Raw genomic sequence first — 72,089 nt, forward strand, 5'->3', positions numbered from 1 at the left:
ATCCCATTCATTTCTATATAGGCAGATTTTAAATATTCATTAAAAAAACAAATCAAATTGTTTTCAGGAAACTGCACCATATTCTTGTTCATCATGTCCTCAGTCCTCAGGTACCTCTGACATCATTTTTAAGTTCTTTCACTGCAGCATTTTCTAATGCTAAATTCATACCCAATATAATACTAATAGTAATTATTTTTTTAAATCTGCTTATATACCTGTGTATTGGGTATGATTTTAGCATGTAATTATTAGAAAATGCTACAGTAAAAGAACTTGAAAATGATGCCAGAGGTACCTGGGGACATGATACAAGAATACGTTGCAGTTTGCTGAAAAACCTTCTAGCGGCCCGTGATCCCCCGGCGGCGAAGCGTAGCCGTTTCGGCCGTTTAATCCGTCCCCCGATACGTTGACTGGATTCCGTTGGACTGTTCGCTGGTAGGGGCTATTGTTTTTTGATGATGTGGTTTTGTGCACTTTTCTGTGGGTGAATTCTGGGGGGGCTCCTGTGGTGACCCACATATATGTACGGTGAGAGACATTCACCCAGGTACTGTGCCTTTAAGGTCTCGGGGGAAGAGTGATGGCGGGGTTACTTCCGTTTCCGGTTGGTGCGTTGTTGTTATTAGTCCGATCATGCATCTGTAATGTTGAGATGTGGGAGCATGCAGTAAACCAACTCAAACGCACCAGAGTGTCTCGTCTCGCTGTTTTACACCCCACAATTTGGTGACCCTGATGTGAGATCGGAACGACGAGATCGGAACAACATGAACGAGGACAACAACGCCGCTGCTGCCGCCGCCGCCGCCGCCGCCGCTGCCGCCGCCGCGGTTAACGCGCCCGCTAATATATATGCCGCGACAGTCAAACTGCCCGACTTTTGGCAGCAGAACCCCCGGCCGTGGTTTCAGCATATAGAAGCCCAGTTCCAGCTGAGGGGAATAACCCAGGATGTAACAAAGTATTATCATGTGGTGTCGGCTTTGGACGCTGCAACAACAGCACGTGCAATGATGCTGCTGGAAGATCCACCCGAGCAGGGGAAGTACGAGGCTCTGAAGACGTTCCTGCTTAAATTATACGAACTGTCGGAGTTGGAGAAGGCGGACCGTTTGCTGTCTCTCAACGGCCTCGGTGATGGGAAACCATCAGAGCTGATGGAGAGGATGTTGGCTGTTCTGGGATCAGCTGACCCATCCTTCCTCTTCACACACCTTTTCCTGCGCCAGCTTCCGGGGCCAGTTCGCACAGCTCTGGCCAGTAACCCTCTCTCCTCCACCAAGGACTACCGCGGCTTGGCGGCAGAGGCGGACAGGGTTTTCCTGGCCAACAGGCAGCAGTTTATCCACGCACTGTTGCCGCAGCAGCACGCTTCAACACCATTTTCTCCCATGGAGGAGGACATGGACACCGCAGCGGCGGTGATGGGCCGCCGCCAGACCGACGACGGGCTCTGCTACTACCACGCCAGATTTGGAGCCAAGGCTAAACAGTGTCGCAAACCCTGCAGTTTCAAGCAGCCGGGAAACGCCAGGGCCGGCGCTCGTTAGCGGCCATGGGCGCCGGCCGCGACTGCAAGCTGCTGTTCATCTATGACTCTCTGTCTGGCCGGCGGCTGCTGGTAGATTCCGGCGCGCAACGCAGTATTCTACCAGCACAGGCCGTGGACACCGTGGCCGGCGGGCATGGGCCCCAGATGGACGCCGCTAACGGCACACCTATACGGACTTATGGCACCAGGTTCGTGGAGGTGTGTTTTGGCGGGCGGCGGTTCGGCTGGGACTTTGTGATGGCGGCTGTTTCTACGCCGCTCCTGGGCGCGGATTTTCTCTGCGCTTTCAACCTGCTGGTGGATGTTAAGAACTGTCGCCTGATTGACGCCCTGTCGTTTGCTTCCTACCCCTGCACGCTTGGAGGGGGCGGAGCACTCTGCCTGTCTAACATGCTCGCCACGGGAGACCCATACCAGCGCCTGCTCGCCAGTTTTCCAGACCTCACCACGCCCACGTTCTCGGCTGCAGTGGCTAAGCATGGCGTGGAGCACCATATCACCACCGTGGGCCCGCCGGTCTACGCCCGGGCCCGGCGCCTCGACTCCGCCAAGCTGGCCATCGCCCGGGAGGAGTTCTCGACCATGGAACGCCTCGGCATTGTGCGGCGGTCGAACAGCCCGTGGGCGTCTCCCCTGCATATGGTAACTAAGGCTGGCGGTGGTTGGCGCCCCTGTGGCGATTTCCGCCGGTTGAATAACGCCACGACCCCCGACCGGTACCCCGTCCCGCACATACAGGACTTCTCAGCCCATCTGGCGGGAGCCGTCGTTTTCTCCAAGGTGGACCTGGTGCGCGGATACCATCAGGTGCCAGTACATCCACAGGATATACCGAAGACGGCTGTCGTCACCCCCTTTGGCCTTTTTGAATTTTTGCGCATGCCTTTTGGCCTCCGGGGGGCGGCGCAGACGTTCCAGCGCTTAATGGACTCGGTGCTTCGGGACTTGCCATTTTTGTTTGTTTTTTTGGATGACATTTTAATAGCGAGCTCGTCCGTCGACCAACACATGGCGCACCTCCGCCAGCTGTTTGAACGGCTCAGTGAGCACGGGCTCATTGTCAACCCGGCCAAGTGCCAGTTTGGACAGTCCTCCATCACCTTCCTGGGACACCACGTCACGCCGCAGGGGGCTGTGCCTCTGCCCGCCAGAGTGGAGGCCATCAACCAGTTTCCGCGCCCCAGCACGGTGCAGTCACTTCAGGAGTTCCTGGGGATGGTGAACTTTTACAACCGGTTCCTGCCCCACGCTGCCCGTCTTATGCGCCCTTTGTACGAGGCCCTGCGCGGCAAGGCGCCCAAGGACAGCTTGGACTGGTCCCCGGAGATGAACACCGCTTTCGAGGACGCTAAGACAGCTCTGGCGGACGCAGCCCTGCTTGCTCACCCGTCACCCTCTGCTCCGATCGCACTTACGACAGACGCCTTGGACTATGCCGTCGGGGCAGTGTGTGAGCAGTGGGTGGACGGCGCCTGGCAGCCACTGGCATTCTTTAGCAGGCAGCTCCGTGGCTCGGAGCGCAAGTATAGTGCCTTTGACAGAGAGCTGCTGGGACTGTTCCTGGCGACCAGGCATTTTCGGTTCCTGTTGGAGGGGCGCCGTTTCACTGCGTTCGTGGATCACAAGCCACTGACATTCTCCATGGTCAGCGCGGCAGCAGCGCCATCTCTCGGCAATCTCCGAGTTCACCACGGATGTCCAGCATGTGGCGGGCAAGGAGAACTTTGTCGCCGACTGCCTCTCTCGGGTGGTTGCGGCGTCCGTCCATTTGGGGCTGGACTATGCCTCCATGGCGGCGGATCAGGCCACGGACGTGGAACTGCAGGACTACCGGTCTACTCCTACCGCTCTGCAGCTGAAGGAGGTGGTGTTCGACGCAGCCAACACCACTCTACTCTGCGACGTCTCCACCGGTCAACCGCGGCCCATGGTGCCTGTAGCCTGGCGGCGCCGTGTTTTTGACACCATCCACAGACTTTCCCACCCGGGGGTGAAGGCCTCTGCCAAGCTGGTGGGGGCCAAGTTCGTTTGGCCGGGGCTGCGGAAGGACGTTCGAGCCTGGGCTGGTGCGTGCGTGTCGTGCCAGCGGGCCAAAATCCACCGGCATACTAAGGCCCCTTTGGCACCGTTTACCGTCCCGGAGAGGCGGTTCGACCACGTGAATGTGGACTTGGTGGGCCCCCTGCCACCTTCCCGGGGATACACTCACGTTTTCACCATGGTGGACAGGACCACCAGGTGGCCGGAGGCTGTCCCTCTGTCCTCCACTACGGCAGCGGAGGTGGCCCGGGCTTTCATCGGCTGCTGGGTGGCCCGGTTCGGATTGCCAGGGGACATCACCAGTGACAGGGGTCCGCAGTTCACCTTGGAGCTCTGGACGGCGGTTGCGGATCATCTCGGGGTGAAGGTGCACCGCACCACAGCCTACAACCCCAAGGGGAATGGACTTTGTGAACGATTTCATCGGGACATGAAGGCTTCTCTGCGGGCCAGCCTTACGGACAGCAACTGGGCCGACCGCCTGCCCTGGGTCATGCTGGGTCTTCGCTCTGCCCCCAAGGAGGACCTCCAGGCTTCGTCCGCCGAGTTGGTGTATGGGCAGCCTCTCCGGGTCCCGGGGGAGTTCCTTCCGGACGCCACTGCCCCTTGGTCGGCTGCTGCTCAGCGGTCTGCGTTCCAGGACGTCGCCGATGCCCTGAAGCCCATCCCGACCTCTCACCACTGCCTTCCCGAGTCCTATGTCCCCAGGGACCTGCCTTCTGCTAGGTACGTTTTCGTTCGGCATGACGGACATCGGACCCCGTTGAAGCCCCCCTATGACGGGCCCTATCGGGTTTTGGAGTCGGGGGCTAAGAACTTTGTGGTGGACATGGGGGGCAGGCCGGAGCGGGTCGTTATAGACCGGCTCAAGCCGGCTCATTTGGATGTGGAGGTGCCGGTGCAGTTGGCCGTACCTCCGCGTCGGGGGCGGCCCCCGATTTCGCCCCCGGTTGCGGCCCCGCCCCTTCTAGCGGCCCGTGATCCCACGGCGGCGAAGCGTAGCCGTTTCGGCCGTTTAATCCGTCCCCCGATACGTTGACTGGATTCCGTTGGACTGTTCGCTGGTAGGGGCTATTGTTTTTTGATGATGTGGTTTTGTACACTTTTCTGTGGGTGAATTCTGGGGGGGCTCCTGTGGTGACCCACATATATGTACGGTGAGAGACATTCACCCAGGTACTGTGCCTTTAAGGTCTCGGGGGAAGAGTGATGGCGGGGTTACTTCCGTTTCCGGTTGGTGCGTTGTTGTTATTAGTCCGATCATGCATCTGTAATGTTGGGATGTGGGAGCATGCAGTAAACCAACTCAAACGCACCAGAGTGTCTCGTCTCGCTGTTTTACACCCCACATTTTGTCTGTTTTTGTACATTTCTTGTTAGGATGAGCGGTTTTTAATGGATAATTATCTTCATTATCATATTCAAACTATTTGAGGGAAGAGACAAGGCGGAGTGTTGTGCTCCCGCACGTGCGCTCAAATCCACGCTGATTGGGATGTACAGAGAAACCTGCGTGGATTTGGGCGTACGCAGGGTTTTGTACATCGGAATTTTTGCGTTTGTGTAATTCCACGCACGGTTTCACGTTGAAATCCACGCACTCTTTGTACATGAGGCCCCAGGTCTCTGAAACTGAACCAGGACTAGACTCCTGCCATTATCTGTCCCCCAAATCTATTAACTGACCACTAAGATCTGGATCCCCCAAAAGACTAAAAAAACCTGGTTAACATAAAACTCTGCTTTCGCAGGCAAAACAAAAAAGGTCATCAGAATCAGAATCATGTTTATTTGGCCAAGTCGGGTCAGACAACACATGGAATTCGACTCGGTTATTTTCACTCACTGTACAATAAAGTAGAAAATGTTAAAGAGAGGGTTTACTTGAGAGTAACCTGGAATAAGTGATGCACACCAGCCACAGCCGAACATACGGAATTATCTGCCGTCTTTTTGATCTCCTTAATTAGTTTTATCTGTTCCTTCCAGATGTTTTTGATCTCCTTAATCTGTTTTATCCGTTCCTTCCAGATGTTTTTGATCTCCTTAATCTGTTTTATCCGTTCCTTCCAGATGTTTTTGATCTCCTTAATCTGTTTTATCCGTTCCTTCCAGATGTTTTTGATCTCCTTAATCTGTTTTATCCGTTCCTTCCAGGTGTTTTTGATCTCCTTAATCTGTTTTATCCGTTCCTTCCAGATGTTTTTGATCTCCTTAATCTGTTTTATCCGTTCCTTCCAGATGTTTTTGATCTCCTTAATCTGTTGTATCTGTTCCTTCCAGATGTTTTTGATCTCCTTAATCTGTTTTATCCGTTCCTTCCAGGTGTCGTACGAGCCGATCAGCAGCACCTTGAGGAGGAAGCAGGAGGAGTTAGCCGCTTCGGTGATCCAGAGATCCTACAGGAAACATCTCCTGCAGAGAACCATCCGCCTGGCCTCCTACACCTTCAGGGAGAAGAAGAACCGGGATCTGGGGAAGAATAACGCTCCTCAAAACCAGCTAACTCCTCCGGAGACCGAGGGACTGCTCTGTGAGAGGATGAATCAGCTGTACGGAGGTCCAGGTGGTTCACAGGAACCTCCTCGTGGTCCAGAAGGTCCACAGGAACCTCCTCGTGGTCCAGAAGGTCCACAGGAACCTCCTCGCTTCAAGGTGCAGCTGGAGAGCGACTTCCTCCTCCACGCTGCTCCTCCTCATCACCAACCAAACCTTCAACAGGACGAGAACCTCAGGGAGTCGACCGTCTGACGACCAGAGGAATCTCCTCCTCCAACAACGGAGGAATCTCCTCCTCCAACAACGGAGGAATCTCCTCCAACAACGGAGGAATCTCCTCCTCCAACAACGGAGGAATCTCCTCCAACAACAACGGAGGAATCTCCTCCAACAACGGAGGAGGAATCCTCCCCCAACAGCTTCCTGTAGCAGAACGAGCAGAAAAATTAATTAATGCTCAAAAACGAGCAGCAGGACTTTCCAGTTTAACATCTAAACCTGTTTATTAGTGCCACGGCTGCAGCAAGAGGCACTAATGTTATTCTGCGGGTTTATTATTCAACTTATTCATTTTCCGGACAGATTTCGGTTCGCTACTCCTCCTACAGCTTTGAGAAAACGCGAAAAGTAAAAACGTAGAAACGTGCGCCTTAAGCACGAATCGTGTGCTATGACTTTTATAAGCGATTGGCGTGCACGTTTTTGCGCAACGTGCACAAACGTGCGCTTTTAGCGCCATCCGGAATGCATTGGGAGAACTTTGGGGCCTCACCACTCGCACACCGTTACTCGAAAAATTATGAACCAATTGAGAAAGTTGTAGGCCCTGAATTTAACTACAGTCCTGTGGATTTTCAGAGCGATGGCACAAATAGTTTTTGCACGAAGTGCAAAAAACATTTCCAAATTTCCAAACTAATGGGGAACTCATTTCCCCATGTATTCCTATGGCGCCATTCAAAGCGAATGGGAGAAAAAAGACAAAATTCACCTTTTTTCTGAGTCACGTATCTTTCTCATACTCACACGTACAACTGTCATTCAAACTTCAAAACGGAGGAAAACTTCTCTTCTCTCTCCAAACCTGAAACTGTTTTTTCCTAAATTGTACACTTTTCAAAATATGAGCGCTCAAGCGAGGACTGGAAATCACTTTTTTGTCAAATCTAGAGTGCTGTTCTAATTGTTTAGAGTGAGCGAAACCTTCAAAAAATGACCATAATTTTTATTTGTAACTCGAGCTCACGGCCAAACCGTTAAAGCTGGACAAATAATTTTTGGTCAAAATGTAGACATAAGTGTTGGGATTCAGATAATGTGACTTTGACAGGCGGGGTATGCACAAAATTTAAACGGCTATGGCTAAAGCGGCGACAATTCCTGCCTCTGTCTCCATTGACTGCAATGTAATAAAAAGTTTTCTTCAAAAAAATCTCATTTTTGTATTCGAACTGCCGTTACTAACACATTTTAAGGAATATCTGAATAAAATTAAGATTGTCAGAATCTGCCGGGTTCTGTCTCTCTCACGATGTCTTTGTTTTTCTGCTAGGAGCTATAGTTTTCTCACAAATCAGAGTTATTTGAGGAAAGCTGGGGTTTTCTCACAGTCAGTCCGGAACCTTCCTCATTTCGAGGTTGTTGTTGCCGGGGCAACCAGAGCTCAGCTGTTGACTGATTAGGCTGACCCAGAACTGGTCACATGACCCAGTCAGTACAGACTTCATATACTTTAACCTGGAAAATGGAGAAATCTGAACCCTGACCTTTTGACCTTAGATGACCCCCAGTCCTGCTGGGAACAGGTTCATGGGATATATATGTATATATATATATATATATATATATATATATATATATATATATATATATATATATATATATATATATATATATATATTTTTTTTTTTTTTTTTTTTTTTTATATAATCGCCACCTGTAGGGGGAAATGCTGGATGTTGAAAATGGTAATGAATGAATGAATGAATGAATGAATGAATGAATGAATGAATGAATGAATGCTGAAGCTGGTAATGAATGAATGAATGAATGAATGAATGAATGAATGAATGAATGCTGAAGCTGGTAATTAATTAATTAATGCTGAAGCTGGTAATGAATGAATGAATGAATAAATGAATGAATGAATGAATAAATGCTGAAGCTGGTAATGAATGGATGAATGAATGAATGAATGAATGAATGAATGAATGAATGAATGAATGAATGAATGAATGAATGAATGAATGAATGAATGAATGAATGAATGAATGATTTCCAGTCCTCGCTTGAGCGCTCATATCTTGAAAAGTGTACATTTTAGGAAAAAACAGTTTCAGGTTTGGAGAGAGAAGAGAAGTTTTCCTCCGTTTTGAAGTTTGAATGACATTTCCACGTGCAAGTATGAGCAAGTTAGATGACTAGCGGTTCTGTTAGCGGTCCCATTAGAGGTTCTGTTAGCAGTCCCGTTAGCGGTTCCGTTAGCGGTCCCATTAGAGGTTCTGTTAGCGGTCCCATTAGCGGTTCCGTTAGCGGTCCCGTTAGCGGTTAAGTTAGCGGTCCCATTAGTGGTTCTGTTAGCGGTCCCGTTAGCGGTCCCGTTAGCGGTTCTGTTAGCGGTTCCATTAGCGGTTCCGTTAGCGGTCCTGTTAGCGGTCCCGTTAGCGGTTATGTTAGCGGTCCCCTTAGCGGTCCCCTTAGCGGTCCCGTTAGCGGTCCCGTTAGCGCTTCTGTTAGCGGTCCCATTAGCGGTTCTGTTAGCGGTTCTGTTAGCGGTCCCGTTAGCTATTCTGTTAGTGGTTCTATTAGCCTATTACATATTTTCTGTAATAACTTTTGAATGGTTTGACATAGAGAGTCATGGGTGGTGTCATTGGACTCGGTATTGAGTCCTTCACCTTTATTGCTTGTAAAATGTACACAAATGTGCAGCAGCCCGCCGTGGCACTCTCGAAATTTCTGCGAGGAAATTGTCTAGACTCTAGTTATATATACAATCCTGTTTATTCAGACACTAAACCTGAGAAACCACTGATCAAGTTTGCTGTTAACCTACGTTCCCTGGAACCTTCTGTCTCTGCCCTGGAACCTGGAATCTAACCTGGAACCTTCTGTCTCTGCCCTGGAACCTGGAATCTAACCTGGAATCTAACCTGGAACCTTCTGTCTCTGCCCTGGAACCTGGAATCTAACCTGGAATCTAACCTGGAACCTTCTGGAATGACCTGGAACCTGGAATCTAACCTGGACTTTTCGTTCATCCAGAAAAGGACATTTTGTTAAGTATTACTTCAGATTTGAATCAGCCAATCAGAAGAGCTTCTGCGGTGACTGGCAGAGAAAGCAGCCAATGAGAGAACAGCGTTTCAGCAACTAAAAGAGATTTGAATTGATGAGGATTTTTATGTGACTGAGACAAAACACAGTAAAATAATTGTAGCGATTTTATCCTTTGTATCATTTCTTAGATTGAGAATTTCCATTCCCAGCAGTTTACGATGTAAACCTTTTCCTGCCATTTTGACAAAAAAAAAAAAAAAAAAAACAGGAACTAAACGTAAGATGAACTCGTCTTTGGTTGTTCGTCCAATTCAAAAAGAAACCTCTTCTGAACCAATGCAATAAAATGCTGTTGAAAACATTTGAAGTAGATAATGGATTTTCCAGTGATGCACCAATCAGATGTGTGACCATTTCTACCAACATGAAATTCTTTCAGAGTCTTAACAGCCAAACAAAGACCCACATTTAGAAATGTAAATAACAGATGTTCATGAAACTCCATAAATGTGCAGAATTTGAGACCCGTCTGAACTAAATTTGACAAAACGATCAATGAGTGTTTTGCTCTTATGAACTTATTTGATGTTTCTGTATCTGAAATTATAAAAGCTTATTTTTTATTAAAAACAGTGGCAAACTAACAGGTCTGAAATGGTTTAGCCACGTTTCCTGAAGGTCGTCCATAGAGAAAAAGCCGAAATGTCGAGAAAAAAGTCGAAATGTCAAGATTATTGTTGAAGTACAATTTTGAGAAAAAAGTCAAAATGTTGAAAAAAAAGTCAAAATAAATAAATATAACACATGCAGTTGCATAACTTCAGAAACGAACCCTTAACGTTCCACTTCAAGGATAGTTAGTTACGTATTTTATTTCAACTTTATTCTCGAAATTTCAACTTTATTCAAGAAATTTTGACTTTATTCTTGAAATTGTATTTCAACATTAATAATATTGTTGTGATAATAATTTTGAGAAAAAAGTCGAAATGTTGATAAAAAAGTCAAAATTTCGTGAAAAAATTTGAAATGTTGAGAAAAAAGACAAAATTTCAAGCTTATTCACGAAATTTCGACTTTATTCATGAAATTTCGACTTTATTCATGAAATTTTGACTTTATTCTTGAAATTGTATTTCAACTTTATTCTCGAAATTTCAACTTTAATCATGAAATTTAGATTTTATTCACAAAATTGTATTTCAATTTTATTCACGAAATTTCAACTTTATTCTTGAAATTGTATTTCAACTTTATTCACGAAAAATTTTATTTCAACTTTATTCTCGAAATCTCGACTTTATTCATGAAATTTCGATTTTATTCACGAAATTTTATTCACGAAATTTCAACTTTATTCACGAAATTGTATTTCAACTTTATTCTCGAAATTTCGACTTTATTCTCGAAATTGTATTTCAGCATTAATCTCATTGTCCATAGGGGGCGCTACCGCTCTAATATCTCATTAACTGGTTGAGCTGGAAACCTAAACGTAGCGGTTTTCTCCGAGACTTAATCGTAGCTTCACAAACGTAGTTATGTTCGATTCCTGCAGGCTGACGTTACTTATCTGCGGCTTCTGCGGTGAATCTGCCTGTACGCTGATGATGCTTGTTTTTACCTAACATTTATTACTTATCAATGACTTTTATCTTTAGCTCTTGTTCTACTGAGTGTTTTTTTTATGAACTTCTTTACGTCCAAAAATGTACCAGCGTTTTCCTCCGCAGGACATTCGTGGTGCCTTCTGGTTGTTGCTAAGCAACCACAGTTTCATGTGATTGGATGATTGACGGGTGATGTTTGATCTGCAGTTGAAGTAAAACCAGTAAACTCTGCCGGGTTAAAACCCTGGACATAAACGTGTCTGTTGTATTAATATCATTATGGATGATTATTTTCTTTATTAGTGCTCCACATCTGTTACGATTAAACGTGAATACAGATTTATCAGACTCTAACTTGAGTGTTCTAACAACAAATGTAACTAAACGTTTGAAAATAAATATGAAAACCGGAATAAACTGAATAAACTGTTTTATTTGTAAACTTGAGTACGGAAGATGGATGTGATGTAACGATGCAAACGTGACAAACCTGCTACTGGGTCATTACTAGCATCTGGAAGCTAACCAGCTAACCAGCTTCAGATAAACGTGTTAATGGTCAGACGTAAAGAAAGAAGACATTTATCCGAGATTCTGATCCACAACCTGGACGCTAGGGGTGTGCAAACAAGGGAACCTCACGATTCGATTCGATTCCGATTATTGGAGCTTCGATTATTGTGATTTTTAATGCTTTTTTCCATACAAGATTGATTTTGTCTTCATCTGTGGCTACATTTGTAAATAAAAAGCCAATCAATGAACTCGGTTCCTCTAACAACACTCATTAAGTAAATAACAAGGTTTTTTGAACATTTGACATGTATTTTTCAAAGACACAAAATAATTTATTGTATGACTATGTAAACATTTGCTCTTTGACTTCCTTAACTTTGACCAGGGAAAGCTGCACTTGCATGAGAGCGCCCTCTATTGGTGAAAAACACTGAAAACGGTCGAGCCCTGGATTTAATGAGTTCATTCATTCAAGTAAACCAGATATGTATTTAGTGTAAACATATCTGCCATATTTACAGTGAACAATAAGAAATGTGCATTCTTGAAAATGAAATGATTCAGCAGCTTATTCAGTCTGGAATCTGGATAGGATAAATTACAAAAAATGTAATTAATCGATTCCAAATCGTCACGTGACGCATCGCGATGCATCGACACATCGATGAATTGCACCCACCTCTACTGGACGCTGAGAAACAAATGAGCCAATAGAAGAGAATAAAATGTTCCTTTATTGTTTTAAATTATACCACGGTCTGTGTGGATACTGTATTCTGATTGGCCGGCAGGGGGAGGTTATCACTTTAAACCTACACCTAGAAAACAAGTTGGGTCAAATTTCCTGATGACTTTAATATCATTACTGGATCAACTGCCAGGCGGTAACCACGGCAACGGAGATTCAGGTGGTAACCACGGCAACGGAGATTCAGAGAAGAAGAGCCAGTGTTCTGCCATTTTTTGCTGCTTTGCCAAAAAATGCTACCTAATGGTTTCTACCTTCGTAGAGCTACAGTTTTATTGTGTTTTACTCCCTAAACCACTTCATTGTAAATATGAATGTTCTTAATCACCTGCCTGGTTAAATAAAGGAGAATGACTGAATGAATATCAAATAAAGTCATAGAATTGTTGTTTTTTCTCTCTTTATCGTCTAATTTTCACAAAGTGTAATGCATTTCATGTCATGGGTAGTTTATTTTGAAGGATCAAATACTCAACATCCCATATTATCCTTTTTACATCGTGCAAGAAATGATTGGCGTCGCAATCAAACTTTGAAAATCGACTGTGCGCGTGCGCAGAACCACAAAGTAGCATTTTCTGGCAGGGAGCATGGGATGGCAGAACACCGGCTACCGCAGGACGGACACATGAGGGATTTTGTCATTTCTTTTAATTTATTTTAGTGAATTTAACAATTTTGATGATTGGGTGCAGAAGAGGAGAGAAAAAAAAGGAAAAGAAACAGTTTGAATGACTGATAATATTTGTAGCTTAATGAAACGTTTATTTATTTGAATGATTGATAATATTTGTAGTTTAATGAAACGTTTATTTATTTGAATGATTGATAATATTTGTAGCTTAATGAAACGTTTATTTATTTGAATGATTGATAATATTTGTAGCTTAATGAAACGTTTATTTATTTGAATGATTGATAGCCTAGTTGTTCGGCTGGAGGGAAGGAGGGCGGACCCAAAGGCAGGACAACACGAGCAGGATCAGGTATGACAAAGTTTATTAACAAACAGCTCCACAGGAGGGAAGAAAGACAAACAAAATCACAGACCGTAAAAACGCGGCTGGAAAGTCCAACAAAAGGCGCAGACCAGAGGGAAACTCACGGCTGGAAAAAGTAATCCAAAAGGATCCAGGAATAGGTTTTAACCAGAATAAAACGAGGTCATTATAAGGGAAGGTCCACGGACGGGAAACTAGGGAAGTCCAGGAAAACGGGCCGAGTACGGCCGAGTACGGGGCTCTGAGCTGGAGAATCATCCAACACCGCAGCTTCAGAATCAGAATCAGAATCAGAGTACTTTATTAATCCCAAAGGGCAATTCATTTATACAGTCGGCCTGTCCATAGCAGCAGCACACAATACACAAAACGGGCAACATCCACGACCACATCAGCAACAACAACTTGTGGGAGGAAGGTTTAAGAGCAGGCTGGGTGACAAGGCTGACGGTGTCAGGTCAGCCCCCGGGTCTCCCACTCAGAAGGCGCGCCGATTTCCCCCAGTGGCCAGCCGCGGTACTGCAACCAAAAATCCCATGCGGCCCAGAAAGCTTTTTTCCCATAGACCGCAATAGTAAAAGAGAAGCCTCTAAAACTGTTCACAGGAACCTCCAGCTGTAATCACCGGCAATTACTAATCTTTGTATTCTATATTTTTAAGTCACGGACTTTATATCCGTCACAAATGTTTTATAACGGCCAGAAAAGTCAAAGAAAAGTCTCTTTCTGGGCGTGACGTCACGGCTGACGTCACAGCCGTGTCCGTGCATTCCACGGATGTTTATATCAATATATATTATGTAATTATATTATATTAATACATTAATCATATATGTAATACTATACATGTAATAATATATTATATTAATATATATTATGTAATTATATTATATTAATACATTAATAATATATGTAATAATATACATGTAATAATATACATTAATTAATATATATTATATAATTATATTATATGAATACATTAATAATATATGTAATAATATACATTAATTAATATATTATATTAATACATATTATATTAATACTCGCGTCATTGCCCCGGGGCATCATGGGAGGTGACTCAACTGAGCATGCTCTATGGGCCGCTGTATGCGGAAGTAAACCCGGAAGTCAGAAATGTTCCAGCGTATGCGCTGAGTGAGCAGAATGCATTGAAATAAATGGGCGGCCATTTTTGACGTCCCATCCAGTTATATAATACATCCATGTGTCAGGTGAAGGTGATGGTTGTCAGGTGAAGGTGAAGGTGAAGGTGAAGGTGAAGGTGAAGGTGAAGGTTGTCAGGTGAAGGTGAAGGTGAAGGTGAAGGTGAAGGTGAAGGTGAAGGTGAAGGTGAAGGTGAAGGTTGTCAGGTGAAGGTGAAGGTGATGGTGAAGGTGAAGGTGAAGGTGATGGTGAAGGTGAAGGTGAAGGTGAAGGTGAAGGTGATGGTGAAGGTGAAGGTGAAGGTTGTCAGGTGAAGGTGAAGGTGATGGTGAAGGTGAAGGTTGTCAGGTGAAGGTGAAGGTGAAGGTGAAGGTGAAGGTGAAGGTGATGGTGAAGGTGATGGTGAAGGTGATGGTGATGGTGAAGGTGAAGGTTGTCAGGTGAAGGTGAAGGTGAAGGTGAAGGTGAAGGTGAAGGTGATGGTGATGGTGAAGGTGAAGGTGATGGTGAAGGTGAAGGTGAAGGTGATGAAGGTGAAGGTGAAGGTGAAGGTGATGGTGAAGGTGATGGTGAAGGTGAAGGTGAAGGTGAAGGTGAAGGTGAAGGTGATGGTGAAGGTGAAGGTGAAGGTGAAGGTGAAGGTGAAGGTGAAGGTGATGAAGGTGAAGGTGAAGGTGAAGGTGATGGTGAAGGTGAAGGTGAAGGTGAAGGTGAAGGTGAAGGTGAAGGTGAAGGTGATGGTGAAGGTGAAGGTGAAGGTGAAGGTGAAGGTGAAGGTGATGGTGAAGGTGAAGGTGAAGGTGAAGGTGAAGGTGAAGGTGAAGGTGATGAAGGTGAAGGTGAAGGTGAAGGTGATGGTGAAGGTGAAGGTGAAGGTGAAGGTGAAGGTGAAGGTGAAGGTGAAGGTGAAGGTGAAGGTGAAGGTGAAGGTGAAGGTGAAGGTGAAGGTGAAGGTGAAGGTGAAGGTTGTCAGGTGAAGGTGAAGGTGAAGGTGAAGGTGAAGGTGAAGGTGATGGTGAAGGTGAAGGTGAAGGTGATGGTGATGGTGAAGGTGATGGTGAAGGTGAAGGTGAAGGTGAAGGTGAAGGTGATGGTTGTCAGGTGAAGGTGAAGGTGAAGGTGATGGTGAAGGTGATGGTGAAGGTGATGGTGAAGGTGAAGGTGAAGGTGATGGTGAAGGTGAAGGTGAAGGTGAAGGTGAAGGTGAAGGTGATGGTTGTCAGGTGAAGGTGAAGGTGAAGGTGATGAAGGTGAAGGTGAAGGTGATGGTGAAGGTGAAGGTGAAGGTGAAGGTGATGGTGAAGGTGAAGGTGAAGGTGAAGGTGATGGTGAAGGTGAAGGTGAAGGTGAAGGTGAAGGTGAAGGTGATGGTGAAGGTGATGGTGAAGGTGAAGGTGATGGTGAAGGTGAAGGTGAAGGTGAAGGTGATGGTGAAGGTGAAGGTGATGGTTGTCAGGTGAAGGTGATGGTTGTCAGGTGAAGGTGAAGGTGATGGTGAAGGTGAAGGTGAAGGTGAAGGTGAAGGTGAAGGTGAAGGTGAAGGTGAAGGTGAAGGTGATGGTGATGGTGAAGGTGAAGGTGAAGGTGAAGGTGATGGTGATGGTGAAGGTGAAGGTGAAGGTGAAGGTGAAGGTGAAGGTGAAGGTGAAGGTGAAGGTGAAGGTGATGGTGATGGTGAAGGTGAAGGTGAAGGTGAAGGTGAAGGTGAAGGTGAAGGTGAAGGTGATGGTGAAGGTGAAGGTGATGGTGAAGGTGAAGGTGATGAAGGTGAAGGTGAAGGTGATGGTGATGGTGAAGGTGAAGGTGAAGGTGAAGGTGAAGGTGAAGGTGATGGTGAAGGTGAAGGTGATGGTGAAGGTGAAGGTGATGGTGAAGGTGATGAAGGTGAAGGTGAAGGTGAAGGTGATGGTGAAGGTGATGGTGAAGGTGAAGGTGAAGGTGAAGGTGAAGGTGAAGGTGAAGGTGATGGTGAAGGTGAAGGTGATGGTGAAGGTGATGGTGAAGGTGAAGGTGAAGGTGAAGGTGAAGGTGATGGTGAAGGTGATGGTGAAGGTGAAGGTGATGGTGAAGGTGATGGTGAAGGTGAAGGTGAAGGTGAAGGTGATGGTGAAGGTGAAGGTGATGGTGAAGGTGATGGTGAAGGTGAAGGTGAAGGTGAAGGTGAAGGTGATGGTGATGGTGAAGGTGAAGGTGATGAAGGTGATGGTGAAGGTGAAGGTGATGGTGAAGGTGAAGGTGATGAAGGTGATGGTGAAGGTGAAGGTGAAGGTGAAGGTGATGGTGAAGGTGAAGGTGATGGTGAAGGTGATGGTGAAGGTGATGGTGAAGGTGATGGTGAAGGTGATGAAGGTGAAGGTGATGAAGGTGAAGGTGAAGGTGATGGTGAAGGTGAAGGTGAAGGTGATGGTGAAGGTGAAGGTGATGGTGAAGGTGATGGTGAAGGTGAAGGTGAAGGTGAAGGTGAAGGTGAAGGTGAAGGTGAAGGTGAAGGTGATGGTGAAGGTGAAGGTGAAGGTGAAGGTGAAGGTGATGGTGATGGTGAAGGTGAAGGTGAAGGTGAAGGTGATGGTGAAGGTGAAGGTGAAGGTGAAGGTGAAGGTGATGGTGAAGGTGAAGGTGAAGGTGATGGTGAAGGTGATGATGGTGAAGGTGAAGGTGATGGTTGTCAGGTGAGGGGACGGTGATTGGATCAGCTGCTCTGGCCAAGCCTGACCAGGCTTTGGCGCCCTCTGGCGGAGAAAGGGTGTGCCTCAACGGGCGCCTCCTGGCTTCCTTACCGGGCTTGTTGGGGTGGTTGCGGTAGAAGGAGGAGGTCTTTGTCATAGATATGTGGTTGTGGGATCCATAACTGCTCCTCCGGGCCGTACCCCTCCCAGTCCACGAGGTAATGGAACCCTCGACCTCTGGACGTCCAACATCTCCCGAACGGTGTGTGCCGGTGCCCCATCCACGATCCGGACCGGGGGAGGATCGTGGCTGGGGGTGACAGGTCGGACTCCACCACCGGTTTATGAGGGACACGTGGAAGGTGGGACGGACCTTCATGGAGTCTGGGAGTCTGGGACCCTCCGGTCGACCTGGAAGGGGCCACGTACCGCGGTCAGTACTGGAGTTGAGGGGGGATGAAATAAAAACGGTCCAAATCATCCCCCCTGAAATAAAAACGGTCCAAATCATCCCCCCCTGAAATAAAAACGGTCCAAATCATCCCCCCTGAAATAAAAACGGTCCAAATCATCCCCCCTGAAATAAAAACGGTCCAAATCATCCCCCCTGAAATAAAAACGGTCCAAATCATCCCCCCTGAAATAAAAACGGTCCAAATCATCCCCCCCCTGAAATAAAAACGGTCCAAATCATCCCCCCTGAAATAAAAACGGTCCAAATCATCCCCCCCTGAAATAAAAACGGTCCAAATCATCCCCCCTGAAATAAAAACGGTCCAAATCATCCCCCCTGAAATAAAAACGGTCCAAATCATCCCCCCTGAAATAAAAACGGTCCAAATCATCCCCCCTGAAATAAAAACGGTCCAAATCATCCCCCCCCTGAAATAAAAACGGTCCAAATCATCCCCCCCTGAAATAAAAACGGTCCAAATCATCCCCCCCTGAAATAAAAACGGTCCAAATCATCCCCCCCTGAAATAAAAACGGTCCAAATCACCCCCCCTGAAATAAAAACGGTCCAAATCATCCCCCCCTGAAATAAAAACGGTCCAAATCATCCCTGAAATAAAAACGGTCCAAATCATCCCCCCTGAAATAAAAACGGTCCAAATCATCCTCCCTGAAATAAAAACGGTCCAAATCATCCCCCCCTGAAATAAAAACGGTCCAAATCATCCCCCCCTGAAATAAAAACGGTCCAAATCATCCCCCCCTGTAAAACTGTCATCCCTCCTTTCCATCCCTTATGTCATTTCATCAATGAATGTGGTTTTACTGCTATTTCAACATTTAGAGTCATCACCAGAAAAATAACACCAGAAAAATAACTAATTTGACATTTTTCACCTGTTTCAAGTACATTTTCACTTGAAATAAGTAGAAAAATCTGCCAGTGGGACAAGATTTATCTTCTCATTACAAACAAAAAAATCTTGTTCCACTGGCAGATTTTTCTACTTATTTCGAGTGAAAATTCACTTGAAACAGCTGAAAATTGTTGTTTTTTCCAGTTATGAGTCTTGTTTTAAAGGAGCATGAGTCTCCTTTAGGAAATGAGACTCTCTAGCGCCACCCTTCACCACGACGGCCGTTGGGGGTACTGCAGCCAACAGTGAAGCCGGCACGGGAGAACGGGGAGAATGTGCATGCAGCGTCATGTGACGTCACATCCACAGGACAGCGCGGGAAATTCGGGACCGAATTGCAGCACATTTTGCAGCAACAGCCTGTTCAAGGCAACGGAGAGATACACTAGAGGAAACATTCTTTTGGGTTTGGAACGCTTCATCTGACATTATTACTAGAAAACTTAAAATGTATACGGATTTTTTTCATAAATCTTGCCACAATCCGGCCTCAAGCTCCTTTAAGTGTAATGAGATTTGTTTTACTAAAATGAGACATTTTAGTAAATGTCATTTTTAGTAAATGTCATTTTTTCAGCAACACGAAATCATTAATTAAATGTGTCATTAATTAATTAAATGCTGAAATAATAATATATTTTTTTACTTAAAATGAATTGTATTTTAATTAATTAATGACATATTTCATTCTAATTTTAATTAATTAATGACACATTTAATTAATGAATGATATATTTAATTCCCATTTTAATTAATTAATTATGTATTTATTTATTTATTTAATTTTGGCGCTAAAAATCCTCCATAGTTCCACACGGAAAGAGCCCGATATATTAGTATAGGTGTTACTGCAGTACCTGTTTCCCCCGCTAGAGGGAGCCAAACACAGTACCTGTTTCCCCCGCTAGAGGGAGCCAAACACAGTACCTTGGTCCCCCGCTAGAGGGAGCCAAACACAGTACCTTGGTCCCCCGCTAGAGGGAGCCACACACAGTACCTTGGTCTCCCGCTAGAGGGAGCCAAACACAGTACCTTGGTCCCCCGCTAGAGGGAGCCACACACAGTACCTTGGTCTCCCGCTAGAGGGAGCCAAACACAGTACCTTGGTCCCCCGCTAGAGGGAGCCAAACACACTACCTTGGTCTCCCGCTAGAGGGAGCCAAACACAGTACCTTGGTCCCCCGCTAGAGGGAGCCACACACAGTACCTTGGTCTCCCGCTAGAGGGAGCCAAACACAGTACCTTGGTCTCCCGCTAGAGGGAGCCAAACACAGTACCTTGGTCTCCCGCTAGAGGGAGCCACAGCCGGAGCTTCTTCTTCTTCTCTTCTTCTTCTTCTTCTGCGTTTCCTGCGCTGAAACGCTAACGGTCGCTGGTTCAAATGCCCGGCCGCAGCTGGAGCCGCAGAGCCGCCTAGCCCGGTCCTAGCCCGGTCCCAGCCCCGTTTACAGAGCTTTATACCCGGATAAAGAGCCCTAGACCCGGACACTGGAGCACCAGCAGCCCCGGGGACCCGGAGATCACGCAGCCGAGGAGGAGACGCAGGAGGCGGCATGACGGTGCTGCAGGAGCCGGTGCAGGTACGGAGCTCCGGTTTACACACAAATACACAGGAATACCGGGGACATAACTCAATATAACACCTTAACCTGGTGGTTTAGACACAAAATAACACAATATAACACTAAATACTAGGAAATACCACAATATAACACCTTAAACTGGAGGTTTAGACACAAATACGAGCCGGTGCAGGTACGGAGCTCCGAAAATACCACAATATAACACTAAATACCAGTAAATAACACAATATAACACCTTAAACTGGAGGTTTAGACACAAATACGAGCCGGTGCAGGTACGGAGCTCCGAAAATACCACAATATAACACTAAATACCAGTAAATAACACAATATAACACAATAACCTGGTGGTTTACACACAAATACACATAAATACCAGTAAATAACACAAAATAACACAATATAACACAATAAACTGGTGGTTTAGACACAAATACACATAAATACCGGGGAAATACCAGTAAATAACACAATTTAACACAATAACCTGGTGGTTTAACACATCTAATAATATTTATACCACCATAAACTGGTGGTTTATACAGAAATACGGTGAAAATAACATAAAATAACACAATAAACTGGTGTTTTAACACATCTAATAATTTTTATACCACCATAAACTGGTGGTTTATACACACATACAGTGGAAATACCACAATATACTGGTAGATTATACAGAAATACGGTGGAAATAACACAAAATACTAGGAAATACCACAATAAACTGGTAGTTTATATTTTATTTAGTTTATTTAGGATCCCCATTAGCTGTTACACTTGGCAACAGCTATTCTTCCTGGGGTCCTCAAAATATCATACGAAATACATACAAAAACATTGAATTACAAATAAAAATAAAAATACAAATATTGAAAGAGAGAACAATTCATTACAGCATAAAAAAAGTTAAAAGTTAAATTACAATATTTTCATTGTGTATAAGAAAGTCCTTCAGTCGTTTCTTAAACTGCCTTTTATGGTTAATTTCTGTAATACATGCTGGTAAAGAGTTCCTGTACATGACTGTGTTCCTCATTGCCTCAGTTCTGGCTTAGGCTTTGGGAATCGACCCATTGCAACATGTCTAGTGTTATGTCTGTGTCTATCACTAGTGTCATTAATATTTTTGTATAAGCATTCTGGCTTTTTATTTGAACAAATGTTCCTAAAAAATCGAGCCAAACTAGAAGCTAATCTCTGCTCCACAAACAGCCATGAAGCTTCCCGTGATTTAACATTAGATCTAGTAGTGGATTTATACAGAAATACTAGGAAATACCACAATAAACTGGTAGTTTATACACACATACGGTGGAAATAACACAATAAACTGGTGGTTTAACACATCTAATAATATTTATACAACCATAAGCTGGTGGTTTTTAAGATCTACGGTGGAAATACCACAATAAACTGGTAGTTTATACAGAAATACGGTGGAAATAACACAAAATACTAGGAAATACCACAATAAACTGATTTATAAACATATACATCCCGATATAGTATTTTTTTCTTGACATATTTATGAAATGAATGGCAATTTCTCTTATCCTTTCTCCTTTTATTTATAAAGCTCATTTTAAATGTAAAACAATTGACAAAGTGCTTGAAGTAAAATTCAAGTATTCCTGTCATTTAACAAGTAAAAGTGTTTGAGATTCATTAACAAGTTTGTTCTGAAATAAAACCTGAAATAACTTGACATCAAGTTTTCAAGTGATGCAATAATGTACAATGAAATAAAACTAAATATAAAAACGATAACATAATGTTCTTGAAGTGATATTCATGTACGTCTGTCATTTAACAAGTAAAACTAAAGTAACTGTTTCAGAGGTTGAGATTAGTGAACAAGTTTGTCAGCTTTTTCTGAAATGAAATTAAACCTCTTCAAATAACATAAACTTAACTAAATATGTTTTTTTTATATTTTATTTTTATTTAGTTTTTCAACAAAAACAAAACATAAGACAGACGGGGTCATCACAGGTTATAGAAATGCATAATGTAGAAACAAGATTGAATGGGTCCGGGTTACATTTTTATCTAAATATACTGGGTCCTTAGTGTCCGTGTGTGCAGGTAAAGTAAAGGATCTAAAATCCTCTAGCACCCCAGCTAGAGGATTTTAGATCCTTTACTCTGTTTCTTAGTGTCCATGTGTGCAGGTCGGGCTAGAGGATTTTAGATCCTTTACTCTGTTTCTTAGTGTCCATGTGTGCAGGTCGGGGTGATTTTAGATCCTTTACTCTGTTTCTTAGTGTCCATGTGTGCAGGTCGGGGTGCTGGAGGATTTTAGATCCTTTACTCTGTTTCTTAGTGTCCATGTGTGCAGGTCGGGCTGGAGGATTTTAGATCCTTTACTCTGTTTCTTAGTGTCCATGTGTGCAGGTCGGGCTGGAGGATATTAGATCCTTTACTCTGTTTCTTAGTGTCCATGTGTGCAGGTCGGGGTGCTGGAGGATTTTAGATCCTTTACTCTGTTTCTTAGTGTCCATGTGTGCAGGTCGGGCTGGAGGATTTTAGATCCTTTACTCTGTTTCTTAGTGTCCATGTGTGCAGGTCGGGATGATTTTAGATCCTTTACTCTGTTTCTTAGTGTCCATGTGTGCAGGTCGGGATGATTTTAGATCCTTTACTCTGTTTCTTAGTGTCCATGTGTGCAGGTCGGGCTGGAGGATATTAGATCCTTTACTCTGTTTCTTAGTGTCCATGTGTGCAGGTCGGGGTGCTGGAGGATTTTAGATCCTTTACTCTGTTTCTTAGTGTCCATGTGTGCAGGTCGGGCTGGAGGATTTTAGATCCTTTACTCTGTTTCTTAGTGTCCATGTGTGCAGGTCGGGCTGGAGGATTTTAGATCCTTTACTCTGTTTCTTAGTGTCCATGTGTGCAGGTCGGGCTGGAGGATTTTAGATCCTTTACTCTTTTCTTGTAGATCCTAAGCGTTCCGTAGGAAGATGGAAGATGTCTCCCATTCTTTCATAACTCAAAAGTCCATTCTTTTTGTGCAGAGGGTAAATACAAAAACAATGGCATATTTCTTCTACCAAACACACATACAGAAAATAATTTTCGGTTCAAATAGGACTTCCATTTTTCCCAGTATTTTCCACCTTTCTTGTCTCAAAGAAAAAGTCAATCGTTCCATATTGTAGATGTCATTAACTATTTCAATCCATTCAAGGATTGTAGGAGATTCTTTACTCAGCCATTTCCTGGTTATTGCTGTTTTACTAGCTACTAACAGTATTTGTAAGAGGTATCTGTCCTGTTTATTCAGTCCAGTCGGTACATCTCCTAAATATATAGCACTAAAATTGAAGATAAGTTCTGAGCTGATTATAAATCTGATCTGTTTCACTATGTCTATCCAATAGGAAGAAATGTTTGGACATTCCCAAATAATGTGAAAATGACCAGCTGACGTGTTACCGCACATTCTCCAGCACTGACCTTGTTCAGGGATGTTACTTTGCCATTTTTTAATACTTGGGGTTATAAAAAACCTTAATGTTTTTCCCGGTGTATTCCCTCCATCAGTCAGATAAGTACACATTGTCCTTCATATATTTGACCTATGTTAGCTTCCTTCTCCCACCTTAATTTTACATACAAAGTGGAAAGACCCCTTTCCAGTTGTAGAGATGAATAAATCTTTGAGATCAATTTCCTATTAGAATTACCTTTGTATGCATCAGTAAATATCTTAATCAAACCCGTTCCTTTCTCTCCAATAGTTTTAATATTCGTTTGGAAATTATGTCTCATTTGAAGATACCTGAAGAAATCACATTTCTCTAAATCATACTTTTTTGAGAGTTGGTCGACGGTATCTAAACTAAATAAGTTTTTAAGCTTTTTTTTTTAAACATTTCACAGGTTAAAGAGGAAGACGAGCTGGTCAGAAATGTTCTCTTACTTGTAACTACGACTGCGTTTCCATCAGTCTAAGTTCAGGTTATTGCTAATATTCCGGTTACTGAAACATTGGGAATATTCGTTTCCATGGTGATAAATCATTTATCTGGTGATTAATCATTTATCTGGATCAAACCAGCGACGCACGGAGAACGTCATGATCAATTCCCGTCATTTCTGCTTCTTCTTCCTGGATCCAAATTCAACTTTTCTCTCTCCTTCTTGTAAATCTTCTATCCCGGTACTTTCTAGCGTCTACAAATGCAGAAATGTTCATATCCTTCATTACATTTATGAAGTGATTAGTCTCCTCCTGGTCTTGGTTTCTCCGTGTTTAGAAGAACTTCCTGGACTCAAAGACCAGGATTCCTTGTGAACAGAGCATGTGCAGAAAACAAATTCCTGTTCCGTTTGATGGGGATATTCCGTTTGGTGTTTACATGACCCAATATTCAGGTTTAAAAGGAGTAACCCAGGGGTTAGATTGGGGTTTTTAAAAACCAGAATATGAGCAAATTCTGGTTATTCAAAGGGGTTATAATAGCACTGGGTGATATGGACCAAAAGTCATATCTCCATATTTTCTAGCTGAATGTTGATACTCCATATATATTCAAACATTTTTTGTGCCTTAATTGGGGTTTCCCCCAAAGCATTATAGCATAGCATCTCTGTTAGCATCTCTGTTAGCATCTCTGTTAGCTTCTCTGTTAGCTTCTCTGTTAGCATCTCTGTTAGCATCTCTGTTAGCATCTCCGTTAGCATCTCCGTTAGCATCTCTGTTAGCATCTCTGTTAGCATCTCTGTTAGCATCTCTGTTAGCATCTCTGTTAGTATCTCTGTTAGCATCTCTGTTAGCATCTCTGTTAGCATCTCTGTCAGCATCTCTGTTAGCACCTCTGTTAGCTTCTCTGTTAGCATCTCTGTTAGCATCTCTATTAGCTTCTCTGTTAGCATCTCTGTCAGCATCTCTGTTAGCACCTCTGTTAGCTTCTCTGTTAGCATCTCTGTTAGCATCTCTGTTAGCATCTCTGTTAGCATCTCTGTTAGCTTCTCTGTTAGCATCTCTGTTAGCATCTCTGTTAGCATCTCCGTTAGCATCTCTGTTAGCATCAACCCTTAAAAAAACAGTCAGTTTTAATACAAAGCCTCGTGCCAAATGTCACACAGGTTCCTTTATTAACAGAGGTCTGCACAATATCAAAATGTATAAAACAAATGAAATAAAAATAAACTGCCTGCATATATAGAATAAAAATGCTTCTTGAATAAAATAAAACAAATATCCCTTTCCTGCATAACAATTAAATTAAAATACACTGTAATTAATACAATGTAGACAGTAACAGGCAGACTTTTCCACTGAGGTTGACAGTTGTGCAAATAACAAAACATTTGTGACAATCTCAAATAAAACATTCAAGTCAATTTGTCACAAAATAAAATATATCAAAATCATGATTTTTAAAAAAAAATCGATATAAACGATATTGTCTCGTACCATATCGCTTTTGAAAATATATCGATACATATTAGAATCTCGATATATCGCCCAGCCCATATATATATATATATATATATATATATATATATATATATATATATATATATATATATATATGAGCATTGATCTTTTCTAGATATTCCAGAGGGATCTCTATTAAAACCCTCTGGTCTTTTAACGGCTGCTTGTGCTGATGCATACGCCACAAAACATCTATATATATATATATATATATATATATATATATATATATATATATATATGCATACGCCACAAAACATCTATATATATATATATATATATATATATATATATATATGTGTGTATATATATATATATATATATATATATATATATATATATATATATATATATATATATATATATATATATATATATATATATATATATATATATATATATATATATGCATACGCCACAAAACATCTATATATATATATATATATATATATATATATATATATATATATATATGTATACATATATATATGTGTGTATATATATATATATATATATATATATATATATATATATATATATATATGCATACGCCACAAAACATCCCTATTCACAATTGAGATTATATCAGTTATAAATAATTTAAACATTGTAGAAGTTTTTTTCCCGTTTTGTTATAACAGTTACAGCATTTGACAATGACTGGGGGAAAAATGAGCCTTTAGTGTTTCTAGTGGGAAGACAATCTATTGTCTGTTATTTTCATCATTATTGCTAAAAACCAAAAAAAGAAGCTCAACCAGAACAAAAATGTAAGTTTACCATGGGGAGTGTGTGGAACAACCAAGGGCTGTATTTCTGGTTATTAAGGGCTGTATTTCTGGTTATTAAGGGCTGTATTTCTGGTTATTAAGGGCTGTATTTCTGGTTATTAAGGGCTGTATTTATGGTTATTAAGGGCTGTATTTATGGTTATTAAGGGCTGTATTTATGGTTATTAAGGGCTGTATTTCTGGTTATTAAGGGCTGTATTTCTGGTTATTAAGGGCTGTATTTCTGGTTATTAAGGGCTGTATTTCTGGTTATTAAGGGCTGTATTTCTGGTTATTAAGGGCTGTATTTCTGGTTATTAAGGGCTGTATTTCTGGTTATTAAGGGCTGTATTTATGATTATTAAGGGCTGTATTTATGGTTATTAAGGGCTGTATTTCTGGTTATTAAGGGCTGTATTTCTGGTTATTAAGGGCTGTATTTCTGGTTATTAAGGGCTGTATTTCTGGTTATTAAGGGCTGTATTTATGGTTATTAAGGGCTGTATTTATGGTTATTAAGGGCTGTATTTCTGGTTATTAAGGGCTGTATTTCTGGTTATTAAGGGCTGTATTTCTGGTTATTAAGGGCTGTATTTATGGTTATTAAGGGCTGTATTTCTGGTTATTAAGGGCTGTATTTCTGGTTATTAAGGGCTGTATTTCTGGTTATTAAGGGCTGTATTTCTGGTTATTAAGGGCTGTATTTCTGGTTATTAAGGGCTGTATTTATGGTTATTAAGGGCTGTATTTCTGGTTATTAAGGGCTGTATTTATGGTTATTAAGGGCTGTATTTATGGTTATTAAGGGCTGTATTTATGGTTATTAAGGGCTGTATTTATGGTTATTAAGGGCTGTATTTATGGTTATTAAGGGCTGTATTTCTGGTTATTAAGGGCTGTATTTCTGGTTATTAAGGGCTGTATTTCTGGTTATTAAGGGCTGTATTTATGGTTATTAAGGGCTGTATTTCTGGTTATTAAGGGCTGTATTTATGGTTATTAAGGGCTGTATTTCTGGTTATTAAGGGCTGTATTTATGGTTATTAAGGGCTGTATTTCTGGTTATTAAGGGCTGTATTTATGGTTATTAAGGGCTGTATTTATGGTTATTAAGGGCTGTATTTCTGGTTATTAAGGGCTGTATTTCTGGTTATTAAGGGCTGTATTTATGATTATTAAGGGCTGTATTTATGGTTATTAAGGGCTGTATTTCTGGTTATTAAGGGCTGTATTTCTGGTTATTAAGGGCTGTATTTCTGGTTATTAAGGGATGTATTTCTGGTTATTAAGGGCTGTATTTCTGGTTATTAAGGGCTGTATTTCTGGTTATTAAGGGCTGTATTTATGGTTATTAAGGGCTGTATTTATGGTTATTAAGGGCTGTATTTATGGTTATTAAGGGCTGTATTTCTGGTTATTAAGGGCTGTATTTATGGTTATTAAGGGCTGTATTTATGGTTATTAAGGGCTGTATTTATGGTTATTAAGGGCTGTATTTCTGGTTATTAAGGGCTGTATTTATGGTTATTAAGGGCTGTATTTATGGTTATTAAGGGCTGTATTTCTGGTTATTAAGGGCTGTATTTATGGTTATTAAGGGCTGTATTTCTGGTTATTAAGGGCTGTATTTATGGTTATTAAGGGCTGTATTTCTGGTTATTAAGGGCTGTATTTATGGTTATTAAGGGCTGTATTTCTGGTTATTAAGGGCTGTATTTATGGTTATTAAGGGCTGTATTTATGGTTATTAAGGGCTGTATTTATGGTTATTAAGGGCTGTATTTATGGTTATTAAGGGCTGTATTTATGGTTATTAAGGGCTGTATTTCTGGTTATTAAGGGCTGTATTTCTGGTTATTAAGGGCTGTATTTATGGTTATTAAGGGCTGTATTTCTGGTTATTAAGGGCTGTATTTATGGTTATTAAGGGCTGTATTTCTGGTTATTAAGGGCTGTATTTATGGTTATTAAGGGCTGTATTTATGGTTATTAAGGGCTGTATTTCTGGTTATTAAGGGCTGTATTTCTGGTTATTAAGGGCTGTATTTATGGTTATTAAGGGCTGTATTTATGGTTATTAAGGGCTGTATTTCTGGTTATTAAGGGCTGTATTTCTGGTTATTAAGGGCTGTATTTATGGTTATTAAGGGCTGTATTTATGGTTATTAAGGGCTGTATTTCTGGTTATTAAGGGCTGTATTTATGGTTATTAAGGGCTGTATTTATGGTTATTAAGGGCTGTATTTATGGTTATTAAACCATTGGGGATCCAGCCAGATGTTCTGTGTGTGGTTAGGGTTAGGGTTAGGTGTGTAGTTTAAATGTGTTGTTTTTTACTGGGTCACCAGTGGGACCGGTGTCAGCGATGGTAAAGGCTGATTTATGGTTCCGTTTACACCAACGCAGAGCTACGCTGTTACCTACGGCGTGGGCCCTGCGTTGGTGTAACGCAGAGCCCACGCTGTTACCTACGGCGTAGGCTCTGTGTCGATTTAACGCAGAACCATAAATCAGCCTTAAGGGTAATTGTTTCCCCCTCTCCACTGCATCTGCCTCTTTCTCCGTCTCACCTGCACCTTCATTCTCCGTCTCACCTGCACCTTCATTCTCCGTCTCACCTGCACCTTCTTTCTCCGTCTCACCTGCACCTTCTTTCTCCGTCTCACCTGCACCTTCTTTCTCCGTCTCACCTGCACCTTCTTTCTCCGTCTCACCTGCACCTTCATTCTTTCTCTTCTGCCTCTGTGGCTGAATATGCGCTGTGTTGTGTTGTGATTGAAACATGTTTAAACCTTCTCATTGAACTGACTGGAGCAACACGTGGCAGTGAGTAAGTCCCTTTAGGCTAAAACTGAGAAATAACCTCATAATAGCCGTGTACAGTTAATAAATGTAATAAATGCTCCTACTGCTGTTTCTGCTGCTACTGAGTCCCGTAAGAGTGAGTTTTAACTCCTTAATTACTAACCAGCGTCAGAGTCACGCACAGTACACAAACTGTGATGTTAGAGCGCCACCTTTTGGTCAGTTTAAGCAACCGCATGGCCAGCTGCTTGACAGTGGCTCAACTCATATTAGTTTACTGGTTTTGTTATTAATGTCATTGCAATTTAATCTATGCAATTGTGACAAAAAATGGCAAAATAAATGAAAAACTGTGAACGGCTATATAACTCAGTATTCAGCCAAGTCTACATTTTATTCGGCTTCAGTTTCGGCCTCCAGTTTTAATTTGGGTGCATCCCTAATCGTTTCGGTGGAACCACTGGTAAAATTCTGGACTTTAGTTTAATAATGTTCAACTTGACTCCTCAGCAGGGTTATAATAGCTGTGAATTTTTCATTTTAGTTTAGTTTTATTTCGTTTTGACTTTTTCTCCTTCAATTCAGTTAGTTTTAATTAGTTTTTAGTGTGGGTTTGCTAGTTTTTATTAGTTTTTATATTTTTTTTTCAAAAATGCTTAGTTTTAGTTTAGTTTTTATTAGTTTTAGTTTTAGTTTTGACGTCCCGGACCGTGAGGCGTTCAGGTGCCGTAGCTGCCAGTCGGAGATAAACGGCCAGAGCAGAATAAATCAGAATAAATTCATCAAACCAAGAGGTTTATATTATATTATTATATTATTATATTATTATATTGACAGGGACAAAAACGGAGGAAATTATATCTATAATTTCAGTTCGTTTTAGTTAGTTTTCTAAACACGCAATATAGTTTCAGTTAGTTATCGTTTTTGTCTTTTAATTTTAGTTTTTATTTAGTTCAGTTAACGAAATTATTTTTAAAATTTTAGTTTTCGTTATTTGGTTAGTTTTCGTGAACGATAATAACTCTGCTCCTCAGTTATATATTTGCTTTTGTTTTTATTTTCTGTTTTTACTATTTCAATAAATGAAGACAAATATGTTGTTATTATTCCATTTAAGACCAGTGTATCTGATCGTGGCTACGGCGTGACCACCAACCCCCCCGGCTGGCTACTTATTAATATGGCCGGCTAGTCTGCCTTAGTGGAACGCCCTGAACAGTTACATTTAGCGTTCAACGTGTAACGTGATAAATTAACGATATAAACCATAGAGGGTTATATCGTACGGTAGACATTTTTAAGATATACATTGTAATATCTTACAGCGCTAGCTGCTAGTGGAAAAGTGCCACTAGACCGGATTACGTTAATGTTTTTTTACCTGACCAGGAACCTGAAAAACATTTAAAATAATATCGACCAGGATCTCGATACGCTCCTGTCAGGATTTGATGAAAAACAAATTATTTGACGGCATTTTTTCTGATTTACGCTGTAAAACAACACGGTTAGCGTTAGCTGTGGTTGTGTTGTTGGCATTGCATTATGGGTATCGGGTTAGGGTTAGGTCTAACCCTAACCCTGCTCTCCTGTCTCACCTGTCTCTCCTCTCTCTCCTAATGCTCACCTGTCTCACCTGTCTCTCCTCTCTCTCCTAATGCTCACCTGTCTCACCTGTCTCACCTGTCTCTCCTCTCTCTCCTAATGCTCTCCTGTCTCACCTGTCTCTCCTCTCTCTCCTAATGCTCTCCTGTCTCACCTGTCTCACCTGTCTCACCTGTCTCTCCTCTCTCTCCTAATGCTCTCCTGTCTCACCTGTCTCTCCTGTCTCACCTGTCTCACCTGTCTCTCCTCTCTCTCCTAATGCTCTCCTGTCTCACCTGTCTCACCTGTCTCTCCTCTCTCTCCTAATGCTCTCCTGTCTCACCTGTCTCTCCTCTCTCTCCTAATGCTCTCCTGTCTCACCTGTCTCCTGTCTCTCCTGTCTCACCTGTCTCTCCTGTCTCACCTGTCTCTCCTGTCTCACCTGTCTCTCCTGTCTCACCTGTCTCCTGTCTCTCCTGTCTCTCCTGTCTCTCCTCTCTCTCCTAATGCTCTCCTGTCTCCTCTGTCTCTCCTGTCTCTCCTGTCTCTCCTCTCTCTCCTAATGCTCTCCTGTCTCCTCTGTCTCTCCTGTCTCTCCTGTCTCTCCTCTCTCTCCTAATGCTCTCCTGTCTCTCCTGTCTCACCTGTCTCTCCTCTCTCTCCTAATGCTCTCCTGTCTCACCTGTCTCTCCTGTCTCACCTGTCTCTCCTGTCTCACCTGTCTCACCTGTCTCTCCTCTCTCTCCTAATGCTCTCCTGTCTCACCTGTCTCTCCTGTCTCACCTGTCTCTCCTCTCTCTCCTAATGCTCTCCTGTCTCACCTGTCTCTCCTCTCTCTCCTAATGCTCTCCTGTCTCACCTGTCTCTCCTGTCTCACCTGTCTCTCCTCTCTCTCCTAATGCTCTCCTGTCTCACCTGTCTCACCTGTCTCCTCTGTCACCTGTCTCACCTGTCTCACCTGTCTCCTCTGTCTCCTGTCTCTCCTGTCTCACCTGTCTCCTCTGTCACCTGTCTCACCTGTCTCACCTGTCTCCTCTGTCTCCTGTCTCTCCTGTCTCACCTGTCTCCTCTGTCACCTGTCTCACCTGTCTCACCTGTCTCCTCTGTCTCCTGTCTCACCTGTCTCCCTCTGTCTCCTCTGTCTCCTGTCCAGGCTGCGGTGTGGCAGGCCCTCAACCACTACGCCTACCTGGATGCAGTTTTCCTGGCCGAGAGACTCTACGCTGAAGGTAACGTTGGTGACGCCGGTGGGTGAGGTCAGACCCCTCACCTGTCGCTGCAGCTCACCTGAACCCTCACCTGTGCCTGTACCTGTGTCTCACCTGAACCCTCACCTGTGTCTCACCTGAACCCTCACCTGTGCCTGTACCTGTGTCTCACCTGAACCCTCACCTGTGTCTCACCTGAACACTCACCTGAACCCTCACCTGTGTCTCACCTGTGTCTCACCTCTACCTGTCCCCCCAGTGCGGTGGGTGAGGTCAGACCCCTCACCTGAACCCTCACCTGAACCCTCACCTGAACCCTCACCTGACCCCTCACCTGAACCCTCACCTGAACCCTCACCTGTCCCTGTACCTGTCGCTGCAGCTCACCTGAACCCTCACCTGAACCCTCACCTGTGTCTCACCTGAACCCTCACCTGTGTCTCACCTCTACCTGTCCCCCCAGTGCGGTGGGTGAGGCCGGTGGGTGAGGTCAGACCCCTCACCTGAACCCTCACCTGTGTCTCACCTGTCCCTGTACCTCTACCTGTGTGAAGGGAGAAATATATATTATAAATATGAATTCACCTTTTTGAGTTGGGACACTTTGGGGCCGATATAAACTCTGTGTCCTGGGAGTTTCCTGATTCACCCTTTCATATCAGCTCTGCACCTGCTGGTTATTAACACATGTAACCGTGAGAGAGAGAGCGCCCCCTATGTGGCCCCCCCCCCCCCTCCGCGAGCTAGGATGTTGATAAAGTTATAAAGACGGGACAGCCGGAAGTTCGGGCAGAGTCAGCTGTGGGTTTGGTGCACGACGCCCAGCGGGTTTTTTGGCCACTCTGCCAGGACTGTTCGGCTCTCCAGTCTCCTGTGTCGAGGTAAGAGTTATTAAAGCCTAGCCCTGGGTAACTGTCAGTGATCTGTTGCTCTATCATTTGTGGGGGAAAACTTGACACATTTATCCTAGCAAAAGAGAAATTGTGTGTGTGTGTCTTCTATGTGCAATGCTTGCTTTTCTTGTGGTAACAAATGTATTCATATATCATTATCGCAAAAGCGTGTGTGCGTGTGCGTGCGCGTGTGTGTGCGCGTGTGCGCGTGCGCGTGTGCGCGTGCGCGTGTGCGCGTGCGTGCGTGCGTGCGTGCGTGCGTGCGCGCGTGCGCGCGTGCGTGTGATTAATTTTGTGTTGCCGACCACTCTCTTAATTGATTTTCTCCCAAAACACTGTGTCTCTGTCCCCAGTGCGGTCGGAGGACGCCCTCTACCTGCTAGCCACCTGCTACTACCGCTCAGGAAAGGCCTACAAGGCGTACCGGCTGCTGAAGGCTCACAGCTGCTCCACACCGCAGGTTCGATTCCTGCTGGCCAAGTGCTGCGTGGAGCTCAGCAGGTGAGGACCGGACCAGACTGGTTCCTGGAGACGGGGCTGGTTCCTAGGGACTGGACTGCTGTTGCATGAATGATGTGACTGTAGTTCTGCAACATATTAATACTAATTAGTGCCTCGGGCGCAGAGGACCCAGGCGAATCATATATCAAAATGTGATCGGGAATAGTGTGCTATGACTTTTGGTGTTGAAATTCCCATTTTTCCCAAAGTTATTCCCAAAAAACCTGCCCAAAATCCCATTCAAAGTGAATGGGGAAAAAAGCAAAAAAAAAGCCAAAATTCACCTTTTTTCTGAGTCACCTAACTTTCCCATACCTGCACGTAGAAATGTCATTCAAACTTCAAAACGGAGGAAAGCTTGTCTTCTCTCTCCAAACCTGAAACTGTTTTTTCCCAAGATGTACACTTTTCAAGATATGAGCACTCAAGCGAGGACTGGAAATACTAATTTTTATTTGTAACTCGAGCTCACGGCCAAACCGTAAAAAGGAGACCAATAATTTTTGGTCAGAATGTAGACATAGGTGTTGGGATTCATAAAATGTGACTTTGACAGGCGGGGTATGCACAAAATCTAAACGGGGGGTGATAAAGCGCCGCCAATTCCTGTCTCAGTCCCCATTGGCTGTAATGTAATCAAAAGTTTTCTTCAAAAAAATCTCACTCTGTCTTCACACTGACCTTACTCACTCATTTTAAGGAATATCTGAATAGAATTAAGATTGTCAGAATCTGCCGGGTTCGGAAAATGGATGTTTTTATACATGTGTCTCTCAGACTCGCCGAGGGAGAGCAGGTTCTGATTGGTGGAGTCTTGAACAGACAGAAGAGTCAGGATGACATCATCACGGAGTTCGGAGACTCCGCCTCCTTCACCCTGTCATTACTGGGACACATTTACTGGTGAGACTCCGCCTCCTTCTAGCTGTGGCTACAAACGTAGCAGCCGTGGCTACAGACGTAGCAGCTGTGGCCACTAATGTAGCAGCTGTGGCTACAAACGTAGCAGCCGTGGCTACAGACGTAGCAGCTGTGGCCACTAATGTAGCAGCTGTGGCTACAAACGTAGCAGCCGTTGCTACAAACGTAGCAGCCGTGGCTACAAACGTAGCAGCCGTGGCTACAAACGTAGCAGCTGTGGCTACAAACGTAGCAGCTGTTGCTACAAACGTAGCAGCTGTTGCTACAAACGTAGCAGCCGTGGCTACAGACGTAGCAGCCGTGGCTACAGACGTAGCAGCCGTGGCTACAGACGTAGCAGCCGTTGCTACAGACGTAGCAGCCGTTGCTACAGACGTAGCAGCCGTAGCAAACGTAGCAGCCGTTGCTACAAACGTAGCAGCCGTTGCTACAAACGTAGCAGCTGTTGCTACAAACGTAGCAGCTGTTGCTACAAACGTAGCAGCCGTGGCTACAAACAAAGCAGCTGTTGCTACAAACGTAGCAGCCGTGGCTACAAACGTAGCAGCCGTGGCTACAAACGTAGCACCTCTCACCTGTCTCTCACCCGTGTCTCACCCGTCTCTCACCCGTGTCTCACCTGTGTCTCACCTTTGTCTCCTCAGTAAGACGGATCGAGCTGCTAAAGGAGCCGAGTGTTTCCAGAGGAGTTTAACCCTCAACCCGTTTCTCTGGACGCCCTTCCAGAACCTCTGCCACCTGGGTAAGAACCAGAACCAGAACCTCTGCCCCCTGGGTCAGAACCAGAACCAGAACCTCTGCCACCTGGGTAAGAACCAGAACCAGAACCTCTGCCACCTGGGTAAGAACCAGAACCAGCGTCGCCGTGGTTACCGGGGTTCAAACATGTCCGGCACAGTTCATCCAAGTCAGCACCGCGAACACGTGGCGCTCAAACTCAAAACGTCCTTGTCAGGGGGGCTGATAAGAGGGGGGGGGGGGGGGCAGGAAGGCGTTGGATATGGGGACGGGGGGGGGGTGTGTCAGTGTGTGTGTGAGAGTCTGTGACGCGATAAGTCCGAGGACCTTTCGCCCAGAGAGCCAAGCGTCCTTGATGTTATCGGGCAGCGGTACAGTTCTGGGAGGCGGATCCGCAGGTGTTTGTGGGAGAGGGGGAGGGTTGAGTTGGGTGCAGAGCGTCATGTTTACATTCCTCCAGGGAGATTGTGACGAAGAGGCCTGCCAAGCCGCTCCATCAAGGCCAAAATCAAATCAACAATTTGCAGGCAGCTCAGTAATTTTCCGTCTGCCTTTCAGTCTTCTGGTTCTTCAATAAACTCCGATCAGAGGAATTTGTGATCAGTCCCCTCCAAGCCGGGTGCCCAGCTTCTCCAAGGTGTTCTCCATCTTGTTAAAGAGCTCAAAGACCCCTGCTAGCCTACGATTCTGTTCAAGAATCTCATCCAGCTTGCGGCCCTGCTCACCCAACGTTACAGTCTGAGTGCGGAGCCCCGTGCTCAATCCTTCAGCAGCTTCAGCAGCTCAGAGAGGCCAGAACGGCCCCCGCAGACTTACGCGATTGTCGATAGGCCCGGAAGATCCCCACTCCAATTAGAAGAAATCCTGCTATCATAAATCCAATTATGAAGGCGTCCTCAACGTCCTCGACAGATAAAATTTTGAGACACATCGGCCGCCAGTTCTTGTACGCGTCCATCGTGTATCCAGCAAAAAACATCCCATGGGGGCAGGAGGGCTCCCTTACCTCCTGATTTCTCGTTGCAAAAATGTGGTCAATGGTACTGAGAGACCAGTTAATCAATTCCATGGTTGTAGAGTTTCGGAGGAGTGAAAATGATCGTCTATTAGACGATCCTGATTATTAGACAAGCCTCTTTTTCTAGCCGAGTGTACTGAGATATGACCTTTGCGCTGCGTCCAAAACACCGTACTAAACAGAATATACTAAAGTTTACTTAAGTTCGGCCACTTTTGAGTAAATATCAGTAGTAGCATTAATTCAGACGTAGCTGCTGAAACCCGACCCGGACCAGGTCCAGTCTGGGGTTAATTAGTCGTTAGTTAGTAGTAGTTCTTAACGAGTCTATCTGTTCTGGTTCCAGGAGAGAAGCCCGACCCGGACCAGGTGTTCCGGTTGTCGGGTTAATTAGTCGTTAGTTAACGAGTCTATCTGTTCTGGTTCCAGGAGAGAAGCCCGACCCGGACCAGGTGTTCCGGTTGTCGGGTTAATTAGTCGTTAACGACTCTCTGTTCTGGTTCCAGGAGAGAAGCCCGACCCGGACCAGGTGTTCCGGTTGTCGGGTTAATTAGTCGTTAGTTAACGACTCTGTTCTGGTTCCAGGAGAGAAGCCCGACCCGGACCAGGTGTTCCGGTTGTCGGCCCTGCAGAACTCCCTGGTTCCTCCGGCCGTGAGTCCGGCCCAGAACCTGGTCCAGAACCTGTCGCACCGTCTGGACACGGCGCTGATGGAGACGCCGCAGGACACGCTGGTGAGGGAATCAAACACACCCCAGAATCAAACACACCCCAGAATCAAACACACGCTGGTAACAAACACATGCTGGTAACAAACGCACCCCAGAATCAAACGCACCCCAGAAAACAAACACAATTTCAATTTTATTTATATAGCGTCTAAGTTTCCAGACGCTTTCCAGGGACCCAGAACATGAACATAAACCCCTGAGCAATTATTACATAAACAATGGCAGGTGGAAGCAGCAACGGGATGACCAGGGGTTTTATTATTTTTATTTATAATAAATAAAAATGGAAATGGAGAAGAGAGGAAGGGAAGAGGAGAGGAGAAAAAGGGTGAGAGGCACCGCCCAGCGGATCATGTCCCCCCTGCAGCATAGGCCTATAGCAGCATATCTACCACCAAGCTATATTTGAGACTAACTATTATAGTCTTGTTCTATAGCTGCAACTATGACTACTGACTCTAACACACTAGAGTTTACACTACCTAGAGATTTACCAACACCAGCTAGAGGTTTACTAAACACTAACTATAGGCTTTACTAAACAGAAAGGTTTTAAGTTTAGTTTTAAAGGTGGAGGTGGTGTCAGCCTCCTTAACCCAGATTGGAAGTTGGTTCCATAGTAATGGTGCCTGATAGCAGAACGCCCGCCCTCCAAATCTACATTTAGATACTCTAGGAACTACGAGTAAACCTGCACTCTGAGAACGGAGAGCTCTGCCAGGAACACAAGGCTCTATCAGGTCTTGCAAATAACTTACTAGCAGAACGCCCGCCCTCCAAATCTACATTTAGATACTCTAGGAACTACGAGTAAACCTGCACTCTGAGAGCGGAGAGCTCTGCCAGGAACATAAGGCTCTATCAGGTCTTGTAAATACTGCAGAGCTGAGCCGTTTTGGGCTTTATATGCAAGTAATACAATTTTAAATTGATTAGATTACTGCACTACTGCTGTACAGTAATCGGATTACTGTAGTATTGTAATCAGATTACTCCAGTATTGTAATCAGATTACTGCAGTATTGTAATCGGATTACTTCTCGTCCTCCAGGAGTTGAACCGGCTGAATCTAGAATCTTCTAACGGAAAGCTGACGTCTGATTTGTCGGTTTCCTACATCGACTCCTCCCTCATCTCCCCGGAAACCGGCTCCCTGCTGAGCAACACCGTTTCCATGACGACCACCGGCTCCCTATTGGCCAAACAGAACAAGCCCAAGAGTGGGCGGAGCCTCCTGGGGGGCCCGGCGGCCCTGAGCCCCCTCACGCCCAGGTGAGTCTGCAGGTGTACAGATACAGGTGTACAAGTACAGATACAGGTGTACAGGTACAGGTGAGTCTGCAGGTGTACAGATACAGGTGTACAAGTACAGGTGAGTCTACAGGTGTACAGGTCTACAGGTTTACAAGTACAGGTGAGTCTGCAGGTGTACAGATACAGGTGTACAAGTACAGGTGAGTCTACAGGTGTACAAGTACAGGTACAGGTGAGTCTACAGGTGTACAGATACAGGTGTACTAGTACAGTTAAGGGGGCGGAGCCTTCTGGGGGGCCCGGCGGCCCTGAGCCCCCTCACGCCCAGGTGAGTCTACAGGTACTAGTACAGGTACAGATACAGGTGATTCAGAAACCAACTTCAGCGTGGTGTCCTGTAGTGTTGTGTACCACCTAGTACTACGTAGTACTACCTAGTACCAGCTAGTACTACCTAGTACCAGCTAGTACTACGTAGTACCACCTAGTATTCCCTAGTACCACCTAGTACTACGTAGTACTCCCTAGTACCAGCTAGTACTACGTAGTACTACCTAGTACCAGCTAGTACTACCTAGTACTCCCTAGTACTGACTCCTCCTCCTTCTCTGCAGCTTCGGTATCCTGCCCCTGGATCCCAGCCCGGGAGACCCCACATATCTGCAGAACTATTCAGCTGCCATGGAAACGCAGCCGGCGGCGCCCAAGAAAATACAGGTTAGTACCCCGTAATTAAACTACAGGTTAGTACCCCGTAATTAAACTACAGGTTAGTAACACGTAATTTAACTACAGGTTAGTACCCTGTAATTAAACTACAGGTTAGTAACACGTAATTTAACTACAGGTTAGTACCACGTAATTAAACTACAGGTTAGTACCACGTAATTAAACTACAGGTTAGTACCACGTAAATAAACTACAGATTAGTACCACATAAATAAACTACAGGTTAGTACCACGTAATTAAACTACAGGTTAGTAACACGTAGTTAAACTACAGGTTAGTACCACGTAAATAAACTACAGATTAGTACCACATAAATAAACTACAGGTTAGTACCACGTAATTAAACTACAGATTAGTACCACATAAATAAACTACAGGTTAGTACCACATAAATAAACTACAGGTTAGTACCAGGTAAATAAACTACAGATTAGTACCACACGTGAATAAACACTGATATTTTACTGACCCTTTCAGTTTACTGTTACTCTCCTCACCTGCTGGTGTTTGTTCTCTCCTCATGATGTTTATCTCCCCTCACCTGGTCCTGGTTCTGGTTCTGGTCCTGGTCCTGGTCCTGGTTCTGGTCCTGGTTCTGGTCCTGGTCCTGGTCTCCCCTGGTCCTGGTCCTGGTTCTGGTCCTGGTCCTGGTTCTGGTTCTGGTCCTGGTTCTGGTCCTGGTTCTGGTCTCTCCTGGTCCTGGTTCTGGTCCTGGTCCTGGTTCTGGTTCTGGTTCTGGTCTCTCCTCAGGCCGTGTCCAGGATCGGTCAGTCCAAGTCCGTCTTCAGCCAGAACAGCAGAGACGTTCTCCCCATCCCCTTCAACCAATCACAGAGCTCCGCCCCCCACACCAGGTAACTAACCAATCACAGAGCTCCGCCCCCCACACCAGGTAACTAACCAATCACAGAGCTCCGCCCCCCACACCAGGTAACTAACCAATCAAACACCAGGTAACTAACCAATCAAACACCAGGTAACTAACCAATCAAACACCAGGTAACTAACCAATCACAGAGCTCCGCTCCACCTCAGCACAGAAAGTACATGACAAATTTACATCAACTTCACCAGACATATAGCCAGGAAGGCGTTGAGTTGAGGGAGGTGGTTATCAGTAAGTGTGTGTAGCGGTAAGTCCGTGAACTTCTCTCAGATCTGCTCCTCAGCCAATGTCCTTGATGTTATCAGACGGCTCGGTCAGTTCTGAAACAGGTCCACAGATGTTCCTGAGAGGGGAGGGTTAGTGGGGGCAGAATCACCTTGTTTACATTCCACCAGGGAGATTGTGACCAGAGTGATCGGCCCAAAACCGCCCTGTCAAGGTCAGATTATAGAATCAACAATTATATTGAAAACAGACGGACTCAGTAATTTTCCGTCTGCCTTCAGTCTCTGGTTCATCAATGGCGACTCCAATCAGACAAATTTGTGATCAATTCCCACCAAGCCGAGCTTCCAACTTCTCCAAGGTCTTCTCCATCTTACCAATGAGCTCAAAGACGCCGCCAGCCTGTGATTCTGTTCAAGAATCACATCCAGCTTACGGCTTTGCTCCCCCAGCGTTAAAGTCTGAGTGTTGATCACCTTGCTTGATCCTTCAGCCACGTCCGGCAGCTCTGAAAGAGCCAGAACAGCTGTCGACCACTTACACGTTTGTCGGTAGACCAGGAATCCCCCTCCTCCGATTAGGAGAAATCCTGCTATCATAAATCCAATTATGAAGCATCTTCAACGTCCTCGACAGACAGAATCACCAAACACAGCGGTTTCCAATGTTTCCAGGAATCCGTTGTGTATCCAGAAAAAAATGTCCCAACGGGGCAGGAGGGCTCCCTTACCCTCTGACTTCTCGTCGCAAAAATTTGATAAATTGTGCTGAGAGACCAGTTAATCAATTCCATGATTGTAGAGTTTCGGAGGAGTGAAAAGAAGATACTCTGAAGATGAGACAAACAAAAGCAGTAGCAGGGCAGACAGGGAGGGAGAGGAGCAGAGAAGCTTCTGCCTTCGCTGACTAGACTAGTTAGTCTAGTTAACTAGTCTCTAACTAGTCCTCTCCCCCACAGCGGGTCTCCCCAGGTCCTGGTTAGGGTACTAACTAGTTAACTAGTCTCTAACTAGTCCTCTCTCCCCACAGCGGGTCTCCCCAGGTCCTCTCTCCCAGCATGTCGGGTCCTCCCAACGTTCAGCCCAGAAGAAGCTCCAGACTCTTCACCAGCGCCAGCTCCACGGCCAAGGTACCGTTAGCATAGCAACACATTAGCATAGCTCCACGGCCAAGGTACCGTTAGCATAGCAACACATTAGCATAGCTCCACGGCCAAGGTACTGTTAGCATAGCCACACGTTAGCATAGCTCCACGGCCAAGGTACCATTAGCATAGCAACACGTTAGCATAGCAAACGTTAGCAAAGCTCCACGGCCAAGGTACCGTTAGCATAGCAACACGTTAGCATAGCTCCACGGCCAAGGTACCGTTAGCATAGCAACACATTAGCATAGCTCCACGGCCAAGGTACCGTTAGCATAGCAACACGTTAGCATAGCTCCACGGCCAAGGTACAGCCGTTATCATGGCAACACGTTACTGTAGCAACACGTTAGCATAGAAACATGTTACCAGGTGACCTCTGACCCTAACTGTGTTTCTGTTAGCGGTGTATTACCAGGTTTCCATGGCAACCTTTAACCCCTCCCTCTGTCTCTTACCGTGACCTCTGACCTCTAACCCCTCCTCTCCCTCTCTCTTCAGGAAAACAGCAAGAAGCTGAAGATGAAGTTTCCAACCAAAATCCCCAACAGGAAAACCAAGTGTAAAACGGCCAAGACGACGAACAGCAGCAACCTGAACGAGAGTCTGGACATCCTGAGACTAGAACCCGGTCTGACGGAGACCCGGGTCCCCCAGTACCAGAGAGCTGCTGCAGGTACGAGTCCTGGTCCTGGTCCCCCCTAGTCCTATAGTCCCCTAGTCCTGGTCCTGGTTCTAGTCCAGATCCCCCAGTAACAGCAGCAGCCCTGGTCCTGGACTACAGGAGTGAGGTTAGCCACCACGTGGACCAGACTACAGGAGTGAGGTTAGCCACCACGTGGACCAGACTACAGGAGTGAGGTTAGCCACCATGTGGACCAGACTACAGGAGTGAGGTTAGCCACCATGTGGACCAGACTACAGGAGTGAGGTTAGCCACCATGTGGACCAGACTACGGGAGTGAGGTTAGCCACCATGTGGACCAGACCATGTGAGGTTAGCCACCATGTGGACCAGACTACAGGAGTGAGGTTAGCCACCATGTGGACCAGACTACAGGAGTGAGGTTAGCCACCATGAGGACCAGACTACAGGAGTGAGGTTAGCCACCATGTGGACCAGACTACAGGAGTGAGGTTAGCCACCATGTGGACCAGACTACAGGAGTGAGGTTAGCCACCATGAGGACCAGACTACAGGAGTGAGGTTAGCCACCATGAGGACCAGACTACAGGAGTGAGGTTAGCCACCATGTGGACCAGACTACAGGAGTGAGGTTAGCCACCATGTGGACCAGACTACAGGAGTGAGGTTAGCCACCATGTGGACCAGACTACAGGAGTGAGGTTAGTCACCATGTGGACCAGACTACAGGAGTGAGGTTAGCCACCATGTGGACCAGACTACAGGAGTGAGGTTAGCCACCATGTGGACCAGACTACAGGAGTGAGGTTAGCCACCATGTGGACCAGACTACAGGATTGAGGTTAGCCACCATGTGGACCAGACTACAGGAGTGAGGTTAGCCACCATGTGGACCAGACTACAGGAGTGAGGTTAGCCACCATGTGGACCAGACTACAGGAGTGAGGTTAGCCACCATGTGGACCAGACTACAGGAGTGCGGTTAGCCACCATGTGGACCAGACTACAGGAGTGAGGTTAGCCACCATGTGGACCAGACTACAGGAGTGAGGTTAGCCACCATGTGGACCAGACTACAGGAGTGAGGTTAGCCACCATGTGGACCAGACTACAGGAGTGAGGTTAGCCACCATGTGGACCAGACTACAGGAGTGCGGTTAGCCACCATGTGGACCAGACTACAGGAGTGAGGTTAGCCACCATGTGGACCAGACTACAGGAGTGAGGTTAGCCACCATGTGGACCAGACTACAGGAGTGAGGTTAGCCCCCATGTGGACCAGACAGACTACAGGAGTGAGGTTAGTCACCATGTGGACCAGACGGACTACAGGAGTGAGGTTAGCCATCATGTGGACCAGACTACAGGAGTGAGGTTAGCCACCATGTGGACCAGACTACAGGAGTGAGGTTAGCCACCATGTGGACCAGACTACAGGAGTGAGGTTAGCCACCATGTGGACCAGACTACAGGAGTGAGGTTAGCCACCATGTGGACCAGACTACAGGAGTGAGGTTAGCCACCATGTGGACCAGACAGACTACAGGAGTGAGGTTAGCCACCATGTCATTAATATTAACTTGTTTGTTTCCAGATACCATCGTGTCGTTGCTGCGGGACTTTGGCCGCGGCTACCTAGCTCTGTGCAGCTACAACTGCAGGGAGGCCATTAGCATCCTTAGCTCTCTACCGCCGCAGCATTACAACACCGGCTGGGTTCTGACACACATCGGCCGGGCCTGGTTCGAGCTGGCCGAGTACACGCAGGTGAGTCACGCAGGTAAACACCTGTAAACAAGGTAAACACACACAGGTAAACACACGCAGGTAAACCGGGTGGAGGGAATGGAGGTCTACTCCATCCGGTCCTGGTCCACTCATGTGGAGGTAGATCCGAGGAAGGTGCGGAGCATAAAAGTGAACATAAATGAGGAATAATAATAATAGTGGTCCCAGTATAGAACCCTGGGGTGCACCTTTAGAGGAAGGAAGGAAGGTTTATGGCAGGGTGATGAACACTTGATGGGTGTCCAGGATAAACAGGCTCTCCACGGGGTTTAAAGGTATTAAATGGTGATAAATCAAAACGATCAAATTTACGGGAATTAAAAGTGTCACCGTATCGACCTGAATATAAGACGACCTCATTATAAGAAGACCCTGATTACAAGACTCTTTTTCAAGACTCAAGTTTGAAAAAAGACTTTTTGAACACCAAATTCAATTTTTATACAGAAAATAATGACAGTACATCTGAAACAAATGATTATAACAATATATTGGAGAGAAAAAGCCTGTTATTTAGTCTCATTCAAACCATCATCAGGCGGAGCGTCTCTTCGCGGAGGTCCGGAGGATGGAGTCGTACCGGGTGGAGGGGATGGAGATCTACTCCACCACGCTGTGGCATCTGCAGAAAGACGTGGCTCTTTCTGCTCTGAGTAAAGACCTGACGGACCTGGACAAGAACTGCCCCGAGGTGAGAATCTGCCCCGGGGGGCGGGGCCTGCTCTGGGGAGGCAGGGTCTGCCCCGGCTGCTCAGGTGTAACCTCTCCCTCTCACCTGTTTCCAGGCCTGGTGCGTGGCAGGAAACTGCTTCAGTCTGCAGAGAGAGCACGACATCGCCATCAAGTTCTTCCAGAGAGCCATCCAGGTTAGCGCCTGTCGCTATTGCTATTACCGTCCCCTCACCCACCTGTACCCCCCCCCCCCCCCCCCCCACCTGTATCTCACCTGTACCCCCCCACCTGCCCCCCCAGGTGGACCCCGGCTTCGCCTACGCCTACACTCTCCTGGGCCACGAGTTTGTCCTGACGGAGGAGCTGGATCGAGCTCTGGCCTGTTTCCGGAACGCTATCCGGGTCAACAACCGCCACTACAACGCCTGGTAGGTAACCACGGCAACGTCACGGTGCTACATAACTGCCAAATTTACGGCCATTAAAAGTGTTTACTGTATCGGCCCGAATATAAGACGACCTGATTATTAGACGACCTGATTATAAGACGACCTGATTATAAGACGACCTGATTATAAGACGACCTGATTATAAGACGACCTGATTATAAGACGACCTGATTATTAGACGACCTGATTATAAGACGACCTGATTATTAGACGACCTGATTATAAGACGACCTGATTATAAGACGACCTGATTATTAGACGACCTGATTATTAGACGACCTGATTATAAGATGTGGTGGCAAAAATTGTTCGTTCAAGTGTTGAAAAATGAATGTCAGGACACACTCAGCTGTCTTTCTGGAGTTTTAATGAAAAGAGAAACATTCAATGAATGGAGGATCACACAGTGCCGATCTGATCAGACGTTCAGTCAGCCAGTAATGCCCTAGCAATGTTTAAGCACACGCTGTCTTATAACGGCCAGGCTGATTTTTGTCTGCTGGACAACACAAGAGCTTCAGAGGACGTTTTGGCCAGTGTTTAGAAATGGAATATTATAGTCTTTTTAATCATTCTAGTCCCTGAATGGAGGCATGGTGACGTAGAATTGTCAAATTGGGTTGATCGCACCATTCGAATGTTTGCAGATTACTTTTGTGATACTGTATTTGACCCGGATTGTATGGAAATGGGATTCTTGCCATTGCGAGTATGAGCTGTGTATGATTGGGTTGATTGTGAAACAGAGGTGGAACATATCAATCATTTTTCTTTATTTTGTCTGTCGTGAAGTCAAGTACTATCACCAGAGACGAATGCGTTAAAGCTACTCTGGCTCTGTTGACCCATTTGGCTGAACAGGGGTATAAAGCCAGCCTGTCCAAACTGCAGTTTGCAGTTTGCAGAATTGAGGCCATTCAAAGGAAAAAATGCCAAAACCGGTCACTAAGAAACAAGCAATGTCATTTCTGGGCATCACCAGTTATTGTCGACAGTGGGTCCCGCATTATGCTGAAATTGAGGCACCATTGGCAGCAATTGCCCATGGAAAAGGCCTAAAAGCATCACACCCTGTTACCTGGACTGACGAGGCTGACAAAGCTTTCACTGACCTGAAACTGACGTTACAGACGCCTCCGATACTTGGACTGCCTGACTGTTCACGACCTTTCACCCAGACCGTGGACGAAAAGGGGGTTACATGACTTCAGTGCTACAGCAAGTTCTTAACCCTTACCCTTTTGCCAACAGCTGAGGACGGAGAACCACACGACTGTGGCAACGCTAACATCCATTTGTTCCCCAAGACCTGAATCTGAGTGACAATGCTGACTTTGATGTTTTTGTCGGTGGTTATGCTTCCAGGGATCCTGCTACGGGCAGTAACATTGCAGGTTTTGCTGTTTTGGGGCCTTTGTCCCCAAAACACTCAGCTCAGGCAGCTGAACTGGTGGCGCTGACAGAGGCGTGCAAGTTTGCTGAAGGAAAGTCAGTAAACATTTACACTGACAGCAGATACGCCTGGGGTGTTGTTCATGATTTGGCCAAATTTGGCGTAACAGAGATTTTTTAACTTCCACGGGTAGACCCATAGCGCGTCACGTACTAGTGGCCGCCCTCCTGGTGAACGAACTGATGTTATTGGCGTTATCTGACAGTGATAATGCTGTGCGGAGGGAGGGGTACAGGTGGAACAGCGCAGTTTGCCACCCTGAGATGGAAAACCAGGAACACAAACCATCACCTCCGCCACCTGTGGAATCTCTTCTGCAAATGCAACAAATTATTCAGGTGTGCAACAACATGTGTCATATTGATCTCGTTGGTCAGCGTCCTCGTCACAGTGAGCCTAAACATTGACTCCCTCTCAATTTTTTTTTTTTTTTTTTGTCTTCCAAATCTGCTTAAAGATTTTTAAAAACCGAGATCCGACTTTAATTATTTTTTTAAATTAATTATTGTTCTCCAGACAGTCAAAATTGTTATTCCAGACATTTACAGACAGTTCAGACAAAACACAAACTTTTCCTTCACCTGTCTTAGTATCTATAAGGCCCTAAGACGCCCCCAGACCCGGTCTGGTCTAGATTCCCCGAACCCAGAGTCCCAAGTTCCAAACTTGGAGTAAGTCCACCACTCTCTGACACAAAGCCTCCGCCTGTAGGGAAGCCGAGTATCTGGAACGTCTGCCGACGCTACTGCCGATTCAGTAGGTAGAGAGAAGACTGTCGCGCGCAGCTTATTTCGGCCGTTTCTTTCCTCAAAACTCACCTGAAAGAACAGCGAGGTGTTTCTGTAGCCACCGAGTTCCCTAGACCCCAACCGGTGAGGGGACTCCCTTCAGTCCTCCGGACGTCAGGCCCTCTTCTCCACCTTCACTTGATGGGGGAGTACGAGGTTGTTGCTGCACTTTAATCACCTTCGATCCAGAGGGAAAAAAGGAAAATCCGCTCACAGACGGGGTCCCTTCGTGGTCGCCAAATTGTGGTGGCAAAAATTGTTGTTCGTTCAAAAAAGTGTTCAAAAATGAATGTCAGGACACGCTCAGCTGTCTTTCTGGAGATTTAATAAAAAGAGAAACATTCATGAATGGAGGATCACACAGTGCCGATCTGATCAGATTCAGTCAGCCAGTAATGCCCTAGCAATGTTTAAGCTAACGCTATCTTATAGTGGCCAGGCTGGGAACAACTAGACAGAATATCACCATGGCAACCGTGCTAGACTCTGTGTCAAAGGAGCATGACCTTTGACCTCGCCAAAGAATGCTCACTTGAAAACAGGATTTGTGCATTAGTGTTAAAGTTAGTGTTATTATTAATGTTATTAGTGTTAAAGTTAGTGTTATTATTAATGTTATTAGTGTTAAAGCATACAAGACAAAAAACATTGTTATACCAACATTTCCCATTACATTGACGACCCTGAATATAAGACGACCCTGAATATAAGACGACCCTGAATATAAGACGACCGGATTATAAGACAAACCTCTTTTTTCAAGAATCAAGTTTGAAAAAAGACTTTTTGAACACCAAATTAAATCTTTATACAGAAAATAATTATATTGAATATTGGAGAGAAAAAAGCCTGTTATTTTGTCCAAACCAAAGGTGATGAACACTTAAAGGTTTTAAAAGGTATTAAAGGTGTTAATCAACCTTTAGGAAGCTGCATTTACGTGTTTATTCCTGCAGGTATGGTTATTAAATGTTATAAAATGTTATTAATGTGTTTATTCCTGCAGGTACAGTTATTAAATGTTATTAAATGTTATTAATGTGTTTATTCCTGCAGGTACGGTTATTAAATGTTATTAAATGTTATTAAATGTGGTTATTAAATGTTATTAAATGTTATTTAATGTTATTAAATGTGTTTATTCTGCAGGTACGGGTATTAAATGTTATTAATGTGGTTATTAAATGTTATTAATGTGGTTATTAAATGTTATTAAACTTTATTAAATGTTATTAATGTGTGTATTCTGCAGGTACGGTTATTAAATGTCATTAAATGTTATTAATGTGTGTATTCTGCAGGTACGGTTATTAAATGTTATTAAATGTGTTTATTCTGCAGGTACGGTTATTAAATGTTATTAAATGTGTTTATTCTGCAGGTACGGTTATTAAATGTTATTAAATGTTATTAATGTGTTTATTCCTGCAGGTACGGTTATTAAATGTTATTAATGTTATTAAATGTGTTTATTCTGCAGGTACGGTTATTAAATGTTATTTAATGTTATTAAATGTTAATAAATGTTAATAAATGTGTTTATTCTGCAGGTACGGTTATTAAATGTTATTAAATGTTATTAATGTGTGTATTCTGCAGGTACGGGTTGGGGATGATCTATTAAATGTTATTAATGTGGTTATTAAATGTTATTAATGTGTTTATTCCTGCAGGTACGGTTATTAAATGTTATTAAACTATATTAAATGTGTGTATTCTGCAGGTACGGGTTGGGGATGATCTACTACAAGCAGGAGAAGTTTAACTTGGCAGAGATTCACTTCAAGAAGGCGTTGAGCATCAACCCGCAGAGCTCCGTGCTGCTCTGCCACATCGGAGTGGTGGGTGCCTTGCTCAAGGGTTGGGGGCAGGGCAGGGCAGGCGGTGCTGCCGGCCCGGGCTAACCTTGCTCAAGGGTTGGGGCAGGCGGTGCTGCCGGCCCGGGCTAACCTTGCTCAAGGGTTGGGGCAGGCGGTGCTGTCGAACCCTAACCCTAACCGTACACATGTGTCTCCAGGTCCAACACGCCCTGAAAAAGTCTGAAGCTGCTCTGGAAACTCTGAACCGAGCGATCGGCATCGACCCCAAGAACCCGCTCTGCAAGTTCCACCGGGCTAGCATTCTGTTCGCTAACGACAAGTACAAGGTAATCAATACTGATCAATGCTGATCAATACTGACCAATACTGATCACCACTGATCAATACTGATCAATACTGATCACAGTTCCACCGGGCCAGCATCCTGTTCGCTAACGACAAGTACAAGGTAATCAATACTGATCACTACTGACCAATACTGATCACAGTTCCACCGGGCCAGCATTCTGTTCGCTAACGACAAGTACAAGGTAATCAATACTGATCAATGCTGATCAATACTGACCAATACTGATCACCACTGATCAATACTGATCAATACTGATCACAGTTCCACCGGGCCAGCATCCTGTTCGCTAACGACAAGTACAAGGTAATCAATACTGACCAATACTGACCAATACTGACCAATACTGATCACTACTGATCACTACTGATCAATACTGATCACAATTCCAACGTTAATTAACCGTTGCGCGTGCAATTTGCACCAATTATGGTGAAGTACTCAAACCGAGTCCGATGAACCTCCATGAGTCTCTGTATCAAACCATCGGTAGAAAGTAGGAATTATCAGATATGGACCAATCAGATGAAGGGGCGGGGCTTTCTAGCGTCTAGCGTCACCACGGTAACACTTTTGAAAGAGAAAAGTAATGCGCGTAGTCGCAGGATGGAGACGCACATTTTGATGTATAACACACCTGGGTGCACGTTACGGTTCGGGCTGAATTAACTGCAGAAGAAATGGCAGAAATTATGCCAAAATTACACGATTAATTCAAAATGGCCGACTTCCTGTTGGGTTTCGGCCATGTCGCCAAGAGACTTTTCTTTAAGTTGGGCCATGATACAGGTGTGTAGCGATTTTCGTGCATGTACGTCAAACCGTATTGTGGGGCTTGAGGAACAAAGTTTTCAAGGGGGCGCTGTTGAGCCATTAGGCCACGCCCATTAATGCAAACCATTAAATATCACATTTATCACCAGGACTGGCTTTGTGCAAAATTTGGTGACTTTTGGGCACGTTTAGGGGGAAAAAGACCCTCATTTGGTCGGAACAAAAACATCTACAGATACATTAGGGCCCTAGCACTGTCAGTGCTCGGGCCCTAATTAATGAATTAGTCAAAATAGTTCTCAAATACGATGAAATACTCTCAGATCTGGCTGGTTCTCTGGTTGCCATGGTAGCGTCTGTCCTGGTTCTCTGATTGGTTGTCAGGGTAACGATCCTCTGATTGGTTGTCGTGCTAACCTCCCTCTGTCTGTCCTGGTTTCTCTGAGTGCTTGATTGGTTGCCACGGTAACCTCCCTCTGTCTGTCCTGGTTCTCTGATTGGTTGCCATGGTAACCTCCCTCTCTCCTCCAGGCCGCCCTGCAGGAGTTGGAGGAATTGAAGCAGATCGTTCCCAAAGAGTCGCTGGTTTACTTCCTCATAGGGAAGGTAAGCTCCGCCCCCTGTGGTGGCTCAGCCAATCAGGGTCAGACTCTGTCCCCGCCCCTTCTCTCTGACCCCGCCCCCACTCTGACCCCGCCCCCTCTCTAACTCTAACTCCCCCTTCTCTCTGGCTCCGCCCCCCCAGGTGTACAAGAAGCTGGGCCAGACTCACCTGGCCCTGATGAACTTCAGCTGGGCCATGGACCTGGACCCTAAAGGAGCCAACAACCAGATCAAGGAGGCCATCGACAAGAGATACCTGCCCGAGGATGAAGGTAACTACCCCCAGATACTAATACCATCCCACCCCCCCTCATTGACATCGATACCTGCCCGAGGATGAAGGTAAATACCCCCAGGCAGTAATGCCAGTCAGTTCTGAAACAGGTCCACAGATGTTCCTGAGAGGGGAGGGCTAGTGGGGGCAGAGTCACCTTGTTTACATTCCACCAGGGAGATTGTGACCAGAGCGATCGGCCAAACCGCTCTGTCAAGGCCAGATTATAGAATCAACAATTATATTGAAAACAAACAGATTCAGTAATTTTCCGTCTGCCTTCAGTCTCTGGTTCATCAATGGCGACTCCAATCAGACCAATTAGTGATCAATTCCCGCCAAGCCGAGCTTCCAACTTCTCCAAGGTCTTCTCCATCGTACCAATGAGCTCAAAGACGCCGCCAGCCTGAGATTCTGTTCAAGAATCACATCCAGCTTACAGCTTTGCTCCCCCAACGTTAAAGTCTGAGTGTTGATCACCTTGCTTGATCCTTCAGCCACGTCCGGCAGCTCTGAAAGAGCCAGAACAGCTGTCGACCACTTACGCGTTTGTCGGTAGACCAGGAATCCCCCTCCTCCAATTAGGAGAAATCCTGCTATCATAAATCCAATTATGAAGCATCTTCAACGTCCTCCACAGACAGAATCACCAAACACAACGGTTTCCAATGTTTCCAGGAATCCATTGTTGTTTTGGGAGAAATCTCACTTAGGTTCTAGAGCGGTCGGCTGTGCAAAAATGAATCAGACACACACTCGCTTTTGCTATAAGATATGAATACTTTTATTAGCAAAAAAAGCAAGCATTTACATAGAAGACAAAACTACCCGTTTACTAGGATAACGGGTCAAGTTATCCCCCGCAAATGGCAGAGCAACATACAATCACAAGGGGCTAGGCCTGAACTCTCACCTTAACACAGAGGACTGGGAGAGCCGGACAGTCCAGGCAGAGGCAGCCATCAAAAACCCTGGCTGGGCGTCCGTGCACTAGACCCACAGCAGACGCTCACTGAACTTCCAGCTCTCTGTCTTTTATACCTTTCTCGCGGAAGGAGTTGCCCCTTCAACCCCCGCCTGCCAGTTCTCACGCTAAGGCCTGGTTCACACGGGACTGACATTTACAATAATACTAAACAGCAGGTGCAGACTGTGGTTTGGGAATTCAGGACACAAAACATATTTTTTCTCCCTTCAATTGTGAATCCATGTCTCACCTGTGTCTCTGTCTCACCTGTGTCTCTGTCTCACCTGTGTCTCTGTCTCACCTGTGTCTCTGTCTCACCTGTGTCTCTGTCTCACCTGTGTCTCTGTCTCACCTGTGTCTCGTGTCTCACCTGTGTCTCTGTCTCACCTGTGTCTCTGTCTCACCTGTGTCTCTGTCTCACCTGTGTCTCTGTCTCACCTGTGTCTCTGTCTCACCTGTGTCTCAGCAGCAGAGGTGGACGACAGTCAGGACAGCAGCATCATGACGGACGCCGACGACACGCAGCTGCACACGGCGGAGAGCGACGACGTCCTTTAGCTATACCTGTGTCCCACCTGTCCCCCCTAATGACCCACCTGTCCCCCCCCCCCACCTGTCCCCCACCTGTCCCCTACGTGTCTCCCAACTGTCTCCCCCCTGTCCCCCACCTGTCTCCCGCCGCTGCACCTTCCTCGGTTGAAGGAGAATCTCGTTACCTGCAACGAAGTTTCACACGTCTTTAGCTCCGCCTCCTTCCTGCCGTCTGACTGGCTGAAACAGACTGATGCTGAAACTAAGCCCCGCCTCCTCTTCCTCTGACGTCATCGAGCTGTGACATCATCGAGCTCGTCCTCTGACATCACCGCTGATTTTTTTTTTAATGTTCTTTTTATCATCCTTCTGGAAATGAACCAATAAAACGTGTAAATGCCCAACTGTCTCTTAGCGTGTCTGTTAGCTGTTAGCAGCCGGCGGCGGGTCCCAGGTAACCGCTACGCTAGCTTAGCTGAGGCTAAAGGGTCACCGCTACGCACCCTGGAATACATGGGGGTGTAACGGTGGTACCCTGGAATACATGGAGGTGTAACGGTGGTACCCTGGAATACATGGAGGTGTAACGGTGGTACCCTGGAATACATGGGGGTGTAACGGTGGTACCCTGGAATACATGGAGGTGTAACGGTGGTACCCTGGAATACATGGAGGTGTAACGGTGGTACCCTGGAATACATGGAGGTGTAACGGTGGTACCCTGGAATACATGGAGGTGTAACGGTGGTACTGGTACCCTGGAATACATGGAGGTGTAACGGTGGTACCCTGGAATACATGGGGGTGTAACGGTGGTACCCTGGAATACATGGAGGTGTAACGGTGGTACCCTGGAATACATGGGGGTGTAACGGTGGTACCCTGGAATACATGGAGGTGTAACGGTGGTACCCTGGAATACATGGAGGTGTAACGGTGATACCCTGGAATACATGGAGGTGTAACGGTGGTACCCTGGAATACATGGGGGTGTAACGGTGGTACCCTGGAATACATGGAGGTGTAACGGTGGTACCCTGGAATACATGGAGGTGTAACGGTGGTACCCTGGAATACATGGAGGTGTAACGGTGGTGCTGGTACCCTGGAATACATGGAGGTGTAACGGTGGTACCCTGGAATACATGGAGGTGTAACGGTGGTACCCTGGAATACATGGAGGTGTAACGGTGGTACCCTGGAATACATGGGGGTGTAACGGTGGTACCCTGGAATACATGGAGGTGTAACGGTGGTACCCTGGAATACATGGGGGTGTAACGGTGGTACCCTGGAATACATGGAGGTGTAACGGTGGTACCCTGGAATACATGGAGGTGTAACGGTGGTACCCTGGAATACATGGAGGTGTAACGGTGGTACCCTGGAATACATGGAGGTGTAACGGTGGTGCTGGTACCCTGGAATACATGGAGGTGTAACGGTGGTACCCTGGAATACATGGGGGTGTAACGGTGGTACCCTGGAATACATGGAGGTGTAACGTGGTACCCTGGAATACATGGAGGTGTAACGGTGGTGCTGGTACCCTGGAATACATGGAGGTGTAACGGTGGTACCCTGGAATACATGGGGGTGTAACGGTGGTACCCTGGAATACATGGGGGTGTAACGGTGGTACCCTGGAATACATGGAGGTGTAACGGTGGTACCCTGGAATACATGGGGGTGTAACGGTGGTACCCTGGAATACATGGAGGTGTAACGTGGTACCCTGGAATACATGGAGGTGTAACGGTGGTGCTGGTACCCTGGAATACATGGAGGTGTAACGGTGGTACCCTGGAATACATGGAGGTGTAACGGTGGTACCCTGGAATACATGGGGGTGTAACGGTGGTACCCTGGAATACATGGAGGTGTAACGGTGGTACCCTGGAATACATGGAGGTGTAACGGTGGTACCCTGGAATACATGGGGGTGTAACGGTGGTACCCTGGAATACATGGAGGTGTAACGGTGGTACCCTGGAATACATGGAGGTGTAACGGTGGTACCCTGGAATACATGGGGGTGTAACGGTGGTACCCTGGAATACATGGAGGTGTAACGGTGGTGCCCTGGAATACATGGAGGTGTAACGGTGGTACCCTGGAATACATGGAGGTGTAACGGTGGTACCCTGGAATACATGGAGGTGTAACGGTGGTACCCTGGAATACATGGGGGTGTAACGGTGGTACCCTGGAATACATGGGGGTGTAACGGTGGTACCCTGGAATACATGGAGGTGTAACGGTGGTACCCTGGAATACATGGAGGTGTAACGGTGGTACCCTGGAATACATGGAGGTGTAACGGTGGTACCCTGGAATACATGGAGGTGTAACGGTGGTACCCTGGAATACATGGAGGTGTAACGGTGGTACCCTGGAATACATGGAGGTGTAACGGTGGTACCCTGGAATACATGGAGGTGTAACGGTGGTACCCTGGAATACATGGGGGTGTAACGGTGGTACCCTGGAATACATGGAGGTGTAACGGTGGTACCCTGGAATACATGGGGGTGTAACGGTGGTACCCTGGAATACATGGAGGTGTAACGGTGGTACCCTGGAATACATGGAGGTGTAACGGTGGTACCCTGGAATACATGGGGGTGTAACGGTGGTACCCTGGAATACATGGAGGTGTAACGGTGGTACCCTGGAATACATGGAGGTGTAACGGTGGTACCCTGGAATACATGGAGGTGTAACGGTGGTACCCTGGAATACATGGAGGTGTAACGGTGGTACCCTGGAATACATGGGGGTGTAACGGTGGTACCCTGGAATACATGGGGGTGTAACGGTGGTACCCTGGAATACATGGAGGTGTAACGGTGGTACCCTGGAATACATGGAGGTGTAACGGTGGTACCCTGGAATACATGGGGGTGTAACGGTGGTACCCTGGAATACATGGAGGTGTAACGGTGGTACCCTGGAATACATGGGGGTGTAACGGTGGTGCTGGTACCCTGGAATACATGGAGGTGTAACGGTGGTACCCTGGAATACATGGGGGTGTAACGGTGGTACCCTGGAATACATGGAGGTGTAACGGTGGTACCCTGGAATACATGGGGGTGTAACGGTGGTACTGGTACCCTGGAATACATGGAGGTGTAACGGTGGTGCTGGTACCCTGGAATACATGGAGGTGTAACGGTGGTACCCTGGAATACATGGAGGTGTAACGGTGGTACCCTGGAATACATGGAGGTGTAACGGTGGTACCCTGGAATACATGGAGGTGTAACGGTGGTACCCTGGAATACATGGAGGTGTAACGGTGGTACCCTGGAATACATGGAGGTGTAACGGTGGTACCCTGGAATACATGGAGGTGTAACGGTGGTACCCTGGAATACATGGAGGTGTAACGGTGGTACCCTGGAATACATGGGGGTGTAACGGTGGTACCCTGGAATACATGGGGGTGTAACGGTGGTACCCTGGAATACATGGAGGTGTAACGGTGGTACCCTGGAATACATGGGGGTGTAACGGTGGTACCCTGGAATACATGGAGGTGTAACGGTGGTACCCTGGAATACATGGAGGTGTAACGGTGGTACCCTGGAATACATGGGGGTGTAACGGTGGTACTGGTACCCTGGAATACATGGGGGTGTAACGGTGGTACCCTGGAATACATGCGGGTGTAACGGTGGTACCCTGGAATACATGGGGGTGTAACGGTGGTACCCTGGAATACATGGAGGTGTAACGGTGGTACCCTGGAATACATGGAGGTGTAACGGTGGTACCCTGGAATACATGGAGGTGTAACGGTGGTACCCTGGAATACATGGTGTAACGGTGGTACCCTGGAATACATGGGGGTGTAACGGTGGTACCCTGGAATACATGGAGGTGTAACGGTGGTGCTGGTACCCTGGAATACATGGAGGTGTAACGGTTGTACCCTGGAATACATGGGGGTGTAACGGTGGTGCTGGTACCCTGGAATACATGGGGGTGTAACGGTGGTACTGGTACCCTGGAATACATGGGGGTGTAACGGTGGTACTGGTACCCTGGAATACATGGAGGTGTAACGGTGGTACCCTGGAATACATGGAGGTGTAACGGTGGTACCCTGGAATACATGGAGGTGTAACGGTGGTACCCTGGAATACATGGAGGTGTAACGGTGGTACCCTGGAATACATGGGGGTGTAACGGTGGTACCCTGGAATACATGGGGGTGTAACGGTGGTACCCTGGAATACATGGAGGTGTAACGGTGGTACCCTGGAATACATGGAGGTGTAACGGTGGTACCCTGGAATACATGGGGGTGTAACGGTGGTACCCTGGAATACATGGGGGTGTAACGGTGGTACCCTGGAATACATGGGGGTGTAACGGTGGTACCCTGGAATACATGGGGGTGTAACGGTGGTACCCTGGAATACATGGGGGTGTAACGGTGGTACCCTGGAATACATGGAGGTGTAACGGTGGTACCCTGGAATACATGGAGGTGTAACGGTGGTACCCTGGAATACATGGGGGTGTAACGGTGGTACCCTGGAATACATGGGGGTGTAACGGTGGTACCCTGGAATACATGGGGGTGTAACGGTGGTACCCTGGAATACATGGAGGTGTAACGGTGGTACCCTGGAATACATGGGGGTGTAACGGTGGTACCCTGGAATACATGGGGGTGTAACGGTGGTGCTGGTACCCTGGAATACATGGAGGTGTAACGGTGGTACCCTGGAATACATGGGGGTGTAACGGTGGTACCCTGGAATACATGGGGGTGTAACGGTGGTACCCTGGAATACATGGAGGTGTAACGGTGGTACCCTGGAATACATGGAGGTGTAACGGTGGTACCCTGGAATACATGGAGGTGTAACGGTGGTACCCTGGAATACATGGAGGTGTAACGGTGGTACCCTGGAATACATGGAGGTGTAACGGTGGTACCCTGGAATACATGGAGGTGTAACGGTGGTGCCCTGGAATACATGGAGGTGTAACGGTGGTACCCTGGAATACATGGGGGTGTAACGGTGGTACCCTGGAATACATGGAGGTGTAACGGTGGTACCCTGGAATACATGGAGGTGTAACGGTGGTGCCCTGGAATACATGGGGGTGTAACGGTGGTGCTGGTACCCTGGAATACATGGAGGTGTAACGGTGGTACCCTGGAATACATGGAGGTGTAACGGTGGTACCCTGGAATACATGGAGGTGTAACGGTGGTGCTGGTACCCTGGAATACATGGAGGTGTAACGGTGGTACCCTGGAATACATGGAGGTGTAACGGTGGTACCCTGGAATACATGGAGGTGTAACGGTGGTACCCTGGAATACATGGAGGTGTAACGGTGGTACCCTGGAATACATGGGGGAGTAACGGTGGTACCCTGGAATACATGGGGGTGTAACGGTGGTACCCTGGAATACATGGAGGTGTAACGGTGGTACCCTGGAATACATGGAGGTGTAACGGTGGTACCCTGGAATACATGGAGGTGTAACGGTGGTACCCTGGAATACATGGAGGTGTAACGGTGGTACCCTGGAATACATGGAGGTGTAACGGTGGTACCCTGGAATACATGGGGGTGTAACGGTGGTACCCTGGAATACATGGAGGTGTAACGGTGGTACCCTGGAATACATGGAGGTGTAACGGTGGTACCCTGGAATACATGGGGGTGTAACGGTGGTACCCTGGAATACATGGGGGTGTAACGGTGGTACCCTGGAATACATGGGGGTGTAACGGTGGTACCCTGGAATACATGGAGGTGTAACGGTGGTGCTGGTACCCTGGAATACATGGAGGTGTAACGGTGGTACCCTGGAATACATGGAGGTGTAACGGTGGTACCCTGGAATACATGGGGGTGTAACGGTGGTACCCTGGAATACATGGGGGTGTAACGGTGGTACCCTGGAATACATGGAGGTGTAACGGTGGTGCTGGTACCCTGGAATACATGGAGGTGTAACGGTGGTACCCTGGAATACATGGAGGTGTAACGGTGGTACCCTGGAATACATGGGGGTGTAACGGTGGTACCCTGGAATACATGGAGGTGTAACGGTGGTACCCTGGAATACATGGGGGTGTAACGGTGGTACCCTGGAATACATGGGGGTGTAACGGTGGTACCCTGGAATACATGGAGGTGTAACGGTGGTACCCTGGAATACATGGGGGTGTAACGGTGGTGCTGGTACCCTGGAATACATGGGGGTGTAACGGTGGTACCCTGGAATACATGGAGGTGTAACGGTGGTACCCTGGAATACATGGGGGTGTAACGGTGGTATCCTGGAATACATGGAGGTGTAACGGTGGTGCCCTGGAATACATGGAGGTGTAACGGTGGTACCCTGGAATACATGGAGGTGTAACGGTGGTACCCTGGAATACATGGAGGTGTAACGGTGGTACCCTGGAATACATGGAGGTGTAACGGTGGTGCTGGTACCCTGGAATACATGGAGGTGTAACGGTGGTACCCTGGAATACATGGGGGTGTAACGGTGGTACCCTGGAATACATGGAGGTGTAACGGTGGTGCTGGTACCCTGGAATACATGGGGGTGTAACGGTGGTACCCTGGAATACATGGAGGTGTAACGGTGGTACCCTGGAATACATGGGGGTGTAACGGTGGTACCCTGGAATACATGGGGGTGTAACGGTGGTGCTGGTACCCTGGAATACATGGAGGTGTAACGGTGGTACCCTGGAATACATGGGGGTGTAACGGTGGTACCCTGGAATACATGGGGGTGTAACGGTGGTACCCTGGAATACATGGAGGTGTAACGGTGGTACCCTGGAATACATGGAGGTGTAACGGTGGTACCCTGGAATACATGGGGGTGTAACGGTGGTACCCTGGAATACATGGAGGTGTAACGGTGGTACCCTGGAATACATGGAGGTGTAACGGTGGTAACCTGGAATACATGGAGGTGTAACGGTGGTACCCTGGAATACATGGAGGTGTAACGGTGGTGCTGGTACCCTGGAATACATGGAGGTGTAACGGTGGTACCCTGGAATACATGGAGGTGTAACGGTGGTACCCTGGAATACATGGAGGTGTAACGGTGGTACTGGTAACCTGGAATACATGGAGGTGTAACGGTGGTGCCCTGGAATACATGGGGGTGTAACGGTGGTACCCTGGAATACATGGGGGTGTAACGGTGGTACCCTGGAATACATGGAGGTGTAACGGTGGTACCCTGGAATACATGGAGGTGTAACGGTGGTACCCTGGAATACATGGAGGTGTAACGGTGGTACCCTGGAATACATGGAGGTGTAACGGTGGTACCCTGGAATACATGGGGGTGTAACGGTGGTACCCTGGAATACATGGAGGTGTAACGGTGGTACCCTGGAATACATGGGGGTGTAACGGTGGTACCCTGGAATACATGGAGGTGTAACGGTGGTACCCTGGAATACATGGAGGTGTAACGGTGGTACCCTGGAATACATGGAGGTGTAACGGTGGTACCCTGGAATACATGGAGGTGTAACGGTGGTGCCCTGGAATACATGGGGGTGTAACGGTGGTGCTGGTACCCTGGAATACATGGAGGTGTAACGGTGGTACCCTGGAATACATGGAGGTGTAACGGTGGTACCCTGGAATACATGGAGGTGTAACGGTGGTGCTGGTACCCTGGAATACATGGAGGTGTAACGGTGGTACCCTGGAATACATGGAGGTGTAACGGTGGTACCCTGGAATACATGGAGGTGTAACGGTGGTACCCTGGAATACATGGAGGTGTAACGGTGGTACCCTGGAATACATGGGGGAGTAACGGTGGTACCCTGGAATACATGGGGGTGTAACGGTGGTACCCTGGAATACATGGAGGTGTAACGGTGGTACCCTGGAATACATGGAGGTGTAACGGTGGTACCCTGGAATACATGGGGGTGTAACGGTGGTACCCTGGAATACATGGAGGTGTAACGGTGGTACCCTGGAATACATGGAGGTGTAACGGTGGTGCTGGTACCCTGGAATACATGGAGGTGTAACGGTGGTGCTGGTACCCTGGAATACATGGAGGTGTAACGGTGGTACCCTGGAATACATGGAGGTGTAACGGTGGTACCCTGGAATACATGGGGGTGTAACGGTGGTACCCTGGAATACATGGGGGTGTAACGGTGGTACCCTGGAATACATGGAGGTGTAACGGTGGTACCCTGGAATACATGGGGGTGTAACGGTGGTGCCCTGGAATACATGGAGGTGTAACGGTGGTACCCTGGAATACATGGAGGTGTAACGGTGGTACCCTGGAATACATGGAGGTGTAACGGTGGTACCCTGGAATACATGGAGGTGTAACGGTGGTACCCTGGAATACATGGAGGTGTAACGGTGGTACCCTGGAATACATGGAGGTGTAACGGTGGTACCCTGGAATACATGGGGGTGTAACGGTGGTACCCTGGAATACATGGAGGTGTAACGGTGGTACCCTGGAATACATGGGGGTGTAACGGTGGTACCCTGGAATACATGGAGGTGTAACGGTGGTACTGGTACCCTGGAATACATGGGGGTGTAACGGTGGTACCCTGGAATACATGGAGGTGTAACGGTGGTACCCTGGAATACATGGAGGTGTAACGGTGGTACCCTGGAATACATGGAGGTGTAACGGTGGTACCCTGGAATACATGGAGGTGTAACGGTGGTGCTGGTACCCTGGAATACATGGGGGTGTAACGGTGGTACCCTGGAATACATGGAGGTGTAACGGTGGTGCTGGTACCCTGGAACACATGGAGGTGTAACGGTGGTACCCTGGAATACATGGAGGTGTAACGGTGGTACCCTGGAATACATGGAGGTGTAACGGTGGTACCCTGGAATACATGGAGGTGTAACGGTGGTACCCTGGAATACATGGGGGTGTGAAAAAAACGCACGCATGCAAAACGCACGCAAAACGAACACACGCACGCAAAAACGCCCAAATGCACGCAAAACAAACGCAAAATGAATGCACGCACGCAAAAACGCACGCACGCAAAAACGCATGAAGAAACGCACACAAAAACGCACGCCGCACGTACGCAAAAACGCACAAAAAAACGCACGAACACACGCAAAAACGCATGAACGCACGAAAAAACGCAAAACGCACGCAAATACGCATGAACGCACGAAAAAACGCACGCACGCACGCAAAAACGCACGAACGCACGAAAAAACTCACAAATGCACGCAAAACGCACGCACCCACGAAAAAACGCACGCAAAACGAACGCAAAATGAATGCACGCACGCATGCACGAACGCAAAAACGCACGAAAAAACGCACGAACACACGCAAAAACACATGAACGCACGAAAAAACGCACGCAAAAACGCACGAAAAAATGCACAAAAAAACGCACTAACGCACGAAAAAACGCACGCAAAACGAACGCACGAATGCACGCATGCAAAAACATCTCTGGTGGAGACTCCTGGTACTGCTCTCTCTCTGGTGGAGACTCCTGGTACTGCTCTCCCTCTGGTGGAGACTCCTGGTACTGCTCTCTCTCTGGTGGAGACTCCTGGTACTGCTCTCTCTGGTGGAGACTCCTGGTACTGCTCTCTCTGGTGGAGACTCCTGGTACTGCTCTCTCTGGTGGAGACTCCTGGTACTGCTCTCCCTCTGGTGGAGACTCCTGGTACTGCTCTCTCTCTGGTGGAGACTCCTGGTACTGCTCTCTCTCTGTGCGTGCGTTTTGCGTGCGTTCATGCATTTTTGCGTGTGTTTTTGCGTGCGTGCGTTTTTGCGTGCGGGCAGGCGTCCATTTTTGCATGCGTGCGTTTTGCGTGCGTTCGTGTGTTTTTGCGTGCGTTTTGCGTGCGTTTTGCGTGCGTTTTGCGTGCGTTTTTTCATGCGTTTTTTCATGCGTTTGTGCGTTTTTGCGTGCGTTTTGCGTGCGTTCGTGTGTTTTTGCGTGCGTTTGTGCGTTTTTGCGTGTGTTTGTGCGTTTTTGCGTGCGTTTTGCATGCGTTTTGCGTGCGTTCATGTGTTTTTGCGTGCGTTTGTGCGTTTTTTTTTGTGCGGTTTTGCGTGCGTTCGTGGTTTTTGCGTGCGTTTTTGCGTGCGTGCGTGCGTTCTGCGTGCGTTTTGCGTGCGTTCATGCGTTTTTTCGTGCGTGCGTGCGGGTGTGCGGGCGGGCGTCCGTTTTCGACATTTCCATTTTTTTCAAAATTTCAACTTTTTTCTCAAAATTTTTACTTTTTCATCCAAATTTTTACTTTTTCATCCAAATTTTTACTTTTTCATCAAAATTTCAACTTTTTTCCTCATGGGTTAGAGGTAGAGGGGGGGTTAGAGGGTCAAAAGGAAATAAACTTTCACGCTCAAAAAGGACTAGGAAGTAAAACCTCATGAGGTCCTAACACTTGTTTCTATTTCAGTTTTCTACGTGTTTTGATGTTGGTTTTTTTCTTCATGTGGTGGAATGTACCTGGATTTGTTTTATTGTCTTTTTTTGTGTTTTTTTTTATTGAACACAATTAAACAAGAAAAACACATCTTATACAAACTGCTAGTAGAGAAATATAATATAATAGAAAATAGAACATTTGGGAGGTTTCATGAACAAGAGACATATAAACAAAAAATAAGAGACAAGTAAAGAGACTCCTGGTACTGCTCTCCCTCTGGTGGAGACTCCTGGTACTGCATCAGGGGTCTCCCCCCTCAGAACTGCAGTTCCTCCTTTCCTCCACCAGGGGTCGCCCTCAGTAAAAGGGTTTCCACTGCAGCAGCAGAAGAAGTTAAATAATCCCTTTACTGATATTTATTAGTTGTTTTTATAATTGTTTCAGCAGCTGCTTCTGCTAAATATGTTCTATTTTTATTTTATTTTTATTATTCCGTTGTTTAGTCGACTGTAATGACGTTAAGATTTGAGTTAAATGTAAATCCTGCTCCTGACTGGGATTTAAACTTCATCAAGGGCCAAAGGAGGCGTTTCTTTCTCCTAATTAATGTAATAAAACCTAAAAATGGTGTTAATTTAATCAAATATGACTAAAATACACCTTTCAACTGCAGCAACAGCGACCTCTAGTGGTGGAATATGGAGGATTCTTTGTGCCAAAATTAAATAAATAAATACATCATTAATTAATTAAAATCCTCAATGACACAGGGATAAAAGATAGTAATTAATTTAGCTGAAAATTGTGTAAAAATGTGTGTTTACTGATACAAATATTGTGCTTTTTGCATGAGATTATTATGTAGATCAAGAGAGACTAGTCTTCGTATAAACTACTTAATTTATGTATGTAAATACATTTAGCAAGTAAAGTCAACTTAATTGTGTTAAGTTTACTTTATTTATCAAAATTAAGTTGACTTTACTTGCAAATGAATTTTGTACAAACTAAAAATTAAGTATTTTATACAAAGACTAGTTTTTCTTGATCTACATAAAAATCTCATGAGAAAAAGTTAATTATTTTAAAGTAGAACATGTTTCATCTAAACGTTGGTCAATCTGCCCAATAGATTAAAACTGTTAAAGGAAAAGAAAATATGTAGTTTGTGTGTAAATGTAAAGATTACTGGGATTAATTACAGAAAAACTGCTGGTTCAGTTTTTTGAACAAATGCAGATTAAGTTCAAAACAAGATGTTTTTATGTAAAGCAACAAAGTTCTTTTTTTTTTTTTTTTTTTTTTTTTTTTTTAACCTTGTCTGCACACATATTAATGATTGATACCATGACGGTAGAAACCAAAGATATATATATGTGCATTATTATATTTAATATATATACATATATGTGGCAGGGTGGAGGAGCTGCAGCCACTCAGGCTGATTAGGGCACAGGTGGGCCCAATCAGCCTCTCCACTCTGCCAGCCTTCATAAGACACTCAGAATGAAGAAGCTGGTGGGTGAGGTGCTTGTGCACTGGGTGATCTGCTGTTGGTGAAAAAGCCGAAATAAAGGTTCTGCATGAAAACTCTGTGTCTCTCCATCCTTCAGGCGGGCCCCGTAGCATCCACCCTGCTACAATATATATACGCATACATATGCATACACATACAGTACATAAATATACACATACAGACCCAGTGATTTTTGTGTGTGTGTGTGTGTGTGTGTGTGTGTGTGTGTATATATATATATAAAATAAACATAACAAAGTTCCACCTCAAGTGTATCTATAGTGGGACCACCGAGACCAGAGGCCGACACGGAAGAACCCGGAACCCAGGCCACCGGCAACCCCACAGAGGGGAGAAGCAGGAGGGAGGCAACCCACCGTCTGCGAGGCCGTCCCCCCCGCCCCCCCCCCCCCCGGCGGCGACCGAGGGGGCCCGCAGGCGCGGGAAGAAGCAGCCAGGGATCCCGCGGCGGCGGACCGCGACCCAGGCAATCCCCGGCCACCCGGTCCGGGCCGGACACGCGGCCAGGAGGCCCTCACCCTTCAGGCCAACGACCCCCACCCGGCAGGGGGCCAGCCTGCCCGGAGAGACAGAGCCGCCCCGGCCGCCGACGCGGGCAGGTGCACCCGTCCCCCACGAAAGTGGTCCTCCAAGACCAGAGGGGCGCCCCGCCGTAGAGGCAGCGGGGGGGACCCCATTCATTCATCCATTCACCTATCCGATATCTATACTAATAATATGATATACTATGCATAATAATAATAATACTAATAATAATAATAATAATAACCATCTTTGTAACAAAGTTCATTTTTAACTGTTAGTATCACAGATTTAAATATGTTATATTTACATGTGCTTAGATTTATTTTTTTAAGTGTATTTATTTATGTATTTATTTTATTCTCTATTTATTCACTCACTCATCTTTATTATTATTATTATTATTATTATTATTATTATTATTATTATGACTGTTACCTTCATTATCAATATTATACGAGTATTAGGGCCAAACTAAGACAAAAAAATAATAATTCGAAATTACGAGAATAAAGTAATATTGTGAGAATATAATTTATGAGAACTCTAACAGGAAGAGTGTGTTAAAATATTGAGCATCTTATGAAGTTATATTTATATATTTTTAATATATTTAATATTACGACTTTATTCTCATATTATTATGACTTTATTGTTTTTTGTCTTAGTTTGGCTCTAATACTCCGTTGTAATATTTATGACTTCTTATTCATACTAGATATTTGTATTATTTACTCATCATTGTATTTCTATTTAAACCTTGTTAGTGTTTGTAAAGCAAGATTTGCTAATAAAGTTTAAAAATTAAAAAAAGAGGAAGTGAACTGCAGTTTATCTCCGACTAATCATTAAATAAAAATACCTTTTTTATTGATTGATTGATTGAAATCTTTATTTCGAGCATAAATACAAAAACATTTAGACAAAACAACAAAAAAATAATATAAATAAACATCATTAAACAAAATCAAAGGGGAATAAAATAAAAACTTTAGGATTGGTTCATAAAAAACACATGTAATCTCTCATGTTTAGCTTTTATAAGCAAATCTTTGCATCCGTTATCAGTTTCACACTAACTCAGGAAATTAAAGAAAGACCAAAAAAAAAAAAAGCCCCGGATTCCGGCGCATGCGCAGATCCGCGTTGATGCGGCGGGTTGCCATGACAACAGCAGCCTCCTCCCGTCACCGCGGCAGCAGCACCAGGGTGGAGCAGCAGCAGCAAGAGAAGGAAAAGAGAAGGAGCAGGAAAAGAGAAGGAGCAGGACGGAGGTAAGGAGGAGGAAGGAGGAGAAGCGGATTTTTACAGATATTAAATATATTTTTAAAGATATTTCTACAGAAGGAACTAAAAACGGACTTTGTTATTTGTTGCTGAATCATCATGGAAGATGGTGATGCTCTCTCTCCTCTTCTAGAGGCCTGCTCTCCTCCCTTCTTCCCTCTCTCCTCTTCTCTCCTCTCCTGTCATCTTCCTCTCCTCTCTCCTTCTCTCTCCTTCTCTCTTCTTCTCTCCTCTCATCCTCCTTCTCTCCTCTCTTCCTCCTCTCATCCTCCTGTCATCTGCAGGAAACCTCCAAACATTTTTCGTCCCTTAAATTCTTGGGCTGGAACCGAAACTAAAACCATTACAGGATTTTATTAGACTGTATACTTTTTTTACTTTCTAACTTGTCTGCATAAATATTAATGGTTAATACCATGTTGGTAAAAACCGGCATATATATATATATATATATATATTGTATAAAATAAATATACAGGACTGTCTCAGAATATTGAATATAGAATATAATATAGAATATTAGAATATTTTCTGTAATGCAAAAATGTCATTCATTCTGGATTCATTACAAATCAACTGAAATATTCAAGCCTTTTATTATTTTAATATTGCTGATCATGGTTACAGCTTAAGAAAACTCAAATATCCTATCTCAAAAAATTAGAATGTTCTGGGAATCTTAATCTTAAACTGTAAGCCATAATCAGCAATATTAAAATAATAACAGGCTTGCAATAATTATATAGGATAGGCTTTTATAAGCAGTTTGCTTCTGCCTATGCCTTTTCAGTTATTGTTCAACACATTCTTTTGGTTTTGTATGAAAAGTTAATGCTGTACAATGTTTTTTTGGTGTTGTTTTGTGTTGCAATGACTGAATAAACTTCATTCATTCATTCATTCATTCATTCATATTTCAGTTGATTTGAAATGAATCCAGAATGTATGACAGTTTTGTTTTTTTAATTGCATTACAGAAAATAAAGAACTTTATCACAAGGGTTAGGGTTAGGGTTAGGGTTAGGTATATATATATACATATATATACATATATATATATATATATATATATATATATATATATATATATATATATATGTGTATGTATATATATATATATATATATATATATATGTATGTACTTAAACAAACACCTACTGATATGAATTTTGCCCAAGTGATTTGGGATGAAACAGAACTGACGATAGAATCTACGTGAGCAGTAACCATAACCCTCTTATATTTATTCCTGTCATAATAAAATTACTGCCGTCAAGCAACTAAAAAATTGAAAGATTAATTCATTAATTAATTTTTTGATGGCCAAAAAAATATTCTACAGAAAGCAAATATAGCTAAAATACCTAGAGACAAACAAATAACCTCAAACAAATGTAAAAGAGTGTGACTATTTATTTAATTTTATTAAAGTTTATTTAAGTTAAAGGTGCATCATCATCACCTTTATCCCGTGTATGTGTGTGTGTGTGTGTGTGTGTGTGTGTGTGTGTGTGTGTGTGTGTGTGTGTGTGTGTGTGTGTGTGTGTGTGTGTGTGTGTGTGTGTGTGTGTGTGTGTGTGTGTGTGTGTGTGTGTGTGTGTATGTGTGTGTGTATGTGTGTGTGTGTGTGTGTGTGTGTGTGTGTGTGTGTGTGTGTGTGTGTGTGTGTGTGTGTTCCAGGACTAACGATGGACGGAGACTCCACAGTCGTCAAAGAGGAGGAAACTACGATGGCAGGTTTGTCTCCGATCAGCGGGATTGATCACATCAATCACTAATCAATCAGTGATGATTTAAACAGACCAAACTCTCACTCTGATCTTAAATTCCTCAAACATATTTTGAAAGTTAAAACAACAGAATGTAAAACTAAACACAAAATGTCTGGAAATGTTGAAATGCCGCAGGACTTCTGCCGGATGATTGATGACATTCCCTATTTCAAACCATTCAAACGTTAGTGCAGAAAATAGGAACTATCAGGTATCGACCAATCAGAAGAAGGGGCGGGGCTAATTTGAACCAATTAAGGTGAAGGAGTAAAAACCGAGTCCGATGACACCACCCACGACTCTGTATGCCAAACCATTCAAAAGTTATAGCATTTACTGTGTGTGTGTGTGTGTGTGTGTGTGTGTGTGTGTGTGTGTGTGTGTGTGTGTGTGTGTGTGTGTGTGTGTGTGTGTGTGTGTGTGTGTGTGTGTGTGTGTGTGGGGGGGGATGACTCAGCACACAGAACCTTCCGGTTTGGCTGTGAGAAAAACCCAGATTTTGGCTTCTGACAAGGTCTCAAACCACTCCGATTTGTGATCAAACCGTAGCTCGTAGCAGAAAAACTAAAACATCGTGAGAGACACAGAAGCCGGCAGATTCTGACAATCTTAATTTTATTCAGATATTCCTTAAAATGAGTGAGTAAGGTCAGTGCGAAGACAGAGACAAACGTTTGACTACATTACAGTCAATGGAGACTGAGACAGGTATTGGCGCCGCTCTAGCGCCCCCCCGTTTAAATGTTGTGCATACCCCGCCTGTCAAAGTCACATTTTATTAATCCCAACACCTATGTCTACATTCTGACCAAAAATTATTTGTCTGCTTTTTACGGTTTGGCCGTGAGCTCGAGTTACAAATAAAAATTCTGGTTATTTTTTTCTGTTTCTCACACTCTACCAACCGACACCCGCACTCTAGATTTGACAAAAAAGTGATTTCCAGTCCTCGCTTGTGTGCTCATATTTTGAAAAGTTTACATCTTAGGAAAAAACTGTTTGGTGTTTGGAGAGAAGAGAAGTTTTCCTCCGTTTTGAAGTTTGAATGACATTTCTACGTGCAAGTATGAGAAAGTTAGGTGACTCAGAAAAAAGGTGAATTTTGGCTTTTTTTTTTACTTCCTCCCATCCACAGTGTGACATTCCGCGCCATACACATACATGAGAGAATCTCCCCATTAGTTTGGAAATTTGGAAATGTTTTTGCCCTTTGAGTGAAAACTATTTGTGCGATCGCTCTGAAAATCCACAGGACTGTAGTTAAATTCAGGGCTTACAAGACCTCCCATGGATTCTGGTTTCATTAGGGTCATTAGACTGATCCTAGGTTTTTTATTGCCCCAAATGAATTTTGAGATGCCGCTATTTAATGGTTTAAAGAACTCCACAGGTAAAAAGCATGGTAACATCTGGAAAAGAAAAATAAATCTTGGTAGAACATTCATTTTGATAGTGTTTATGCGCCCTAATAGTGACGGTGGAAGAGAAGACCATGTTAACAGGTCTGATTTTATCTTGTGTACAATTGGGGTGTAATTTTCTTCAAACAGATTATCTAAATTGGGAGTAATATGTATACCCAAATATTTAAAGCCCCCTGGTGTCCAATGAAAGGGACAAGATGTAAGCATTTCTTCTGTTGGTGTCATGTGTAAGAGAACAGCATTAGATTTACTGAAATTGATCTTATAACCTGAGTAACTTCCAAACTGTTTAATTGTGTTTTGCAAGTGTGATATTGATTTATCTGGGTCCGTGATGTATAAAAGAATATCATCTACATATAAGGACATTTTATGTTCGTTATTATCGACCTTTAAACCCTGAATACTTATGTTGTCTCTTACACTTGCCGCCAAAGGTTCGATCACCATTGCAAAAAGCAAAGGTGACAAAGGACAGCCCTGCCTTGTCCCTCTAGATAAAGAAAAAAAGTCATAGCACCTGCCATTGGTTATTACCGCAGCTTTTGGACAATTATAAATCATTTTAATCCATTCAATGAAATTAACACCCAAATCAAATTTATATAAAACAGAAAAAATAAATTTCCACTCAACTCTGTCAAAAGCCTTCTCTGCATCTAAAGAAAGAAGAAGAGAAGGCTCCCGGTGGTTGTTGAGAGAGTTAATTATATTCAAAACTCTCCTTATATTGTCAGAAGCATATCTCCCCTTTATAAAGCCTGACTGGTCTGGATTGACCAACTTAGGCAAAACCGAGTCCGAGATTGGTCGATATCTGATAGTTTCTACTTTCTACCGTAACTTTTGAATGGTTTGATATAAAGAGTCATGGTGGAGTCATCGGACTCGCGTGAGGGCCCGTTTATTGCTTTAATACATGTTTGAAATAAAATTCATTCATTCATTCATTCATTCATTCATTCATTCATTCATTCATTCATTCATTCATTCATTCATTCATTCATTCATGATGTTTGTCTTTCACCTTGTCGTCTTGTTGTCTCTCCTCCTCTTGTGTCCCCTCCCCATCAGAACTGGTTTATTCCAGTTCTGAGGTTAAACCTCCTAATGGAGGAGCAGTGAAGGCTGAGGAAGAGGAGGAGGAGGAGCTGATGAAGAGCAGAGAGAAGGAGGTGCAGAAACCTGAGGAAAAGGAGGAGCAGCGACAGGAAGAACGGAGGGATGAGGAGGTTTGTTCAGCTCCTGGAGATGGAAGAGGAGCTGCTGAAGGAGGAGAAGACAACATGGAGGTGAAGCTGGAGGAGGACAGAGAGGAGGTGAAGGAGGTGAAGGAGGTGAAGGAGCTTCAGCTCCAGACTTCCACTTCTCCTCCTCCAGAAGAGGAGAAGGAACGAGACGATGGAGAAAAAGAAAAGATATCAGACAAGATGGAGGAGATGGAGAAGGAGACCAGAGGAGCTGATGAAGAGGAGCAGAAAGTATCCACTAGGGAGCAGCGTGATGTCCAGGAGATTCCTGAGTCCAGAGGAGCTGATGAAGAGGAGCAGAAGGAGGTCCGTGATGAAGAGGAGCAGAAGGAGGTCTGTGATAAAGAGGAGCCGAAAGTTCCCACTAGGGAGCAGCTTGATGTCCAGGAGATTCCTGAGTCCAGAGGAGCTGATGACAAGCAGCTTGATGTCCAGGAGAGGAGTGTCCAGAGACTCCTCTCTCAGGGAGGAAGAACATCCTCCTCTTCTTCAATCCCGAGGTCCAGAATTCCTCACCCTCATCCCAGAGGTCTGTCTCATCTTCGTCTTCATCATCTGAACGTTTGACTCTCCGTCAAACGTTCTTCCAGTTCTGGTTGTCATGGAAACGGGCCGCTACCATCGTTGATCTGATCACTGATTGATCTGATCACTGATTGATCTGATCACTGATTGATCTGATCACTGATTGATCTGATCACTGATTGATCTGATCACTGATTGATCTGATCAGTAATTGATCTGATCACTGATTGATCTGATCACTGATGGATCAGATCAGTGATTGATCGGCAGCTGCCCGTCTTTATTCATGGTTCTGTGATTATTCTGCATCAGTTCTTCATGTTTGTCACCAGTCTCCTCCTCTTCCTCCTCTTCCTCCTCTTCCTCCTCCTCCCCCTCTTCCTCCTCTTCCTCCTCTTCCTCCAGATAAACCAGCCGCCAGGCCGTCTGCTGATGAAACCGCGAGGGTGAGAGAATTTAACTTCTTTTCCACCAAAGTGGTTCTAGTTCTGGTTGTTTAAATCAACATAAAAACCCAGCTCGTAACGAAGAAACACCAGAGACTTGTCAGAATGATTTTTAAAGAACACCAGAGACTTGTCAGAATGATTTTTAAATGTTCCTGCAGGAGGGGAAGCAAAGTAAGAGCTTCAGAGCAACGGGGGCTCTCTGTGAACGCTGCTGACGGAATACTTCCTAGTTCCTCTTTTGCGTCAGCTTTTTATTGAGAATTTTAGACAGATACTGACCGTTTGTACACAGTGTGTGTGGGAGGAAACAGACATCGGGGCTAAAAGGTGAATCATGACATTTTTAGTTAAAGAGGAATTGAGAATTTTCATGTCTGGTGGACAGAAACTTAAAGTTTTAAAAGGACAATGAGGCCCCAGACAAAAACGGGAAGTCTTGAACAGCTGTACAGTGTTAACCTTTAGTTAACCTTACAATTCCCTCCTGTTGTTCTTATGAAACTTTCAACTAATATCCGTCCATCAGGCTTAGGACATGAGCATCATACTTAAGTTCAACATATGAGAAATAGCAAGGGGAGAGCTTATAACACACTTAATACAAGCTTGTTAATTAGTTTAAAACATTAGTATAAGTATTTGTCAAGGGAGAGGAGAGGAGAAAAACCCAGGCTATATGGGACAAAATTCCTCTCCGACCCTCCTAGTGAGCGATCACCCATTCTAAAAAAAACATACAAGCTTTAAAGCACATTTCACAGTAAACTAAATGAAACAGTTTACACTCCAGTGTCATCATAGACATCCTCGTCATTAGTTCTGTTGGGGTAGTCATATTCTTCAGTTTGGGTTCGTTGGAGTTGTTGGTAATGGACTTCAGAATACTGGACTAA

At 45.2% G+C, this 72,089-nt stretch overlaps 3 protein-coding genes across 4 annotated transcripts in view; all 3 read left to right on the forward strand.

Annotated features, from left to right (window-relative positions):
- Window positions 1-7,866, forward strand: part of LOC133421374 (sodium channel protein type 4 subunit alpha B-like) — an 82,022-nt gene extending 74,156 nt beyond the window's left edge. The window contains exon 32 of the mRNA XM_061710919.1: window positions 5,924-7,866. Within this exon, the coding sequence (XP_061566903.1) occupies window positions 5,924-6,349 (426 nt within the window). The 3' untranslated portion in view covers window positions 6,350-7,866. The remainder of the gene's footprint in view (window positions 1-5,923) is intronic.
- Window positions 7,867-19,807: 11,941 nt separating this feature from the next.
- Window positions 19,808-52,403, forward strand: cdc27 (cell division cycle 27). 2 transcript variants are annotated; one of them, XM_061711884.1, is made up of 20 exons: window positions 19,808-20,031; window positions 31,799-31,874; window positions 33,100-33,247; window positions 34,025-34,150; window positions 34,813-34,910; window positions 36,510-36,658; window positions 37,707-37,927; window positions 38,524-38,626; window positions 39,390-39,493; window positions 40,780-40,879; window positions 41,396-41,570; window positions 43,135-43,307; window positions 43,867-44,019; window positions 44,114-44,194; window positions 44,301-44,428; window positions 48,414-48,531; window positions 48,708-48,836; window positions 50,162-50,236; window positions 50,376-50,505; window positions 51,941-52,403. In XM_061711884.1, exons 1-20 carry the CDS (start codon window positions 20,005-20,007, stop codon window positions 52,030-52,032), a joined length of 2,406 nt encoding a protein of 801 aa, XP_061567868.1. In that variant the 5' UTR covers window positions 19,808-20,004; the 3' UTR covers window positions 52,033-52,403. The 2 variants fall into 2 exon arrangements, with proteins under 2 accessions (XP_061567868.1, XP_061567869.1); XM_061711885.1 differs by having other exon boundaries at window positions 51,944-52,403.
- Window positions 52,404-65,676: 13,273 nt separating this feature from the next.
- The window catches only part of LOC133421777 (microtubule-associated protein tau-like), a 15,885-nt gene continuing 9,472 nt past the window's right edge, over window positions 65,677-72,089 (forward strand). Inside the window, exons 1-4 of the mRNA XM_061711541.1 lie at window positions 65,677-65,763; window positions 67,457-67,513; window positions 70,047-70,751; window positions 71,153-71,193. Coding sequence (XP_061567525.1) covers window positions 67,465-67,513; window positions 70,047-70,751; window positions 71,153-71,193 — 795 coding nt within the window. The 5' untranslated portion in view covers window positions 65,677-65,763; window positions 67,457-67,464. The remainder of the gene's footprint in view (window positions 65,764-67,456; window positions 67,514-70,046; window positions 70,752-71,152; window positions 71,194-72,089) is intronic.

The sequence above is a fragment of the Cololabis saira genome, chromosome 21 (genome assembly GCF_033807715.1).
Source record: "Cololabis saira isolate AMF1-May2022 chromosome 21, fColSai1.1, whole genome shotgun sequence".
Classification (NCBI taxonomy): Eukaryota; Metazoa; Chordata; class Actinopteri; order Beloniformes; family Belonidae; genus Cololabis; species Cololabis saira.

Bases quoted from the DNA above. Each gene is read 5' to 3' on its own strand.
- cdc27 (XM_061711884.1), top strand. From the start codon at position 20,005: ATGACGGTGCTGCAGGAGCCGGTGCAG. The intron at 40,880-41,395 runs GTACCGTTAGCA...CTCTCTCTTCAG, and splicing joins GCGCCAGCTCCACGGCCAAG to GAAAACAGCAAGAAGCTGAA. The intron at 48,532-48,707 runs GTGGGTGCCTTG...ATGTGTCTCCAG, and splicing joins TGCTCTGCCACATCGGAGTG to GTCCAACACGCCCTGAAAAA.